Source organism: Canis lupus, chromosome 29, assembly GCF_011100685.1.
Source record: "Canis lupus familiaris isolate Mischka breed German Shepherd chromosome 29, alternate assembly UU_Cfam_GSD_1.0, whole genome shotgun sequence".
NCBI lineage: Eukaryota > Metazoa > Chordata > Mammalia > Carnivora > Canidae > Canis > Canis lupus.
In genome coordinates this window covers 1195093-1267181 of record NC_049250.1, presented here as the reverse complement: position 1 = coordinate 1267181, position 72089 = coordinate 1195093, and the positions used below count along the sequence as shown (strand labels likewise).

The following is a 72089-nucleotide window of genomic DNA, read 5'->3' as shown; positions in this document are numbered from 1 at the left end:
CATAAGTTCAATTCAGTCCACAAATGCAAACATGGGTTGGGTTTCTACTATATCTCATGAACTTCACATGGCAACTGGGTGAGGCTCTGGGAGTTGGTTTGGCGTGGAGATAAAGCATAAGACCTAGAGAAATATCACAGTTATCCCATTTATCTTCAGAGCCATCTCACAGGAATCCCTGCCCTGCCTGCCCAGGCTTCAGGGAGGGGGCAGTTTCTTTCCATAGCCAGGCAGCTAGAGCCCAGCCCTTGGGACCACCAGCACCTTGGGGATGTCCCCTCTCAAACTGTCCAGATTCTACAGCTCCTGTCTCTCATCAACTCACCCTTGAAAATCAAAACTCTGTACTGACAGTCACTTGTCACCTCATTGGATCTAAACCCAGCAAGAAAGCTATCTTGGTTATTCCCTGTGTGTACTTTCATTTTTGAGAAAAGAGATGAATATATTGACCAAATATCCAAAAATGGTTGCTTCATACAGTCAGAGCATTCCTCCCCACATCCTTCATGTGAGCAACCACACTCATTAACAAAGACTTTGGCTTTAGGAGGTGCATCCACAAGGCGATGAGACCCGTGGGGCAGAGCATGGCCTGGGAAGTGCCCTCAGCATAGGGTGAGTAGAGAACTTTGGCCACAGGGCCCTGGAACTTCCCAAGGGGAACATCAGGGATGAGTGCCAAACACCAAGGTGGTAGCACTGAGGTTTATAGGGTGTGGCCATGTCAGCCTTACTGATTTGGAGTAAGCAAGCAACAGCACATTCACAAAGCCCCCTGGACTTGTCACAGGATTGAGGAAATGCAAGGAAAATTTTCTCCCAGTGCAGGAGAAACTGTTTTGTTTTGGTTTGGTTTGGTTTGTGTTTTTGTTTTTGTTTTTTTGTTTGTTTGTTTGTTTGTTTGTTTGTTTGTTTTTGCGGGGGGTTGGGGTGGAGATTGCAGTAAAACATGCATTCCCACCCCTGTGGACAGAGTCCCAAGGCTTTCCCTACCTTCTGGCCACAGACTCCTACATTAGATGCGAGAACAGAGCCCATAGATACAAACAAATCAGTAAAGATCTGAATAACATAGGAGAGTACTGCAAAGAAATGTGTTATGACTCACCAAGGTCTTGTTATGTATAGAACTGGAGCCCAGTAAGAAACGCAAAGCTCCTAGCATTAAGACTTGGAGTAGAAGTAAATATGGCCACATTTCACAAAACAGTTCAAAACTCTTGTCAAATTGATTGTATTACACAAAAATAAACACATCAACTTTATGGTTATGCACAATGGCTTTTATTTTATGTTTCTCTTACCGGAGACCATATTTTGGACCCAACAAACAGACCATTATGAAATAGCAATCCACACCCTTTGTGGTCGAATAGAGGAACAGTTATACATAATTTCCATGTCATAGTCCCCCAAAAACTAAATGTGAATTTTCCAGTATTTCTTCTGCTGCAGAGTAGAAAATGTATATCTGAGAGCACAAAGCATATAAATGCTTCCATGCCCAGGGGCAATTACTTACTTAGCTGTTACCAAAAGAGCATTGCGTAGTATTTTAAAGATAAACTATGACCACTGCCTTGAGCAAGCTCCCACAACCACATATGCCATTGAAAGGAACTAAGTTTTAAAAAACTAATCTATTAATTGATTAAAATTATATAAATTCAATTAACTGACTACATGGTAAACAAACTTTTAAGGTAACAACAGAGTAGATTATGTTGTGAGGGTATTTTTTTTAAATAAAAGATGACAAAAATAACTTATTTATGCTCTTTCTGCTACTTTCTACACTCTTGTCACTGAGTCCAGGAGACAAAAATCAGTAGAGAAGGCGAACAGATGGAAGCCAATGGTGGGAATGTGTTGGGCTGAAGGAGAAAAGACAGAGAATTAAATATATTTAGCATAGACCTTGGAAGAAGAGAGTGGAAGCAATGGCAGGGGAGCAGATGTTTTCTATGAACATCAGGATGGAGTGACTGTGTGAAAAAGCCTTTCTCTGGCCAGCCTGCCCACGCACCCTGGTGCTTGTTACTTTGGCTCTATCCACAAAGCATAAGACTTTAACAGAAATAGAAAATGCAGTAAAAAAAAAAAAAAAAAAAGAAGAAGAGGAAGAAGATAATTTTTTAGAACAATTAAAAGGAATGCCTCATAGCTGATCTTTATACACCATTCTGTAAACTACTGATTTTGTCTCAAATATAGATTCTTCTAAGGATTCTCAGTACTGCTCATCTCTCTCTTCATGTTTAAACTTGATGCTTTTTTCACTTACAGTTTGGGGATACAACTGACAAATAAAAATGTGAGATTTTTAAAATATACATTGTAGTGGTTTGATATACACATCGTGAAAGAATTTCCCTGACCTAGTTAATATATCCATCAACTCACATTTTTATCTTTCTTTTTCTCTTCTTTTTTTCCTTTTCTTTCTTTCTTTCTTTTTCTTTCTTTCTTTCTTTCTTTCTTTTTCTTTCTTCTTTCTTTTCTTTCTTTCCTTCCTTCTTTCTTTCTTTCTTTCTTTCTTTCTTTCTTTCTTTCTTGCCGAGAACATTTAAGTTCTACTCTCTTAGTAATTTTCAATTATACAATACAGTGTTATCAGCAATAGTCACCATGTTTTACACTAGATCCTTCAACCTTACTCATCTTAGAGCTTAAAGTTTATTCTCCTTTACCCGTCTCTGCTGGTTTCCCTTCCTTTCCCACTGCCTGCAACCATTTTACTACTCTCTGTTTCTTTGATAAACTCATCCTAAAATGGAAAGAAAATAAAATTACCCACAATGTAAACAACTTTAATGCTAGTTTTAAGACGAAGTATCCACAAAAAGCAGTTATGTTTAGAGTTTTTATATTACTAATAAGATAGAAAGTTCTGTTTACTAATAATAAACCACTCCAACTTTATGTATTTTTTATTTTTTATTTATTTTTTTTTATCTTATTTTATTTATTTATTTATGGTAGTCACACAGAGAGAGGGAGAGGCAGAGACACGGGCAGAGGGAGAAGCAGGCTCCATGCACCGGGAGCCCGACGTGGGATTCGATCCCGGGTCTCCAGGATCGCGCCCTGGGCCAAAGGCAGGCGCTAAACCGCTGCGCCACCCAGGGATCCCTATGTATTTTTTAATAGTCAATGTTTATTTGATAATCCAAACCCTGTAAATTTGGGATGGGCTGGTGGAAGCAATCCAACAACTAAAATTACATTATAATAATATAAATGTCATATCATATTTATAAATGATAGAGCCAGGATTTGAATCTGAATCTTATTCCCCAGCCTTTACTTATTCTAATAGAAGCAATTGACTTTCTCAGTTGACATATAACAAATTAACCTACTCATGTCAAGTTACAATTTCCAAACTATATTTTTTCTCTGACCCTGGTCTGTCTCACTATTCCACCCACTTCATCTCCACCCCACCACTTGCCCACTGTGAAGAACATCCAGACATTAAGAGCCTGTGTCCCCACACTGCTGTTCAGAGGTGTAAAATCCCTTCTGGGTCATGTTCTCATTTACTGGTGTCTCTATAATAACCAGTTAGCATACACATTCTAAAGTAAATCAAGATGAATTTAAGACATTTTTCATTTTTTAATATAATATTTACATTTTGTCTATATCATATTTATAAAATTCATTGTAAACATGGGATTCAAAAAAATTCCTTTAAATACTAGTAAAAAAATTCTGGTTAAAAACCAGATATTTAAAAAAAAAAAAAAACAGATATTTAAAATAAAAACAAAAACAAAAACAAAAAAAAACCCAGATATTTAAAGAGACATTGTAAAAATGGATATCATCTATTTATTGATGGCTTAATACAAGATTAACTGTACTGCATAAACAGATTTATTAGTTTCTGAGAATAATGATGACAATACGTGAAATGACACAATGGATGGTGACTTCCCAGCCAGGTCAGTAGCAAGAAAGAAAATCAAAACATATACAAATGGAGGAATAAATATTTAAGTCAAAGTTATTTATACAATGTAATTTTACAAAATAGTCCTAGGTCCCTGCCTGGGGTGCTTTGAATATGTTGGGAATAATTTTTTTTTTTTACTTTTTTATGTAGAAAGAATTAATGGCTTAATATAAAAAATGTGTGCAGAATTCAAGTCTGGTTAAAATGAGTCTGTAGGATTATTCAAAGTAATTTGCTGCATATTTCTAAAGAAAGAAATGAGTCAGCTTTAATGTTTCTACTAGCAGATACTATAATGGGTATGAAAACAGATCAGACTGCTATATAAGTGCAGTTAGAGTACTGAATAATCCAAAAATTCAAAAAATAATTTCTATTGAGTTAGTTTGAAGTTTATGCTTATGTGACATCTTTAGAGTTTAAAGGAAAACAGACATGCAGATGTCTCCTTTTCTGTATTTTAGTACAAATTCACAGAGAAAAACACGAATATATATTATTTTGCTAAACTTTTGACATGTGTGCAACAGAAGTAATTTTTAAGAATTTGTGTTAATTTTAAAAACATCTTCAATAAGTTGACAAGTGCTATATATTGATGCTATGAAAGTTATAACAGAAAGAAACACAGTATCATGGGTACTGTAAAAACCTCTAGAGAAAATTAGTTTCTCTGTCTACAGAAAGACTTTTAAAAACACTGACTCTTAAAATGGTAGCATCTTTCAAAACACTATTGAATAATGACATACACTGTTGTTTTTATTAGCTATGGTCTTTAAGTTTCATACTTCTCATTTTGTAATGATTTTGTTTGGCAATAAAGAGGTTCCTGCTGGTAAAAAGCTTGAAAACATTTAGAACTTAAAGTTATTGGAATAAAATAATCACTTACCAAAGGCATTTTTTGGGGGGAGGGTAAGCAAATAACATCTAGGTAATAATGGAACTAATTTATATCAATTATTTATTCTGTTCCAGGCACTATGCTAAATGCTTTGTGCCAGTAATTTCATTTAATAATTACAAGAGTGATGAAGTAGGAATGGTTGCCTCTCTCATTTTACACATGAGAACACTGAGGCTAGAAGGCATCCTGGCTTGGCTTAGTTGGGAGTGAGCAAGAAGGACCTGTAGAGACATCTGGGTGGATGAGCACTCCTGTGAACTCCACACCCCATCCCGTGAACCCTGCTTTCTCAAGGGCTCTGACTCTGTGTAGCCACAGTGAGGGCAGAGCGGCTGAAAGGGTCACTGCCTGTCATCTCTGCTGTGAGGAATGCCAAATGCTATTTGTTAACTAGTAGTAAATTACCAAGGTTTGTACATTGGAAAGTATCCGATCCACCCCATAGTAAAATCACTCCTGAGTGTTCTAGTGTTTTCTTGAGCAAAAAGAAAAGGGGTAGACTTACAGCTGGCTGGATAGCATGGGTTAGTCTTCATGGGTGATTCAGACGTAAATCACACATCTGTTGGTGTCACAACAGAAAGGCAGGCAAAACAAATACAGAGGTGAAAGCCACTGGCCAGGCTGGGCCCAGGATGGACACTTCAGAGCTACAGAGAATGGCCTTGTCTGTCACCTGGGCTTTGGCAAGATCTGAAGTACATGTTACTCAGATGTTTAAGACTGCACCACGGATTCAATATGGACCTTTTCATTAAATGCTCTTGCAGGAGAAATGACAGTTCTTGGGACAAAGGAACTACTAGTTTACACAGCACTTAGCAACATAAGGAAGCCAGCATCCTAAGAGCTAAACTTATAAAGAAGTCTAAAAAGGTAGGCACATTCATAGATGGTAGTCCTCAAGGGCTGCAACACCAACTCCATGCTCGATCTTGCATAAGTCATATACATAATTATGCTGATCATATTCTCTGTAAAATGTAATCACTGTCATTTTCTAGATGGAGATTTCTCAATCTTAAAAACATTCAGGGACGGTGGATGGCTCAGTGGTTAAGCACGTGCCTTTGGCTGAGGGCTTGATCCTGGGGTCCCGGGATCCCTGCAGGGAGCCTGCTTCTCCCTCTGCCTGTGTCTCTGCCTCTCTCTGTGTGTCTCTCATGAATAAATAAATAAAATCTAAAAAAAAAAAAAAATTCAAATGTCTTTGGATATATACTTTCTCCACTATTTGAAAAGTTTGTTTTACAAAATTAGTTTTAGGCCACCGTTTGGAAGTATTTATTTTTTCTTTTCTTTGGTATGCCATAAGAATTATCCCCTAACAAGTCCCTCCCTGATCACACTGCTAATTCTTATTTAAATAATTAGGGTGTTAATAAGAACTAATAGAGCAAAAGATGAGAGGCAACCTCTTGTTACTTGAGCCAGAGAAGGAGGAGATTTTAAAAGATGGTAATATCAATATTATTGTCTAACCCATAGTTTTGAAACGTAAAACCAGGTTTGATAAAGAACCACGCAAGGGTAGTGAAAACACTAGTCAATGTCCATTAAGAACACATACATTTCACAGATTCTATAATTTATTGAAAATATTTGCCCACTGTAAAACATAGTGAGCCTCCTTATGAATTAGTCCTAATGCCTAAGTTCCCAGAAGCTATGAAATAAAAAATAAGTTGACTAAGTTACTAAATGCACAATATTGCTGAGCAATCTGGCTTAGCCTTAAACAACTTTTCCTTGTACAAGACATTTCAGAAAGGAACTCCTGTGAAATTTATGTAAGTACTCACCCTATGGGTAGTGCTATAATATTTTAACGAAGTTTACTCAGAATGGTGACTGAATCCAATTATACACAGTCTCCAGGGCTATCCCCTTCCACCACTTCCCCACATACAGGCACACAAATGCACACACACACACACACACACACTTTCAGGCATGTAGGCACACTTATGGAACTTAGCTAAGGTGGATCCTCAACACATTATATTTATTTTTCAAAAACTTGAAAGTATTTAAATGTTGATGAGAATTTAAAAGTATCTCTCCTGCTTCTCTTGTTGTTTAAACTCTGATGCACGTTTTAAATATACAGTCATCACTATTTAGTCTAGGCAGGCAGAGACATCCATAGGGATTGGAGGGTGCTGTCTGCAAACCTAGGATGAGGAAGGATTGCAGATAAAATATGACTTACTTCAAACCCTTTTCCGTAATAGATGCTGAAGTCAAGCCAAAACTGCTTTGAAGAGCATAATAAGAAGAAAAATTGAGTTCACTCTAGGTTTTGCTGCTTTTAAATTATCATTAATCTACAATATCTGCAGTTCTGAATCCTTATTATAGCTAAGTACTGTTAAGAAAAATGCCATAACCAATAGCTGGCCAACAAACACTTATTGAATGCCTGCTATATACCATGTACAAACAAATCAACAACTAATTCCTTGGGAATCTCTGAAACAGGTAATGTTTGGGATACTGATTGAAATAAAATGCAATGCTCTGCTTCAGTCAAAAATGCCAATATAAGGAAATGGATTTTTCCATACTTCTATGCTTTCCAGTTTTCTTTCTCTCTTACAGAAAGAGGTCTTATAGTGTGGCATACTTCTTTGAGAAATCTGTAACCACAGTTATAAACAATTAGCTATTTGCCAAAGGAACATTTGTGTATGGATGGTCAGCACCCTATCCATAAACCTCAAAGACAATGGATAATCAGTAGCTGAAACTGGAAATCATACTAGTCTCGTACCCATAAGAGAAATTGAAAGTCAGTATAGCATTTGTCAAAATGGATAACTTTGACCAATGTTTAATGTTCATTTCCAGATTCCCTCGACATCAGTGTCAATTCTACTTAGACTATTCACAATCAAAAGGATGAACCCCAGATTTAAAGGGCCATAGAAATCCCAGGACTCTACCAGGCACTTGAATACCATCTGCCACATGCAGAGCAAGTAATAATACTGGATGAAAGCATTACTTTTCATTTAAAAAATTAATTAATATAACAAATTATGTAGACAGTGCAAGTCCACAGAATAGCACTGTCAAAATGAGGCTTTCATTTAGAATGAAGACAGTTCTGTTGTTAAACTCTCTTCAGACCCCAGTCCTGCCACTTACTAGCTCCATGAAGCTGTGTGAGTTAACCACTGTGGAACTTACTTTCTTCTATAAACTGGGAACTTATACTACTTACTCCATGAAGTTGTAGGGTCTGTTAGCATATGCCTGGTGCAAAGTAGGAATATTCCATCCCTAGTAGAGAATAGTGACTTTTCAGCATCAAACACCTCCTTTGTCCTCCCTCACAGGTGACATTTCAGGCACCCACCTTCCTTACCAGAACTGCCCACCTGCCTCAGGGGAGTTGGCCTAGTCAGGAATGGGCATGTGACCCAATTTTGGCCAATAGGATGATGAGAATTTAAAGGGTATGGAGGGAATAGCTTCTGGAATCAGAGTTTATCTCTTAAAACAAAGAAACAGGAAAAGACTCATCCCCCCTTGTCTCCTTCTGGGTGTTGTGCCTGGATCTGACAACTGGGGATGAATGTTGTCACATGAATACTAAGAAAGAGCAGAGAGAAGAAAAGAACCTGGATTTTGTTATATATCCATAGTGTTTATGTACCTAACCTCTGAAATGTGTATTGTATGACGTTTGAATCAAGAGTTCTAAAAGAAAAAAAAAAAAAGAGTTCTATTAACTTTCATGGAAGAGTACCCTAAATGACCCAGAAGATACATAAGTGCTAGTGTGGGGAGAGGATGTAGAGGGAAGAGAGTCACCCTGTTCTAAGGATCACATAAACTTCATTTGATAGAATGGAATCAACTTAGGGTATCTATAGCACAGTAAAGTCTGGTTTGTAGAGAACTACTCTCCCATTCCCTTCCATTCACAGGCTCCGAGTCTCCCAAAGCAAAGAACTCCTAACTCCAAGAACTTTTGTACCTAGAGATACTTAAACTGTTAAGCTGTCAGAGCAGCAGGGTGCCTGAGACTCTGCCCCACCCCCACCCCAACAGGCAGCCATCCTTAGCAAAGGTCCCTGTAGCACCAGGTAGCTGAGCTCCGGGTGTTCTCCATAAAGCAAAATTTGAAGATCTTGCAGCTGGTCAGGATACCTTTTTTTTTCTTTTAATCAAATGAAGATTTTGAAATAATCTATACTTATTTTGTAATAAGTGTAGATACACATACAGATATAAGGAATAATTGGATGAGATCTAATGCACCTTTAACTAGTTCTTTCAGCAATATCTTGCAAAACCATAGTACAATATAACAAACAGATATTGACATTGATACAATCAAGATACAAAGCCTTACCATCCCCATTGGTCCCTACCTCCTGCTCCCATCCTTTACTCCTGGCAAGTACTAATCTGTTTTCCATCACTGCAATTTTGTTATTTCAAGAATGTTATACAAATAGAATGATGCAGTATGTAACCTTTGGGATTGGCTTTTTCTTCACTCAGCATATTTTTCTGGATATCATGCCCCTTGTTGCTTGTAATTCATTCCTTTTTATTACTGAGTACAATTCCATGTATGGATGTACCACAGTTTGTTAACCATCCACATATTGAAAGATATCTGAACTGTTTCTAGATTTTGGCTATGAAAACTGCTCTATTTGTATGAGATTTTTGTGTGAAGAAAAGGTTTCAATTATCGGGGATAAATGCCCAAGATAGTAATTGTTCAATCATATGGTAGTTGCATGCTTAGTTTTTAAGAAACTGCCCAATTGTTTGTAGGACTGGATATGCCATTTTACATTCCTACCTACAATAGATAAGTGACCCAGTTTCTCAGCAACCTTACCAGCATTACTAGTATCATTTTTTATCTCATCCATTTTGCTTGCTCTATCTCCTTATGATTTTAATTTGCATTTCCCTAATGGCTAATGATGTTGAGAACATACTTTCATGTGCTTGTTTAGACGTCATTTACCATCTACAAACTCTGTTCAGTGAAATTTCTATTCATGTCCTTTGCCCATTTTCTAATACAATCTTTTTTTTTCTTTTACTGTTGAGTTTTGAGATTTATTAAAGTTGTTTAGCTTTTTGTTAGCTTTTTTTGGTTAGCTTTTTTATTTTGCCTTTCAACATTTTACATTTTAAAGCAATCTTGTCTATATCTACAAGAAAATCTTCCTTGGATTTTGGTAGAAAGTGTGTTAAACTTGTATATCAATTTAGGAAGAATCAGCTCCTTTACTACGTTGAGTTTTCTGATTCATGAACCAAGTATCATTCTCCATTTATTTAGATCTTTGACTTTCCTCATTAAAATTTCACAGATTTTAGTATACAGCACATGCTTTCTTGTAAGTACTTTTGTATTTATAATTCTATATCCCATGTGGTCATTGTTAATATAAAGAAGTACAATTGATTTCTGTCTGTTGATCTTATATGCTGTAAACTTGTTAAATTCACTTATTTCTAAGAGATTTTGCAGATTCCTTTAGATTTTATAAGCAGATAATCATGTAATCTGCAAATGGTGACAGTTTGATTCTTTTCCTTTCCAATCTGTTTGCCTTTTATTTTCCATTCTTGCATTATTTCAGCAACAAGACTTAAGGTGCTATATTGAATTTAATGGTGAGAGCAGACATTTTTGGCTGTTCCATCTTAAGGGAAAGTAATCTTTTATCATTAGTATAATGTCAGTTGTCAGATTTTTGTAGATGCTTTTTATGAAATTAAGGAAGTTTCTCTATTATACCTATTTTTAGGAGAGCTCTGATCATGAATGGGTGTTAGATTTTACCAGATGCTCTTTCTGCATCAATTATATGATCATGTGATTTTTCTTCTTTAGCCTATAAATACAGTTTATAACATTGATTGAATTTTTAATGTTAAACCAGACTTGTGTCCATAATTCATATAATTCTTATTTTACTCACTGCAATTTTGTTAAGGATTTTTTACTCTGTATCCATAAAAGATATTGGTCTAAAGTTTTCTCTTGTTGTATTGCTTTCTCTTGTTTTGATTTTAGTATAATAAATTGGAAATGTTTTTTTTTCCTCTTTGATTTACTGCAAGAAATAGTTGGTGTTGATTCTTCTGTAACAGTTTGGTAACATTCATCATGGAAACAATCTGTGCCTAGAGATTATGTTTTTGGATTGCTTTTAGTTACAAATTAAATTTCCTGCATAGTTAAAAGGCTATTCAAATTACACACTTCATAATGGGTAAGTTTGGTACTTTGTGCTTTTCAAGGAATTGGTCCATTACATCTAAGTTGTCAAATTTATGCGTGCAGACTTGTCCATTTTACTCCTTCATTACCATTTCGATATCTGCAGGATCCATAGTAATAGCCTCTGTTTCATTCCTGGTATTGGAAATCTATGTCCTCTCCTCTCTTCTTTGAGGGGTGTGTGTGTGTGTGTGATTTGTCAGTTTTGTTGATCCTTTCAAAGAAAAAGCTTTGTATTTCATTGATTTCCTCTACTGTTTCCTCTTTTGTTGTGCTTTTCATTTCACTGTTCTTTTCTGTAACTTTCCTTCTGCTTGCTTTGTGTTTACTTTTCTAGGTTCTCGAGGCGGAAGCTTAGATCACTGACTTGAAGGTACCCCCTCTTCTAATATAAGTATTTAGTGAGGTCTGTTCCCTCTCAGAACTGCTGTGGCCATGTCCCACACCTTTTATAGGTGGTATGTTCATTTTCATTCAGGGCAATGTATGGTTTCTTTCTCCTGAGACTTCTTTGACCCACAGGGCGTTTAAAAGTGCATTGCTTGATTTCCAGGTGTTTGAGGCTATTTTTCTCCGTTTTTGATTTTTAGTTTGACTCCAATGTGGACAGCAAACACATTCCATATGACTTCAGTTTTTTTCAGGTTTGTTGCTTTTGTTTCCTGATCCAAGATACAGTCTCTCTTGATATGTCAACTCAATCCTGTTGGTGGATGGTGTTGCTGAGTTCTTCCATAGCCTTAGTGGCTTTCTGTCTAGTTGTTCGATCAAGCACATACAGAGAGGTGATGAAGTCCTCAACGACAACCACAGTGTTGCTATTTTTGTTTGCAGTGCTATCAGGTTTTGCTTCACATGTGATGCAGCCCTGTTGTTTGGTGCATACATATTTGGGATTGCTAAGTCTTCTTGGTGGCATAACCTTTTTATCGTTCTGTACTGTTCCTCTCTGTCACCTGTCACAGCTAATTTTCTTTGCTCTGAAGTCTGGTTCATCTGATATTAATATAGCTTTTCCTCCTTACTTTTGATTGTTTGCATAATATATCTTATTCTTTTTCTTTCTATGTAATCATATTTGAAATGAGTTTTTTTGTAGTTGATACATAATTGAGTCATGATTTTTAATCCACTTTGACATCTTTGTCTTTTAAATGATGTGTTTAGACAACCAAAGATAGTGTAATTATTAAGCTGTTAAGGCTTAGGTGTGCCATTTTACTTTATTTTTATTTTTCTGCTTATTCTTTGTTTTCCAGTTTTCTGTGTCTTTTTTCTTGGCTTTCTGTAGGTTAGTTGAACTTTTTTCTTCTCTTTTTTTAGTTCCATTTTGATTTATCTCTCTGTTTTTTAACATAAGCCTTTATAGAGCTTTTCAAAAAAATCACATTGTACTGCTGTAGATATTTTACTAACTTGAGTAAAGTTTAGGAACTTTACTTCCTTTTATACCTCATTTTAACCTTGCTTAAAATCTAATTATCTTACATATATCTTCTATACATGTTTAGAGCCACATCAGAAAGTGTTATAATTTTTGTTTCAGCCATCAAGTGTAATTTGGGGGTTTTTTGTTGTTTTTGTTTTTTTATTATTTATTATTTATTTTATTTTATTTTATTTTTTATTTATTTTTTATTTTTTTAATTTTTTTTACATCAAGTGTAATTTGGAAAACTCAGTAGGAGAAGGAAAATGTATTTTATATATATATATATATATATATATATATACACACATACATATACATATATATATATACATTTTACTCTTTCCATTTGTTCTTACTTCCTGTTATACCAAGTTACCTTCTCTTAGCATTTCTTTCTGTTTAGAGAACTTCATTTAGCCATTTTTTATGGTATCTCTTATGGTTGAAATTCTTCCTTTTTTTTTTTTTTCAGCTCAGATGCATTGAATTACCTTTATCATTGAAGGATATTTACAAATATAGGATTCTGGGTTGATAGCTCTTTTCTTTAACTACTTAAAGAATAATGTGTACTCTAATTTTTGTAGATAATTTTATTCCCATTCAAATTGTGTTTCCCCTAAAGAGAAGGTATTCTTTTCTGCTTGTGTAAGACATTTTTCTTTTTTTGCGTGTGTTTACACTACTAATGTGGTTATAATGTTTCTCTATATGGATTTCTTTGGGTTTGGGATCTGTTCAGCTTCTTGAATCTGTGGAATTATGTCTTTTGTCAAATTTGGAGATTTTTTTCCAGCCATTATTTCTTTGGATATAATTTTTTTGACTCACGCTCTTTCTCCTTTCTTCGAGGGACTGATGCTATGAGTGTTATTATATTTTAATAGACCTACAGGTCCCTGAGATTTTCTTCATGTTTCCTTTTTCTTTTTTTAAAATATTTTATTTATTTATCCATGAGAAACACAGAGAGAGAGAGGCAGAGACACAGGCAGAGGAAGAAGCAGGCTCCATGCAGGGAGCCCAATGTGGGACTTGATCCAGGGTCTCCTGGATCACACCCTGGGCTGAAGGCAGTGCTAAACCACTGAGCCACCCAGGCTGCCCTCCTTTATCTTCCTCTATCTTTTTTCTTGAACTATTCTGATTGGTTAATGTCTATTGTTTTATCATCCAGTTCACTGATTCTTCCTCTGTCTTCTTCATGTTTTTGTTTAATCCAATTTAATTTCAGTTGCTGTATTTTTCTGTTCTAAGATATCCTTTTTGTTTTAATTGGTATCTTTTATTTGCTTAGACTTTCTAGGGTTTTTTTGTTTGTTTGTTTCAAGTGTGTTTGTCATTGCTCATGAAGCATGTTTATGACAGTTGCTTTAAAATCCTTCTCAGATAATTCTAACATCTCTGGTATCTTGGTGTTGGTGATTGTTGATTGTCTTTTTTCTATTCATAATGGGATTTTCTTGATCCTTGGTATAATGGGTGATTTTCTTGATCTTTGGTATAATGGGTGATTTTCTTGATCCTTGGTATAATGGGTGATTTTCAACTGAAATTTGGACACTTTGAGTATTCAGTTATGAGAGTCTGGATTTATTTAAACCCTGTGTATGAGCTGCCTTCCTCTGACATTGCACTTGGTCCCACACACCTCTATCTGGTCGGCATGGCAAAAGGTGTTTTGCTATTGCTCCCCACATGTTCTATGCTGACACTACATCAGGGGGAAGTGAAAATCTTGATTTTACCCAAGGACTCTTTATACCACCCAAGTGGGGAGTAGGAGGAGTTCTTCATTAACCTAGGGTGAGGGTGGATGTCTGTCCTCTGACACTGAAGGGGGGACTCAATATCCCAATTCAGGATGCAATCCCCAGTTCATTACTTGCCCTTTTGTGACACATTCTGGCAGGGTTTGTGGCATCTCATTACAGTTTAGAGAGACTGGGGAGCAGGCCCAGGAGGCTGGTGAGGTTGGCCTAGGATTACAGGTTTTTTTGATATTCAACTAGAGTACAGCAGTTATTTCCTAAAAGTTTTCTGTATTGCTGGGCTGCCCCTTTTCTGGTCTTTTGCCTAGAGACAGGCAACTAGAGAGAGAGAAAGACTTCTTTGGTTTGTACCAGTTAACACTTCTGGAGTGCCAGGGTCTTCAGCTTCATGCCTGGGATGCATAAGGCAGGGGAAGAAAAGCTAAGGAATTCATCATCATTTTTCCTTGAGCCTCACATATCTGTCTGCCTTCTCTCTGCCTTTAAGAGTCTTCTTATGATTGCATTATATACATTCTGTATGCTTTTTATTTGTATATAGGAGGCGGAAAAGGAAAGATATATATATTACATTTTTCTGGAAGTAGAAGTCTAGTCTAATCTAGTGGGAGCTGGCTAGATTTTTATGCTTTTTATTTTAAATATTTTATAAGCTTCTTACTCAGCAAGATTTTAGAATTCACTAAATTTTTGTAGTTTTTATAAAATAACAACTGTTTTATCACACATTTATTCTGTATATATAATAATACATGTAAAATTATATATTATTCTGTACACATAATATGTAATATAGTTAATTGTGTAAATTACAATATATATTGGAGGCACCTGGGTGGCTCAGTGGTTGAGCATCTGCCTTCAGCTCAGGGCGTGATTCCAGGGTCCTCCATCCCACATTGGGCTCCCTGTGGGGAGCCTGCTTCTCCCTCTGCCTATGTCTCTGCCTTTGTTTCTGTGTCTTTCATGAATAAATAAATAATATCTTAAAAAATACTAATGTATTAATTATAATTATACTATATTATATATTATACATTAGTTACACAATGTATTGATGTATTAATTTATATAATTCTATATGTATTATATATAAGGTATTATATGTATTATTAAATATATTTATGTTATTATATATTTGATATCAAACTGATAGCCCAACAAACAACTTTTGAGGTCCTTTTTTGTTTAAGGCTCAGAGCTATGTGTGTGTCAGGGATCAAAAGAAGTAGCATTAGTTTGTCGGGGCTGCCATAACAAAGCACTGCAGATTGAGTGCCTTAAACAATTATTTTCTCATAGATCTGGAGATCAGAAGTCCAAGATAAGGGTGTTGGCAGTGTTCTTTTTTGCTAAGGCCTCTCTCCTTGGTTTGCGGATGGTTCCCTTCTCCCTGTGTCCTCAAGGGTCTTCCCTCCATGTGCATCTGTGTCCTAATTTTCTCTTCTCAGAAGGACACCATTTATATTGTGCTAACGCCCACCCAATGACCTCTTTTTACCTTAAATACCTTCTTAAAAACCTCAACTTCCCATAAGGTCACATCTGAGGTACTCAGGGCTAGTTCATATTTAACACATGAATTTGTAGGCCTATAACAGAAGCCTAAGGCCTGACCACTGCCCTCTCAGTGAACTTGCAGTCCTGTGAGTGGCTGAGACATCAGAGAGAAGAGCAACAGGACCGGCATGCTCAACTGTTCCTGGATTTAGTGGTGGTGGCCAGGCCTGGGGCTGCACACAGAAGCTCCCTAACAGAGGTAGTAGCCATGTGCTGGATGTTGGAAGAAGTTTAGCCAAACTTCAGGGAAGGATGACTTCCTCCTGCTCTAAACCAGGAGGTATTCTCATTCACGAAAGGGGAATTGAGGCTGGGTGATGTGCCTCCCAAGCACTCTCATAGCTACAGCTTTTCATAGTACATCCTTGCCCAACAGTGCTCACAGGATAGGTCAGTGTTTTTTTTTAAATGATTGAAGGCTTGAAGACTTTTTTTTTTTTTTTACAGATTTTAAATAAAACTGATGTTTATATCTGAATGAAATAGAAAACAAACGATACATTTCAATATGCTCTTTGTTAAGAATTCACCTGCCTTGGGGATATACTCTTGGGTTTTTTAAACTTTTTTTTAAAACTGAATATAATGTATACACTTAGATTTACCAACTGAATTTTCTTTGACCTCAAAAACCTATGTAAACCAAGGTTCCACACATGTACATCTTTTTAAAAATATTTATTTATTTATTTATTTATTGCTTCCCGCCTCAAACAAATACACATTTTCTGTTGGATTCACAGCCCAGTGATATCTAAAGCAGCAGTTGGCAAGGAAAAAAAAAAAAACAGCAGTATAAAAGCCTCCTTGCAGGCATGTTTAGCAAATGCTTTCTTATTTTAATCTTTCATTATGATTTATAGAAGGATTCAAAGTTTGTCCCAGCAACCCGTCCAGCAACCCCAGCCTGTGGAGATAAATATCCTTACTGACTCTTAGCTACATTTGGCAACTTATTCATTGCTAATTTTTACTGCACCCCTAAGGAAATAAGAGCACTGTGTATTCTAGGGAAAAAAAACACTCCTTTCAAATACTCCTTTTTCCACTGCTGTGTGTGTGTGTTGTGTGAGCATTACCTGGTGGCAGGGAACAGAGTGGCTTTCTGTGGAGCCGCGGCTCCTGTCTCGGGCAGCAGACTCTGTGTCTGTGTGGGGAATTCCTGCTCCTGGCCCCAGCCCACAGGCCTCGCTTGAGAACAGCTAGGGCGGCCATGGCACACACCCTCTTCTTGCTTGGATAAGGATCTGTGCTCTGGAGACTCTTCCACGGAGCCCAGCAAGAAAAAGAGAAAGAAGCTTTCACTCCATCCCTGACTGGGAAACTCAGCTTGTTCTTTTTAAAGCAAACTTTCTCCTGGATCGTTCTACCAAGTAGTAGACAGAGATAAAAACCAACCTAACAGCCTTCGTGTCTCTTGAGAATGAGCTAGCTATGGAAGCCATAATTCAAAATTCATGTCGACAGCCCTGTGAGGGCTGTTCTTACAGGATGTTTCACACTTTTCCTCTCCCCGGGGTCTTATTTGAGTGACCCTGAGCTCTGCAGCTGACCAACTCTCTGTCTAAAGAGGACTTCTTGGCTTCAGATTTATACCAGGCCACCCAGGAAACCTATGGTTTCCAGAGCTGCCTACTTCTGTCACAAAAGAGAATACGGCTTTATGAAGTGGTGGACCTTGAAACTAAGACATGCTTACATCTTTAATCTGTGGCTTGTAAATAAAACACTTCCAACCCCTCTTCAGAGCAGAAATCTCTGGATGAGATCATTAACCCCTTATGGGCTGGCTTCACAGGAGAAGAAACACAAGCCTGGGAGTCTGGAGTTGGTTTCTGCTTATAGGTTTTGTTTGTAGGTATCTGAAAGATAAAGAATTCAGGTGAGACCTCTTGCTCCCAACCTTCCCTCAGCTCATCAGAATTATCCAGGGACCTTTTGAAACATAAGTCTCCCTAGAAGAGTCTGATTAACAAATGTGTTTGGGAAGTCACCTGGGAAAATACGTTTCTTAAAAGTTCCAGATGTGATTCTGACTCCAGAGAGATTTGGGAACCATTTATTTTGATGAATTCTGGTGTCCTGAGGAGCTCTGAGAAACAAGAGACAGGAAAGACCCAGAAGAGGAATCCTTCTGAATCCAGCCCAAGCTCCATGCCTCTTTCTATTTATGATAAACTATTGGTAGCATCATAGATGTAAAGGCTAAGTAGCTGAGGGGCTGCCCTTTCTGTATGGGGACCTGAGGAGCCACAAGGAAAAAAGGGAGGGGGTCTTCTGTCTGAGGGGACACCTGCATTTCCCTCAGCACAGGGGACTAGAGATTCTTATATGGAAACTTTATCCTGGTAACCCAAGGAATGCATTGATTCTTAACTAAATTTAAAAAATTCTCCTCTGCAGAGCCTAACACCTTGAGTATCTAAAACAAAAGATGGGGCCATTGACTTTTTTGGGGAAATATGTGTATTAACTATGCTGGTATGTTTCTCTTACCTGAATATCGGTGGCAAGAAGAGGGGAACTTCTTACTATTTAATGAATTATCCCCCCCTTTCAATAATCATAAAAGCTATTTACTGGTCATATTATAGTAAAAAATAAAATACATTTATACAAGCCCTTGAATTCCCAGACAGAAATGAAAGAGGCGCCAAGAGGGCACAGTGCTGGGCACATTAACTGTAACACTCACTAATATGTATTGATATTGAATCAATATGCACTGATCCATTAAGCACATGACCTGAGACTTAGGGCAGCTGAGTTGAAGCTTTTGACTTATTTGTTATCTCTTTGTTTATGTATTATTTAATGTGTCATATTTGTTCAGGGGAGTTAGACTGAATTATTTACTAACTACACCTATATATTTAGGATAGCATGGTTGAATTAATAACTTACTTAATGACTCTGCCTCACTCTGAAAACTGGGAATTCACCCTAAAATTGAGGAAATATTAAGTCTTTGCTTCTCAGAAACACCATAATCCCTGTTTATAAAACAACAAACTAAACCAAACAACCAAAAACCAAAACCCCAAACTGGCCCCCACCATGAAAGGAAGAGAATAGTGGATAGGATCAGATGGCTAGCAGTGGTGAGCTGGGCCAGCATGGCTACAGGATCTCTCTCTAACCCAGGACATGGCAAAGACCTTGCTTTAAGTAGGATGAATTAGATGTCCTTATGTTGGAATGTGGTCAGAAAAAAAATTAATAATTGTAAGTTTATCATTTTCAGAGTGGTTCATGGTACCTAAGTATACTAAATTGAAATGATATTAGGAAAATTAACTATAGTCAACATGTTAAAAAAAGAGAAAGCAGCTATCAAAAGCTATATTAAGGGGATCCCTGGGTGGCGCAGCGGTTTGGCGCCTGCCTTGGGCCCAGGGCGCGATCCTGGAGACCCGGGATCGAATCCCACGTCGGGCTCCTGGTGCATGGAGCCTGCTTCTCCCTCTGCCTGTGTCTCTGCCTTTCTTTCTCTCTCTCTCTCTCTCTGTGACTATCATAAATAAATAAAAATTTTAAAAAAAGCTATATTAATATCAGATGAACCAGACTTCAGAGCAAAGAAAATTAGCTGTGACAGGTGACAGAGAGGAACAGTACAGAACGATAAAAAGGCTATGCCACCAAGAAGACTTAGCAATCCCAAATATGTATGCACCAAACAACAGGGCTGCATCACATGTGAAGCAAAACCTGATAGCACTGCAAACAAAAATAGCAACACTGTGGTTGTCGTTGAGGACTTCATCACCTCTCTGTATGTGCTTGATCGAACAACTAGACAGAAAGCCACTAAGGCTATGGAAGAACTCAGCAACACCATCCACCAACAGGATTGAGTTGACATATCAAGAGAGACTGTATCTTGGATCAGGAAACAAAAGCAACAAACCTGAAAAAAACTGAAGTCATATGGAATGTGTTTGCTGTCCACATTGGAGTCAAACTAAAAATCAAAAACGGAGAAAAATAGCCTCAAACACCTGGAAATCAAGCAATGCACTTTTAAACGCCCTGTGGGTCAAAGAAGTCTCAGGAGAAAGAAACCATACATTGCCCTGAATGAAAATGAACATACCACCTATAAAAGGTGTGGGACATGGCCACAGCAGTTCTGAGAGGGAACAGACCTCACTAAATACTTATATTAGAAGAGGGGGTACCTTCAAGTCAGTGATCTAAGCTTCCGCCTCGAGAACCTAGAAAAGTAAACACAAAGCAAGCAGAAGGAAAGTTACAGAAAAGAACAGTGAAATGAAAAGCACAACAAAAGAGGAAACAGTAGAGGAAATCAATGAAATACAAAGCTTTTTCTTTGAAAGGATCAACAAAACTGACAAATCACACACACACACACACCCCTCAAAGAAGAGAGGAGAGGACATAGATTTCCAATACCAGGAATGAAACAGAGGCTATTACTATGGATCCTGCAGATATCGAAATGGTAATGAAGGAGTAAAATGGACAAGTCTGCACGCATAAATTTGACAACTTAGATGTAATGGACCAATTCCTTGAAAAGCACAAAGTACCAAACTTACCCATTATGAAGTGTGTAATTTGAATAGCCTTTTAACTATGCAGGAAATTTAATTTGTAACTAAAAGCAATCCAAAAACATAATCTCTAGGCACAGATTGTTTCCATGGAGAATGCTACCAAAACTTGAAAGAAGAATTAACATTAATTATATAAAATCTATTCTAGAAAATAGAAGGATGAAGTTACCCCCAGGCAGAAGGAATAGCAAATTCTGAACAAGTGCCAGGAGCCAAGAAGACACAGGCTCCTTCTGAGTCTCAAGCTTCAGGAAGCACTATGCTAGGTTTTTTGAGTAACTGAAAGTAATCTCGGGGTTTATTGAGAAAGATAGATAAAGAACAAATAATTTATACAGAATCTGATAAGCATTTCGAAGTGAAACTGGTACCTATGGGGACATGGAACAGGTAGGAATAAGATCTGAAATAGCAAACACTTTGGATTATAATGCATTTTAAATAACCTTAGTGTCAGTTCTTTGAAGTAATTGCACATCTAGTAATTTGAGCTGTTAAAAGGTTGGACAATAGGAGCACCTGGGTGGCTCAGTCAGTTAAGCCTCTGATTCTTGATTTGGGCTCAGGTCATGATATCAGGGTGGTGAGATCGAACTCCGTGTTGGGCTTTAAGCTGAGCCATGCACCCTGATTAAGATTCTTCGCTCTCCCCCTCCCCACTCCACTCATGCACTCCCTATCTCTGTCTCTCCCTCAAAAAAGAAGAAGAAAGGAAGAAGAAGAAGAAGAAAGAAAGGAAAGAAAGAAAGAAAGAAAGAAAGAAAGAAAGAAAGAAAGAAAGAAAGAAAGAAAGGAAGAAAGAAAGGAAGAAAGAAAAGGAAGAAGAAAGAAAGAAAGAAAGAAAGAAAGAAAGAAAGAAAGAAAGAAAGAAAGAAAGAAAGGAATAAATAAATAACGTAACTAAATAGAACTAAATAATTACCACGTAAAAATACATAAATAAATAACAATAAACAAAAAAAAGATTGGATGATGTTAATGAATAATTAAGTCTACATTGTAAGGGACATGTTGATTTTGCATATTATATGTATATATATTCTGAAGGACACAGAAATGTTGTCATGAATATACTCTATGTAAATCCTAAACTCTGCTTGTGTATTAATTTTAAGCAAATAACTCTTTATGTGATTACAAACTTAAATTGTAGCCAAGCTATGTGAATAGAGCAGTCTGACTTGCTGAGGTTTTGCTATAAACACAGATGATTTTTGGATCTGTTTTTAAAAGATGATTCTTGGCGACCAAGTAAGATAAGTCTAAACCATAATATAAAATGTGATGAAGCACACGAAATAAGTAAGTATGCTCATATGTCCTCAAGTGCACAAATATCTGTTTATTTCTCAGACACACAGATTCTACTCTTCACCTTTAACTTTTCTTTGCAGAAAGAAGTCTGCTTTATAATGTGCATAATAATATAAACAATCTGTCCCTGAGCCAAGAAGTCAAGGCATTCTACAAAGCAGACTCAGAGCAGGGCCTGGTGCTCAAATCACAGCATACCCAGGTCTGCTGAAAAAAACTCAGCAAAGAGGACTATGGAAACAGAACATTCTCTTTACCCAAAAAGCAGCATCCACATCCATCTTCCAAGGGAAATAGCTTTCCAGGGACTGTGGGCTGATAAGAAATGGCAAGTGATAAATGGAGCATTAGCGTCAAAGGACAAATGGCCCCCGAGGATGGAAAAAGTAGTTAAATTTTGACGGGAGTTATGCAGGTGGATGCGTGCCTGCCAAAAACATCACACACATGTGCACACACATACACACATATGCATAGGCAAGCATACACACACATGCACATACAGGAAACACATAAACAATCAGTCCATTTGGAAAGGAAACTGAAGCCCCTCTGAAGTGGGACTCCACCCTTTGCCTTCCAAAATAAGCAACTTTTCACTCTGAGCCTCAGTTTCCTCCATGTAGAACAGAAAAAAATAATATTGCCTACCCATTAGGTTCCATGAGGTTAGATGCTTTAATATACATAAAATGCTAAGAACAATGTTTAGTATATAGTAAGTATTTAATAATTTTAACTCATTCTAAAAAACAAGGTATAGATTTTTCACTGGAGTTTTTCTGGTGTCCCTCCTCTACCTCCAACTTTTTACCTGTTAAAACAAGAGTCTTTGATTATAAATGCTAGTGAATTCCAATAAATCAAGCTTAAAATCTGTTCTTAGGACAAATCTTTATCCTTAACCAACTTGTGCAGTCACCCTGGCTGTGTTTTCAGATGCCTGCTCAACACTAACATTTCCAATTTAAGGAAAAGAAGAGGGGAAAACCCTCCCTTCCTGCTGGGCTGTTTGTCCTCTATCCCCCCAGGCATAAATATCTGGGCACCAGCAGGAATGAGGAAACCCTGTCCTGGCAGTTCCAGAGGCCAGTGGACCTCCTGCCTCCTCCAGGCTCTGGGATAGTGGCCCACCCTCCCCGCCTTCAGAGCAACGCATCTTAGGCATGAGGTGAATGGCTAACGGCTCCAAGTCTCCCCTTGGAAAAGCACCAGCTATTTTTGAAACAAAGTACTTCCTCAAGACCAAGAAAGTCCATATTAGTAAAAACACTGGGGAGCAGCTTCTCTGGCTCTTCCTCTAAAATCTCTCTCTGGTTATTTTAAGTAGTTCCTTTCTCCCCGACCAAAAGTGAGGAAGCAGGGAGTATTCCCAGGATGAAATATCTGACTTCACATCTCCTGATAGCTCTGGGCCATGGCCAGGATCTCAGTGGCCGCAGAAGGTCACAGGGAAAGGCTCAGTGTGAAAGGCATTGGTAGAAGCCCCAGTTCTGGCACTTGTGCCATCTTGGGAAAATCACTTAACCTCTCTGGGTACGGGTGTCCTCACCCTGCAGTGCTGCTCTAAATTAAGTGATAAACGAACTCAACCCCATGCCGGCACGCCATAAATATAGGTTTTATATTTAGTAATAATTAGCAGTAGTTTTCTGCCTTGCTACTAGTTAGTTACATAATATTTACCCAGGCAATCTATTTCCAATAATTTTTGAAGATGTTCTAATATAGCTGGCCAAAACCTGAAGAAGTATATCTTAACAAAGTCACTAGAATCTGCAAGATCTACATGATTATGCCCCAGTACTTCTACCTTGTCATCCTCATTTACTCTTACAGTGGACAGTCTGTAAAGATGTGAATCCACAGTGATTCCTCCCACCTTACTGAAACGATCCTTGCGGTGTGACTTGGCCGCACCTCCCAATAAGAGGGACAACTTCCATCTCCCCCCTTGAGTCTGTGTTGGCCTGTGACTTGTTTGAACAAATACAAAGTAGCAAACAGAGTCTGGGGGACTTTGAAGGCATGCTCTCAGGGTGCTAACAACACCCATGCTAGCTCCTTCTGCTACTGATGTCTGTGTGAAGTATGAGCTAGCTTCCTCAGAGGTGTGAGACCACCTGGCAACAAAGACCCAGCCAACAGCTAGCACCAGTCCCAGAGCACCAATACCATTTCAGACCATCCCACTCCTGTTGAGCCATCACTTCCCATGAGACCAGTAGAAAGACAGTTCAGCTTACTTGAGCCCAGGTTGCCAACCCACAGAATTGAGATCTAATAATCAATTGTGGTTTTCACTATAGGGTGACTTGTTCCATAGAAACAAACAGCTGAAAAAAAAAAAAAAAAAAGAAAGAAAGAAACAGCTGATAAAACTCTCTTCTTCAGGCACAATGGCCTCCTTGCAGATTTGCAGGCATGTCAGGTTTTGTTCTAACTCAGGGTCTTTGCCCTGGCTGCTCCCTCCCTCTGGAGTGCTTTCCCCCATCATGTCTTCTGCATTGTTAGCTCTCTGGTGTTCTTCAGTGGTCTCCTCAACTGTCTTTCCCAGTGAGACTTCTCCTGATCCCCTGTCCAGAATTGCAGTCATTTTCCCCAACACCTTTGTTTTCCTTCTTGGCTCCCATGAACCCTGTGCCACTTATCCCTGTCTAATGCAGCAACACATAGCTAACTCCTTGGGCTGTTTGCCGTCTGTCTCCTGCAATAGAATGGGATCCCCATGAGGGCAGTTTTCACTGCTTTGGCCCTAAAACACTATCTAGCATGGTGAACTATGTTAGCTTGGCCAAGCTTGCTAGCTGTAACAAAGAAAGCCAATAACAATCTAGTGGCTTAAAACAGGTAAGTGACTATTTCTCTCAGATACAAGGTGAACTTTCCAGGCTGGCAGATGGCTCTGTTCCACAAAACCCTTCAGGGACTTGAATGCTCTACTACATTCCACCTGAATGCTCTACTACATTCCCTGCGTAGTTCAGGTTGGGTGGCAGACTTCCTCTCCATCCCAACTCGTGGGAAGCAAAATATGAACCTGCTTGGGTATCTTAAGTAACAGACCTCAAGGTGGTACAAATCTCATCTGCTTACGAGGTCATTCTTACCACATGAAAGGCTAAGGCCAGGGTCTGTCTGTGCAGGCTTATGCCCAGCCGGGGCCACAACATGAGGAGGTAAGGAAGGAACTAAGTACCAGCAATAGGCTTGGCCACCACTTGATCAGAAGTGGACAGTTTTCCTAGGAATTGTTCTTAAGAAACTTGTACTAAAATAACTAAAGTTGAAATGAACAGTTCAAAGGAAGAAATAAATCACATGCACGTGCGACTTTTTTGAGGCTCCTCAAGCTTAACTGAGAGACTTAATAGATTAGCTGGTGGGATCCACAGCCATACACACTGAAAACCAGCCAAAAGTCAGCGGATAGAAAATAAGCATCCAATCTCACATTAGGCAGGAAAGCAGAATGACAGAGAAAGCTATGATGCCAAGGAGTGTGCAGTGGATGTGGAGACACCATTCCTGGTTCAAATCCAACTTGGCCTCTAATTGACTGGTCTGCGCACTAATCAATTAACCACTCTGATATTGGCTTCTTCTCCTATAAAATCAGAAAGAGCTTTCAGAGTGTACTGTTGAGGATGAAATTAAATAATGAATATGAAAGCAGGCTAGAGACTAGAGGATTGTAGAAACTGCATACAGCCTGGGACAAGTTTGGTCCTTTGGAAATCTGCACTTCTCTGAATCAGCAAATTTTCTTCTGATATGACAGGCATACCTCTTACTACTTGGTTGTAAGGAGAAACATAAATGCAGGGCATTTCATAACTACCTTAAAGGTAAAATTTGCATTACTTTACAGAGTATTTTTTTTAATGCTACTCCAAATGCAAACACAGACACTTCATTTATCTGATGCACACACACAGGCCAGGCATACTTAGAGGTCTGTGAACCTCAGAGGAAAAAAAAAAAAAAAAAAAAAACAGAAAAAGGAACATGGAATACATGCAAGCAGTTTTGTTCAAAAGATGGTCTAATATACCAGAGGTGACACAGGAAGAGGAAATACCAGCCATACTCAAACCATTGTCTACAATGTCTGTTATAAAAGAGTAATGTTGAAAGCCTTCCCAGAGCCAGCTACAGTGGAGCCTCCCTTCAGAGAAAGTTAGATTGACCTTTGAGGTTCTCATTAAATTATTATTTTTCAGGAACTGTTATGAGAACAATCCTAAATAACTTTGTTTATATGAAACATAATTCTATTAGAGGTGGCATTTTTAAAGGAAAGCCTTACAGAAGATCTTATGCAAAGCCCAAAGGACAGAATGGGAGTACTTTTAACTGTGTACTGTTGTTCCTGACATCATAGAGAGCATTTATATATCAGTTATTCTTTGTGTTTCATTTGTTCACTATCTAGAGCTTTGTTAGTTAAAGGGAAACATTAAAATGAACCATTTTTTTTTACCCAAATAAGAATGACTTGGTTATCCATTTCCTGGTTATACTGGTATATACCCACACAATGATAAAGTAAATTTTGGTATAAGTATAATAGACATCAACAATTCAAACAAAAGACTTTGAAACAGAAGCATTTAAAAACTTGAAATCCAGAACAAGAGAAACTTCAGAATTTAATTACAAAAAAAGGCTTTACTTCTGATAAGCAATGGATATTCTATGTAAGTGATGAATCACTGAATTCTACTCCAGAGAAATCAATACTGTATGTTAACTACCTAAAATAGGGCACCTGGGTGGCTCAGTGGTTGAGCATCTGCCTGTGGCTCTGGTCGTGATCCTGGGGTCCTGGGATCAAGTTCCGCATGAGGCTCCCCACAGGGAGCCTGCTTCTTCCTCTGCCTATGTCTCTGCTTCTGTCTGTGTCTCTCATGAATAAATAAATAAAATAAAATATAAATAATTTTTTAAAATAATAATTAGGGATCCCTGGGTGGCGCAGCAGTTTGGCGCCTGCCTTTGGCCCAGGACGCTATCCTGGAGACCCGGGATCGAATCCCACGTCAGGCTCCCGGTGCATGGAGCCTGCTTCTCCCTCTGCCTGTGTCTCTGCCTCTCTCTCTCTCACTGTGTGCCTATCATAAATAAAAAATAAAAAATAAAAAAAATAAAATAAAATAATAATTATTATTTAAAAGGGCTTTAAAACACTGGCCCACTTTTTGTTTAAATGCAAGGTTCTCTGACCATTAAAAACTGACAATGTTTAAGTTTTTTTTTTTCAATGTTTAAGTTTTAGATTGAATTTGAAATTATAGGATTTCCAATGAATTTACAGCAGCACAGGCCAATCTCAGAGACTTTCTTACACCTTAAATTGAATCACTGTCCTCTCACTGAGATCTACTGGTCTCCTCTAATTCCCCAAGTACCTGCCAGTCCCATAACACTCACTTAAGCCTACAAACACCCACACTCCCAGCCACAACAGCAGCTTCTCAAATTCATTATTGCTACCTGCAGAAAACTTGTCTGTTAATACTGTAATGATTACAAAACAATGCTTAGTCAATGATTTGGCTTTCTCTCCTAAATTATCCAAAGTGGTTGTCTTGTTAACCATGTCCTCTAAAAGTGGTGTTAATCACACTTTGCTATTTTGATCCCCATGTCTGAATTGAATGGTTCTGTTCCAGGGGAGTCCAAAAGAAGCTCATCATAATTTTGAAGTTTCACTGACACAGTCAGTTGATATAGTTTTCCACATGCTGGATGCTTTGGGGAAAACAGCAAAACAACCTCAGCCTTTGTACCTTGACCTCTTGCCTACTAAGACTCTTGAACGGTCATGTATGTATACAATCAAAGCTTGAATAAGACACTCTTAGATTTACCAAAAAAAAATTTGACATCAATCAGGAGTTTATTTCACCAGGGATGCATAAAGAAGAAAAATATACTTGATTCCTCCTAAACCCTTCCTAAAGAAAGTAAGGTCAAATGTGTAAAACTGATATTTTGTTAAAGAATCTCTTGGGTCTAACTCTTGAAGTGTGGGTAAACTGTATTTATAGCTAATAGAAAGCAGAAGAACAGCAATGATATTCCTCTGCATCATAGAACTCAGTGTGGAGTGAAAAAAAGAAAGTGAAGGTCTAGTTGATCTTAAGGCCAACTTACCACCGAGGCCTAAGGAATAGATGATGAACAGCCATAAAATTGTAGGAAACTAATCATCTACAAATTCAAACCAAACTTTGACATGTCAAATGATGTCATTATAACTAAAGCTCTCTTTGGAACGTTTTATTGTTTAACATGCTATCTCCTTAACACAGGACATGATATCACCTAACAGAATACAATACAGTTCAAGGTAGACAGATGCTCAAAGACAATAGAAATGAAGAAAAAATAGAAAACTAATTTACAAAGTTTCAAGAACATCATTAAAAAGTATGCTTGAGGGCAGCCCCGGTGGCGCAGCGGTTTAGCGCCGCCTGCAGCCCAGGGCATGATCCTAGAGTCCCGGGATCGAGTCCCACCTCAGGCTCTCTGCATGGAGCCTGCTTCTCCCTCTGCCTGTGTCTCTGCCTCTCTCTCTCTCTCTCTCTCTCTGCATCTCTATGAATAAATAAATAAAATCTTAAAAAGAAAAAAGTATGCTTGAATATAAACTAAAAAGCTAAAGGGAATTTAATGTGATTTTGGGGAACATTATTAAGATTACTCTTCTTGTGAGGGAGAAAACACTTCTTCCCTAAAACAGGAAAGAAGGATAGATGGAATTTCTCAGGGTAGGAGGAAAAGAGGTAACAACTTAGAAGCTTCTCATAGGATGCTCTCAATTCTCTGTTTGAAGTAGGAAACAAGGATACATGCACAGGGGTGTGGTACCTACAGTAACATGAACAAAGAAATGCAGCAACAGAGTTCACAAATTGCCAAGAAAAATTCCCCAGGATGAGTTATTAAATTAGAATTGGTTTTGTTGTTGTTGTTAAGTATATCTTAAGGAAGGCTCTCAAATAATGTGTTCTCTTGATAGTGGAATAGTCATTGAGTTATCCTAAAACAGATATTCTGAGAATGTAGGGGAGGTGATGGTGGCCCCTTCATTTACTTTTTGGCTTTCACAATGTCATGGGTATTGCAGTTCACATATACCTAGTTAAGCAAATTTGTCGATTAAATTATTTGGTTTTACTAAACTAGCCTTTTAAAAAAGGACAAGTTAGGTTAAAATCATTCCTTCATGGAAATCTTCTGTTGATGAGTATAGAATAATGAGGAAGGCTCACCCACAACAAGAGAGAGACAGAGCTGCTCCTAACCTTTCCTAGTCAACAATATTGTGAAGTACAGTCTGCAGTGGTCCAGTCAGATTTGCAAGAAGCTCCCCGCACCCTGCAAAAAAACAAAACAAAACAAAACAAAAAAACAAAACAAAAAAAAACTGTTAATTAGAAAGCTATTTGGATTATGAGATTACAAGTAAATCATTGGAGAGAAAACTTGAATTTAGTGTGCACTGTGACTTAAAATATAAACTAATGGGATCCCTGGGTGGCGCAGCGGTTTGTCACCTGCCTTTGGCCCAGCGCGCGATCCTGGAGACCCGGGATCGAATCCCACATCGGGCTCCCGGTGCATGGAGCCTGCTTCTCCCTCTGCCTGTGTCTCTGCCTCTCTCTCTCTCTCTCTGTGACTATCATAAATAAATAAAAATTAAAAAATATATATATATAAACTAATGATAGCATCATGAGTAAGATAATTAGAAATAAATATGTAGAATGTGGAAAAATGTTTATAATTTTAAAAAGATATTTATAGCTGTGAATAGTTAACATAGTACTTTACAATTTTTTTTTATTTTTCTATGTATTCATTTGAGAAGAAGAAGAGAGAGAGGGACCACAAGCAGGAGAAGAGGCAAAGGGAGAGGGAGAAGCAGACTCCCTAGTGTGCTGGGGACCCAGCATAGAACTGAATCCCTGAACCTAGAGATCATGAGCCAAAGGTAGATGCTGAACTAGCTGAGCCACTCAGGTGCCCCAGTACTTTACAAATTTTTAATGAACTTAGTGAGAAATTTTTGTAAGTCTTGCTTGGTCTCTTATTTAACAGTGAAAGAAAAAAAAAAGCCAAATATCTTAGGGAAGCCCTTATTCCTCCTTCTGCTCTAAAATACATTGAAGTAATATGTGGGAAAAAACAGGTCAATGATATAGAAATCTTCAGCAAAACTACTAGAGGATGCTTATAAAAGTGTTTATTTAAAGCATTAAGAGAGAGTGACTCCTTTTACAGAGTTGGAAGATTTGCTATACCATTTTGCTATATAGATTTTTTATTAGTCAGGATTGGTGATCTGTAGCATAAAGCCCTCAAATCCCAATATTGTGGAGCAATGGGGATTTTTTATTCATTCCATGTCCACTGAAGGTCTTCCTGACAGGACACTCTGTCTGTCATCCAAGGAGACCCAGACTGCTAACAACATGTGCCCCCCACCGTACAGTGCTTTTTGCTTCCAGCTGCGCAGAACAGGAACCAATCAGATCAAGAGAGATATTGTAAGGTCAGGCCTGAATGCAGCTTCTCTCAATTCTATGTTCCATTGACTAGGACCCAGCTATATTGTTCCACCTTGAAGCAAAGGAGCTAAGTAGTTTACCCATGTGACTAGTAGGTATGCTAAAGATGTTTTTCAAACTGTCATGATATAAACCTAAAATGTCTAAGATTATATATTTGGCCAATTCTGCTTCCAGAAGGAAATTTAGTGAGCCTCTAAGAAACAAAATGCCAAAGAATTCTAATGCAAAATAAAGTAGTAAATAAAAAATATACTCTATTGAAAAACTGTGAATCTTTGACCAGAATGAAAAACTAACACAAAACAAAAACAACCAAGTAAGGTTATAGAGATGGCAGCAGACATAAAATGAAACTATCGCATAATTCATAGGCAAAGTACTTCAGTCAGGAAGTCAAATTCAAAGTAAACAAAATCAGTAGTTAATTCTATTTAAAAATAGAGCTTTAAAATATTATGAAATGCTGACAATAATTCACAATGAGAAAGGGAGTAGTTACAAACCCTTTCTGCTGTACTGATTTACTGATCAGAGTATGACAATGTTTATAAAAACCGTCAACTTTCTGAATGAGTTATGAATCATTTATTTTACTAAAAGACAAGCATTCAAGATTTTTGATGTCTTCTGTGATATGCAGCTCTCACCTAATAGACATTTGTGCCACTTCCAGCAGTGGTGGCTGAGCAATAAAAAATTCAACAACCCACTGATGATAAAAACCCTTAGGAAATTTGGACTGGAAGACAAATGCCCTAATCTGATATAGGGCATTTGTAAAAATCTACAGCTAACATCATATTTAATGGTGAACTATTGTGCACATTCCCTCTAACACAAGGAACAAAGCAAAGATTTCTACTTCTACCACTTCAACATGACATTAGAAGTGGTAAAAGTAGAAATCCTTGCTGTGTTTTTTGCGTTGGAGAGAATATGCCTAATATTTCACCATAAAAACACAGAGAAAAAACAGTCATTGAGATTAGAAAAAAAGAAGTGAAACTATCTTTATTGGTAGGCAACATCATCAATGTAGAAAATCTTAAAATCTACAAAAAAGATCTCATAGAACTAATATGTAAGTTTAGTATTATAAATATATTAAACACTATAAACATTAAACATTGAATTTATATTAACATCAAAAACACTTATGAACACATATAACATAAATGCTCAGATGTATACACTTAAAACCGCAAAATAATGCTGAGAGAAATGAATGAAAACCTCAATAAATGGAGAGGTATACCATATTCATGGATCAGAAAAGTCAATATTATTAAGATGTCAATTTTACCCAAATCTCTCTACAGATATGATATAATATCAGTCAAAATCTCAGCAGGGTTGTTTGAGGGTTTTTTGGGAAATTGACAAGCTGATTCTAAAATTAATATGAAATGAAATGATGTTAATTGATCAAAACAATTTTTTAAAATAACAACATTAAAAAATTTTCCCTACCTTATTTTAAGGCTCATTATAAAACTATAGAAATCAACACAGTATGATATTGGCATAAGGATAGAGATAGTGATCAATGGAACAGAATAGACAGTTCAAAAGTAAGCCCACACATACAACCATTTGAAAAAAAAAATGCCAAGGTAATTCAATAGAAAAATTATTTTATATAAATTGGATATTCATATGAAAAATAATGATCATTAACCCATAGCTCACACATATGCAAAAATTAACTAACATGACCAGAGCTCTAAGTGTAATAAACAAACTATAAACCAATGTAAAAAATACAGGAAAAAAATTTTTGTGGCTTTATGGTAGGCAAAAACTTTTTAGATAGGACACAGAAAGCATAAACTATAAAATTAAAATTGATGAATTGAATTTCATCAGAATTTTAAAATTTTACTTCTCAAAAGCCAACAGTAAGACAATAAAAGAAAATGAATGGTATTCCATCCATAATGTATAAAGAACACTCAAATTAAAAAAAAGAACCCTTACAACCCAATATTAAATAAAACTACAATCCACTAGCTAATAGGGAAATGCAAATTAAGACAACATTAAGGTAATACCATACACCCAATAGAATTACTAAAATTAAGGAACCTGGAAATATTAAATGCTGGTGAGGATTGGGAACAAATGGAACTCGTACACATTGCTGGGTTGAATGCAAAGTGGTATGGCCACTATGGAAAACAGTTTCATAGCTCATTATATAGGTAAACCTATATTTATCAGATGACCCAGCAGCAATCCCTTTCTCAGGCATTTACCCAAGAGAAATAGGTACATATGAGCTCACAGACTTGTGTTTGATGTCCATAGTAGCTTTATCGGCAATAGCCAAAAACAAGGTGTACGTGTCCACTGACTGGTGAAGGGATGTGGTACATCCATATAATGGAACAATACTCAGCAATAAAAAACACAAACGATATATGCAACAGCATGGATGAATTTCAAAAGCATTTATGCTAAGTGAACGGAGCCAGATACAAAACTGTATGATGCCATTTATATGGCACTCCAGGGCAAACAAAGAGACAATATGCAAATCAGTGTCTGCCAGGGTGGAAGGGAGGTAGTTCACCACAAAGGGGCAGAAAGGACCCATGGGTTGCTATAGCATGGTAATTTTAGGCGGTCCTATGAATATATCCGTTTTAAAATTCATCGAATTATATACTTAAAATTGCTGATCTTTATTTTGTGTAAATTATATCTCCATTAAGCTTTTTAATAGTTCCTTGGAATTTGGATGTTTATTATTATTACAATGCATGTTGAACTTTTTAAAATACTTGAGAATGTTGGTGCATTTATTTTCTATTGCTGTGTTATAAATTAGTAGCTTAAATTATAAGTTTACATTATAATTATACATTATAATTTTGTAGCTTAAAACAAAAACACAAAGTTCTGGCAGGCTCAACTGGGTTCTCAATTCTGGGTCTCACAGATCAGAATGAAAGTTGTCAGCCATCTGGAGGCTCTGTGGAGAAATCTACTTCTAGGCTCATTCAGCTTGTTGGCAGCATTCATTTCCTCATGGTGTAGGACTTGGCTTCTCATTTCCCTGACATGTAACCCCCTGCATCTTCAAGCCAACAGTGGCTCGTGCAGCTTTTTGCTTTGAACCTCCCTGCCCCCCCCCCTTCAATTTCCTTTTCTGCTTTTAAGGGCTCATGTCATTATATTATCTGATAATCAAAGATAACATCCCTACTTAAAAAGTCAGCAGATTAGTAACCTTAATGACATCTGCAATGCACCCTTTGCCATCTATTCTTCATCCTGGGATAGAGATGTGAATCTGGGGACCATAACACCCCCCCCCACACACAGACTACCACTGATTATGTGAGCTGCAAATGGAGGAGCACTGAGTGCAATCTACTGTGTGCCAGACAACAGGCTAATTGCTCCAGAGTCATCCCTCCACTTTGTCTTCCCAGCTACCATACAAGATGGGCACTATTTATTTGGTCATTGTCCAATGTGGCAAATGGGCATGGGAAGGTTTGAAAAGTGCCAGGATCACTCACTAGTTAATGACAGGGCAGACCTTAGATTCAGATGTATCTGAGTCCCAGAGCACTAGGCTGATGGTGGTTGCATTTTGGTCACTGGTACTCATTCTTGCCAGCGAATGTTACTTTAATACAAAGTAGCTATGTCCTCTCACCAGCTCTCAACCAGAATTGCTTGCACTTTCCCTTCACAACATGTTGCACAGCTTGTAGTTACCTACACTTTCAAGTATTTATCCAACATCTGTCTTTTCACTAAGGGACCAATGCCTTCATGTTATATTTCCACATCCCAACCGATGTTGGTTCATGGTAAGGGCTCGATATGTGGCTGCTGACCAACTGAGCAAGTGAATAACATGTAAGCACACAACCCTCTCTCGTCGTCTTCTCCAAATACTGGCCATTACTCCTTGCCTTTAAGATGATGAGAGAGAAGAATGGGAGTATGAATAATCAAAACCGTGCACTTGTAGCCCAACCTGCTCCCTGACAGATGAATTGTGATATCCCACCAGTGATCTCTGGAAAGAATTGCTAGGATCTCCTATCTCTCTGTGCTACTCACTTTTCTTTTCCTTTTTTTTTTTTTTGAAAGAGCGAGCAACAGTCAGGTTGGGAGCCAGATTGAGAGTCAGGCAGAGAGCAAAGGGAGAGAGAATCTTTTTTTTTTTTAAAGATTTTATTTATTTATTCATGAGAGACACAGAGAGAGAGGCAGAGACACAGGCAGAGGGAGAAGCAGGCTTCATGCAGGGAACCCCATGTGGGCCTTGATCCCAGGTCTCTAGGATGACACCCTGGGCTGAAGGTGGCGCTAAACCGCTGAGCCACCTGGGCTGCCCGGGAGAGAGAATCTTAAGCAGACTTCACAGCCAGCACAAGGCCTGACACGGGGCTCAATCTCAGAACCCTGAGATCATGACCTGAGCTGAATCAAGAGCTAGATGCTTAACCAACTGAACTACCCAGAAACCCCCCTCCTTTTTTTTTTAAGTCTGTGCTACTCACTTCTGTTGACAACTAATACTTTTATAATAATATAGGTCATATCTCATCATCATATTTGAATGAGTGAACAAATTGAGCCCCTGCAACTCTGTATTTTAGGAAACACTGCCTGGATTAGCACATCTAAAGAATGAATTTATTTATGGAACCGCACAACTTAGTCTTTCCAGACTAGCACATAACTCTCTTTATCCAGTGACTTTACAGCAGGATGGTCAGTGCCCAACAGGCAGGAACTGGGCAGAATTCATGAGTACCTAATGTGGTACGATTGAAACATATGAGCACCCAAAATATTGATTAAATGAATGAATAAATGCAACAAGTGTGCCACATTGAAACAGATCTCAATGACTTTTCTAAAATTTGTATCTTTAATAAAAGAAAAGTCTTTCTCCCTGAAATAGAATGAAGCAATATCCACAAATACAAGGATAATAATGCTGGCCAAATTATTTCTAGAATTTTTGAGTGTGAAATTGTCTTTCTTGATTTGCTTGGTTTCTAGTACTACAAAGACAATGTCCTTTTGATGTTCCTAAATGTAACCCCATGTTAAAGATTAGATCAGTGCAGGAAGGGTTCTCTTTAAACATGGCTGTAATTCTCAAAATGTTAAACAAAGTGTGTCATGAGTGGCTTAATTACCCATTGGAATATTAATTATATGGGTTCCTGGGTGGCTCAGTCGATTAAGCATCTGCCTTTGTCTCAGGTCATAATCCTAGGGTCCTAATGGAACCTGGAGTCAGGCTTCCTGCTCAGCTTCTCCCTCTCCGCCTTGCTCACTCTCTTCCCTGCTCATGCTCTCTCACTATCTCTGTCACTATCTCTGTCACTATCTCTGTCTCTCTCAAATAAATAAAATCTTTTAAAAAAATAGATAAAATAAAATAAAATACAGAAAATACATCACCACGGTTTTGTCATCCCCTAACAGTGAAAATATATCAGTGCCTGTTCAAGGTACAGCCTGTTCCAGGTCAGCCATTTGGTATATTACCCACCAATATGGGAGACAAGTTAAAAGAAAAATATCCCAAATTCCTCCCAACAGCAAAGCACAAACCTGGAATGAGAATCACAGGGAATTTGAATGGCTAAAGGATAATGTAGCCACTTTGAATTTGCAGATGGACTCTTGGCTTTGCTTAGTTAATTTGAAATATTAAGCTAACATAAAAAGATATCATGACACTTTAGACTGATGAGAGATCACAGTTTTTTGTAGGTCAAAAAAGATCAATTGCTAAAATTTTTATAAGGTTCAGCCTAGTGAAGAGGCTGTGAGAATAGATGAAAATCAAATTTTATTTTTGTTTTCAAGAATCACAAAGCCAGAAGGATCCTTAAAGAAAATGAAGTCCAACTTTCTTATTTTAAAACTTATGTTTGTAGGATTAGGCATGAATGAAAGTAGTTGAAAACCCTGAAATATCAATAGGATAAATGAGATAGAAGCTTATTTTATTTTAAGATTTTATTTATTTATTTGAGATAGAGAAAGAGAGAACACAAGCAGAAGGGGGTGGGGGAGGTGGAGGTAGAGGGATAAGTAAACTCCCTGCTGAGCAGGTAGCCTGATCCCAGGACCCTGGGACCACAGCCTGAGCCCTAGTCAGCTGCTTGGCCGACTGAGCCACCCAGGGGCCCTGAGAGAACCTCATGCTACATTTCTGTCCAGGAGTGCCTATTGTGTAAGAGACACAGCCCCTTCTACTTTGCCCCTCCACTCTGAGTAGCCCCAAGTTCCCAGTGATCCACATAGTCTAAGATGGCTGTTTAAGCTCCAGACATCAAATACACAGGGGCTGGTTGGAGAAGAGGCTTACACAGCAGGCAGAGGTGAGACCTTGAACTATAGAAACTGTACTATATGGGCATAGACATTGTCTTACAGGCAGTGAGAAGGCATTTCAATATGGAGCAGAAGGTAGACATGGTTGGATTTGTACAAATCCTTCTGGCAGCTCTCTGGATGGCTTGGAGAAGCTCAGGATGGAAAACAGTGGGCTAATGCAGGAGCTTATTGAGAGAGAACAGACGGATGAGACAGGAGGTGTGCACTGAGGCAGTGAGCACAGCCCACACTTTCTGAGAAAGCTGATAAAGAAAGGAAGAAAGAGATGATGCAGGCCAACAGGATTGATTTCCTTCCAGCTGCAAACAAGTGGGTATGAAAACATGGGCAACCTGTGCTGTGGGATATGTACAGAAGAAGCAGGCTTCAAAGGAGACATGGGAAGAGATGGCTGTGTGCACAGATGATGGATCATGTAAGGTAAATGTTCACAATTGAAAAAGTATTTGTTAAGCATGGTTCAAAGGGGTCAGAGAAATCTAGGCTAAGAAAGAGAGTTGATGGGGGTAAAATCATTTGGAGATAGGCAATTCTAGGAGCTTCCTTTCCTCTGAGTGATCAAGAACAATGGTTGAGAATGTGGTTCCAGGGCCTGGTCTCAAATATTTGGACTGGTCCAGGTCATTTTCTGGTCAGCATCGGCTCACAGAGCCAGGTAGTGCCAGGCCTGGTTGCTCCAGAAAGCTACCTGGCACTCTTGGTTCCCTTGGAACTACCTGGCCCCGTTCATAACCAAATAACACCACTGCCATGACCTAGCCCTGGGTACCCATGACCCAGCAGTCAGTAAAAAGGAGCATGGCAGGACCCATGGGATTTCTTGTTTGGCCCTGTGAAGCAGAGAAACAGCTTTCTTATTCAACCTGCTGACATAATGGCTGTTGCAATGATTACTTCTCATGTATCACATCTTAATTCACAACTACATAAGATGTAAGAATATTATCCTTAGTAAACCTTAAGTATTTGCATTTATCCACCAGTCACTTGATCATATTTTTTAAATGTTATCTACAAATATGTTAACACCAATAAATGTCAGTATATTTTGGGAATACAAAATTTTATTTTATTTTTTTATTTACTATGCCTTCACAGGGGTTCTCCACAATGGGGTTGTTGCAAGGGAACTGAGAACTCATCCTTGCTCAGGCAAATTCTCATGCTCCCCCTCCCTTAGCACAAATAATAGAACATGGACCGTGTTAACCAAACTTCAAAGATATAGACAGAGGGATGATAGATACAGAAATCCAGAAACAAAAATAGTCATGAATATAGGGAGAGAGAGAGAGAGAGAGATTATGTAATTTACAGTCTAGTGGGGAGAAGAGATCAGAGAAAGAAAGTAATCATGGTAGCAAGTGCTAGAAGGAATTGGGGTCCTGAGGCAGAGAATGACGGTTGGGTAGAGAAGGATTCACTTTACACAGGGAAGTAAAAAACTCTCCCAAGAGTTGCCTTTGGAGATGGGTCAGGAATGTAGAGTTCTGGGGCAGACAGCTGGGTGGCTGGAGGTACTGAAGGCAGGTTGTCACACAGGGTAGCAGCAAAGACAAGTGGCAAGAGAGAGTAGTAGAGATTCAACCCCCCAAACAGTTGGCTAAAATCACCTCCAAATTTCTCATCATTCTCTCTACACAATAAAATTGGTAAAATTGAATTTGTTATGTAGATAACTAACCTTTACACTAAAGGTTTGTAATTGACTTGAAAATCAATTCTATGATGTCATTTCCTAAACTGCTTCCAAACACCTTTATCATAAAAGGTCCTCATGAAGTAAAAGACTTTAATCAATTCAAGACTCAAGCTATTTATCATGGCAAAACTCCAATTAATTGTGAGTCAAAGGGAAGACAGTTTTGCATGAAAAATTAAAGGAAACATTTATAGCATTGATAGTCACTTTACTGTACTTTTATATTTATAAAAACATCCGTTACAAAGTGGAATTTTGGAAAGTTCTGTGATTGTATCATGCAGAGTAAAATTTGCATACAGTACAGATTAAATAGGGTTTTTTATTATCCTACTATTGATTGATTTGATATGAGGTAACTGTTCAGGCTTAATTACTTACTCTGAAAAAGCCCATGAGGGAGGAAGTGATCCTGTGTCTACTCAACACAAGCAACTGAAAACTACAAATAGGAATTTCAATTTGCTTTGAAATGAGATTAACTAACACTATCAGGCCTATAGCTTGTTTCTGAAGTCTAAAAATATTAAGTTCAAAACTTCACAAGAATGTAATGAACGCACTGAAGTTTTCCAGTATGATGAGTGACTTTGTCCACTCTCTTAGAGAAGTAAGTTTCACATAACAACGCATTTGGAAATTTTTCACTAAAAGAAGAAAGAACTTGAGGAAGGGGAGAAACGGGAAAAGAGTACCACAAAATGTTCTTAGCAGATTAAAGGATTTTTGCCTGGCAGAAAAGATTTGACGCTTTCAATCTCAGTCTTCTGTGGTATTTTCCTTACATCCTTTTTTCTACTTTAAGGGAAGATGGCTGCTGGGTCCCAAGCCTGAAGCTTGTGAAGAGCTGATTAGCCCAGCCATAGATGCTCACCAACAAGCTTTCAGGGTATGATGTCTGTGAAAACACCTGGACATGCCCATCCGTGTGCTTCCCACTGGTGGAGACCTGCTCTCTAAGACATGCCAGCACAGAATCTGATCAGAACACCTAATGCATGGTTTTTAACAGACCTGCCAGCACAAAGACAGGTGGGGCCCATGGCTTCTCTTATTTACTACTGACAGCCACTCTTCTGGGTCCTTGCCTTTTAAAATGAGTACTGTAGTAATCTCTATAAATGAAATATTTACTGTACAATACTGTCATTGAACAAAAGTCACTAGGGTTTCACAGGTGAGTGTAATTAGAATGTTTGGTCCTTTCCATTTTTTTTTTCTCTACAATCTGATTGGAAGTGTCACAGCTGCTAGACAAGAGGACCTATAGGAGTATTATGTAACCAGAGAATGGTTGCAAACTCAAAATCATTATCATTTCCTATTGGTTAACTGTTCTCAGAGAATTTGCTTTAGGATAACACAGTCCCTGCCTTCACGGAGCATCCTTGACTCAGGTTTCCAACAGCAGCCCAAACCTTCATTTGACAAACAAATGGCACAAGGAGACAAACTCAGAGACCTCGATACTGGAACTATTTCATTCTGGACTGTTACTCATGGAAGGCAGAATTTTTCTTTCAGTCTAACGATGACACTGCATATACTATGAAATAATTTGTCGTCTTATTTATTTGTGAGAGAGAAAGGCAGAAAACTAGTCGAGGGGATGGGCAGAGGGAGAAGAACAAGCAGACTCCCTGCTGAGCTGGACCCTTTGTAGTGCTTGATCCCAGGACCATGAGATCATGACCTGAGCGAAAGCCAAGAGTCAGCCCTTAACCGACTGAGCCACCCAGGCACCCCTGAAATAATTTGTTTTCAAAAGCATTTTCCCATCTGAAATAAAACAAGTAGACACACTGGAGAATACTGTAGGATTCGTGCTACCGGCTGAGCTATCCCATTTTAGTGCTGTCTTAATTCAAAGAGGGTCCCATCTGTGGTTAAGAAGAGCACAAAGTCCTCCCACATTAAAGGACACAGACTCATCTTTCAAATAAGTAAAGGTCCAGATTTACTAGGATATTTTTCAGAAAATGAAGGTTTTCGAAAAGCAACCCCACACAGAAGTGGCAGTTGTCAACATGGCTCTTGGGGACTTCGCCGTTTGACTGGCTTAGCATTGCCCATGGCCTTCCCCGGATTCCACCGACCGCCTCACTTCCACCTCTAAGAAGGAAGGAGGGAGGGGGAAGAACTATTCCAAGTCCCTTTGGCTCCCACACCACCACCAAAATCCTAAGGGCGTCTCGGTCCAGGCTACGTCCAGGCAGCAGAGCAGAAGCGGACACCCAGGAGTGGTTCGGCTTTAGGGCCAGCTCCTCAGCCCCACACCCCGCCAAGCCCTGCTGGGGGGTCACCGCCTGCGGACTCTCGACGCTCCTCCAGCTGCCCCGGCCCTCCCAGGCGGTTTCCAGGCTCGCTTGGTGCGACGCTCCATCCGCGTGTCCCCCCTGCTCCTAGGCCCTGCGTCACAGGGCGGCCCGTCACGGGGGCTGCGAACCCGGGGAGGCCCCTCGCGCGGGGCGGGGCGGCGAGCCAGGCAGCAGCCACCCGCGGCCGCACCGCCGTTGCCATGGCCACGCCGTGCGTGCGTGTGCGTGTGTCCGCGGCGTCCCGCGCCAGCCAATGGGCGGCCGGCGCAGCGTTGCCATGGTACCGCGCCCGCGTGCGTGGGGTCCCGACCGGCGAGGGTCCGCTCGGCCGCGCGCCCCTGGGCCCCCGCCGCCGCCGCCGCCCGCGCCCAGCCGGCATGAACCGCAAGAAGCTGCAGAAGCTGACGGACACCTTGACCAAAAATTGCAAGAACTGTAAGTAAGGAATCGAGTGCTGGACGAGCAGAGGCTCCTGGCTCGTAGGGCGGCGCAGCCCTGCTTGCCCGTGGCCCTAAGGACCGTACTGCAGGCGCCTGGCACCCGTATGCTCCCACAAGGCTCCGGGTCGCTTCTCAAACCCTCTCCTTATCTTACCTTCCCCTTGTAGACCTTTCCATTTCTATTTCCAAGCACCTTTTCCATTATAGAAACGTCATTGACGCACTGTCACAGCAGGTGTGGTTGTAGCCGCGGATAGTACTGAACCCCGCCGGCCCCAAGGAAACTGGCACCGCCAACGTGTCCCTGCCTTTTAGCTCTTTGTTGTGCCAATAAACCGGCAGGGTCCAAGTTTTGAAAACTTACCAGGAGGTGCATAAGGGAAAATTGGTTGTCAGTAGCTGAACATCCTCAGGAAAGATGAGTTGAAGTGGCACATCTCAGAGCAAGGGAATGTGTCTCGAGACCAAAGAGTTCCACAAAGCCAAAACGCAGTCAAGAATCCGCTCAGTTGCCGGTGGGGTTGTGAGGTAAAGGAGACTTCGTAGGTGACAAAATGAGCACATATTAAAGATATCTGCTCCAATCACACATTCCAAGACGTAGTCCTAGAATTTCATAGGTGACTTTACAATTGTACCCAGACTGAAAAACAGAACTGTACTTGCTCAAGGAAACCCAGATACGGTTTAAAATGAGAAAGATACTGTCTGACAAGCAAGCTTATAAATTGTGTTGCTGATTACAAACTAATGGCCACTTGAGAAATTAGGAGAAGCCATAATTCCAGGACTACCTCCACTGTGCAAAGGAGGAACAGGTGTAACGTAGTTCTAGAGCTTATAGGATCTGGTGCCTTCTAGGCGTATTTAGTATCGAATGTAATGAGTGGTGGGACGCGCCCCCTTGGTGAAGTGGCACTGTAAATAAAATTATGGTGTGTATAAATGCCTCAAACTTCTTAGAAGAAAGTCATCCTATATATTAAGGTATTATTATGGTTATTATAATGTGGTCTTGTTCTGTTGTTGTTTTTCTCCAAATCCATTTCAAGGAAAAGATCAAATCTTAAACATCTAGAGAACATTTTGAATAAGCAGTGCAATAACTGATATACACAGTTTGATTTAGTACCGGTTCAGTAAGTACACCATGAATTGCAAACAGTCATTCTGTGAGCAATCAAAAGGTGAATGTATTAAAAGATAAGTGAAAACCTGGCAGTAAAAAATAGTCAAGTCTTTGATTTTTGTCCTTACGTAAAATTCTTAAAGTGGGCCTTAAAAACCTTGATGATTACCAGTTAAATTCTATAGAAATAGTTACAAGTCATGGGCATTATAATTAAAAATTTTTTTTAATTAAAATTTTTTTAATGGAGAACTTTTCCCCTAAAGTCAAATTTCCTTTTAGTTGCCAGTTGTAATCCCACTAGGATGAAATGGATAAATTCTGTAGAATCAGAGAAAAAAAATACCTTAAGTGATTGCCCACCATTCTACAGAAATGATCTGCAGAACACACTTAGACCAATCCAAAAAGATGAAAATCCATTCTTGAATTTCTCTTAATTTCATTTAGTATTTTATTCTGGAATTTAAAAAACATTTCAGCAAGTAAAACTTTCTTGTGGCTAATCTTGGATCCTTTGGGTAATAAATGAAGATAATATTCTTTAATTTTCATTTTAGCCAAGATGGAAATATGGCTAATAAACAACCTCTCTGCTAAAATTTCATATACATGAGCATCATTTTAAATACAGGCTTTTCTTCTCCAATTACTAGCAAGCTCTTTTATTTTTGGAGGTGTGTGTGTGTGTGTGTGTGTGGTTAAATATATATATATATATATATATATATATATATATATATATATAACAAAAATTTACCATTTTAAGTGTACAGCTCTGTGGCATTAAATACATTCACATTGTTGTGCAGCCATTACCAACATCCATCTCCAGAACTATTTCATCTTTCCCAGCTGAAATTATGCCCATTAAACTATAACTCTTCACTTCTCCTGTCCCCAGTCCCTGGCAACCACCATTCTACTTTCGGTATCTGTGAATTGTACCATGCTTGATACATTATATAAGTGATATCATACAATATTTGTCCTTTTATATCTGACTTATTTCACTTAGCAGAATGTTTCAGGCCTCATCTGTCTTGTAACATGCGTCAAAATCCCCTTCCTTTTCAAGGCTGAATTGCATGCATATACTACATTTTACTTATCCACTCATCTCCTGATGGACACTTAGCTTACTTTCAGCTTTAAGGCTATTGTGAATAATATTGCTATGAACATTGATATACAACTGAGTCCCTACTTTCAATCCTTTTAAGTATATACCCAGAAGTGGAATCACTGGGTTACACAGTACTTCTATGTGTAATTTTTTTTAAGAACTGACATGTCATTTTCTACATCAACTAACAGCTCTTTTTAAAATCATAACCATTATATTGTTTTCTACTATTTAACCACTTTTTTTTACTAAATCATTTATTTCCCCAAATTTTTCAATATTCCTTCTAAATTGTGGTATCCCAAACCAGAAATCACACTCAAGCCTGTCTTGACTTGTAGATCGAGGTATGATTTCTCCATTCCTATCTGCTGTCATCCTTTATATACACACAGATTTCATCATTGTGCTTTAAAGTACTTTTGAAATAAAACATTTCTCATCGTCCACCTATACTTCATATTTAAACTCACTTTTATGGCAGGCAATAACACTTCCACCTATGTACCTCAAATGGGAATTGGAGCACAAATAATTAACTCAGCGGTTTTTTTGTTTTGTTTTGTTTTTGTTTTTGTTTTTTTTTAACTCAGCGTTTATAAACACTCTGTGCATTTATGTGTATGGGCCAGAATATATGTCCGTATATTTATTTTCAATAAAAATTCCCTTCCTCCAAAATACTAAATACCTACATGTTAATATTCACATCAGGTGCAATAAGAACCATAATGGGTGCTGGAATATGGTTAAATGCTTCTTTATTGGAAAATAGGTTTCTGATGTCCAAAATCTGGCTTACTGATTTAACTAAGGCTGATGTGAAGTTAAAATTGTTGCCTAGTGTTCAGGAGTCTGGTATCTATCTCCAGGCAAAAGCGTAGTTGTAAATATCATAAACGCCTATAAGCAAAGTTACCATTCTTAAGCGTTACCTTGCTTACTTTGGATTGCACCTCTACTGCCTTTAAAGTTTAGCATCTGACCTCATAATCGTTATTCAGGTAACTTGGCTATTATTCTTTTCTTCCTAAATGTGACTGAATTTAATATTCAACTCCTCTTTGGAGGAAATGCTCTAGAGAAAGAGAATATTTTAGAAGAGAAACCTCTGTAGTGGCCATCCTTTATTAATTTAGTTAATTTTATTAATTTAAGGGTCACGAATCTTAAAACAGGATAGTCTTCTGTTGAAAACTAATATTTGATGTCCTTGATGTTGTCTATAAACTCAATAATGCAAAATTTAAGTTAGAAATAAAGGTTTAAAATGCATTTTTGTTATATCTTATTTCTTCACAGTTAATAAATTTGAAGTGAAATGTCTTATAGATCTTTTTTATAATTTGATGGGAGAAGTAACAGAGCGGCAAGGTATCACCATTGGACTAGATCGCAATGCATTTCGAAACATCCTGCACATGACATTTGGAATGACAGACGATATGATTATGGACAGAGGTAAGAAGACATACAATATTCAAATAGGCCAGATCCAGCCATAACTGGGAAAAAAAATCTTGGAGTTTAGACATATTCTTGATAGGAAGCTTAATGTTCTTAATTCCCAATTTCACTTGAATATAAAAAATCAATTTGTATGTTAGGGAAGCGTCATAGTGAAGGTGACTCTACCCACTCTATTCTGTGTATTCAGGAAGAGGACAAAGTCCAGCTTGAATAATTAGATTTTCCTTACTTTATACCCAAAAACCTAAAATATTTCTATTTCTACTTCGTAAATATAATAATGAAAACAATGGTTTTAAAAGGACATATAGATTTCCTTATGTCATCAAAAATATTTCAGTAAATTTAAGTTATAACTTTATCATGTAATAGCATTAATTTTCTTGAGTAAGAAAAATATAAAATTACATATTTTATGTCAACATATCAACACATTTATTTTTTTTCTTTTTTTTTTTTAATTTTTATTTATTTATGATAGTTACAGAGAGAGAGAGGGAGAGGCAGAGACACAGGCAGAGGGAGAAGCAGGCTCCATGCACCAGGAGCCCGATGTGGGATTCGATCCCGGGTCTCCAGGATCACGCCCTGGGCCAAAGGCAGGCGCCAAACCGCTGCGCCACCAGGGATCCCTCAACACATTTAATATACAATATATCCACATATTAGTAATCATTGATTACTCAGAACTTACTTTGTTTCTACAAAATATGAAGAGAAAGTGTGAGAGTTTAAATAAAAGAGCTTTCCAATGTTATAATGTCTTAGTTTTCCTCCTTTGTCAAAAGAGAATGGTGGACCATCTTATCCTGGAGTTTTGTCCAAATTTTAAAAGTGAATAGAACCAGTGTAAATATATTACTGAGAACAAAAATTCAGCACAAGTATTATGTTGTGCTTCTTTCTTAGTATTCCGAGGTTTTGATGAGGACAACGATGGTTATGTAAACGTATCAGAGTGGATTTATGGATTATCAGTATTTCTTCGAGGAACTTTGGAAGAAAAAATGAAATGTAAGATTTCAGGTTGTCCTGAACTTTTTACATTAGGATTAATGTATCTAAAGAACTTATGTCCATTGTCTTCCAATGTGGCCATTGAAATAGGTTTGTCTTTCGGTTGGTTGGTTTGAATCCCCATTAGCCTCTTCTATGGAGCAAATTCAAGTCAGTTATAAAGATTGAAAGAAATAAATACAAAGGAAAATCAAGAGATTCTGAGGAGTAATTCATGTGAAGCAAGACTGCATAAGCATTAACTATATATACTATGACATATGCATTTATGTATTAAGGTATTAAATATTTTACATATTTCATTACCTGCATTGTTAACCATGGAAGTAGAGAATACTGATTCAAGTGCTCTGATTCTTAGTTAATTCTTAATTCATTCTGATGAACTCTGTGTAAGGATCATATTTCAGTCAGTTTTCTAAGAATTTTAAGATGAAATGGTCAAATCATTGTTCCTTGGCTTTCTTATTCATAGCTGAGTGAGCGTAAGGAGCCATTTTCTAAGGGTTGTTGACTATATTCAACAAATAGACATTAAACATTGGCCATGGAAATTAGATTGCACTAAGTCCTGCAGGGTTGACACGGACATCCACAATACAGACTTTGGCCTTGAAAATTTTATCAGAGCAAATGTTCCCTTAGTCATAGTATCAAATTCATAATTGGTTATTTTTTTTAAAAGATTGCTTTGAAGTGTTTGATTTGAATGGTGATGGATTCATTTCAAAGGAGGAAATGTTCCATATGTTGAAGAACAGCCTTCTCAAACAGCCATCTGAAGAAGACCCTGATGAAGGAATTAAAGATTTGGTTGAAATAACACTTAAAAAAATGGTAAATATGGGAAATGTAGGGTTTTATATTGACATTCATAGGCCAGAATGGGATAGAATTAAGAATTCAACTTGTAGTAACTATCAGTTACTTGTTTGGTGAAATAAAACACTTATATTGTGTTTTTTAATTATAAGATTAAAAATTCTTTTCAATTTCATTAGTTTCTCATTTTTCCAACGTCTTTCTTCTGTCAACACTTGACCATGAAAAGACAGGTTTGTTTGTGATAAGTGTTGTACATGTTGACTGATACATGGCTGGTCAACTCCTAGGACCATGACCATGATGGGAAGCTGTCTTTCACAGACTATGAACAGGCTGTGAGAGAAGAGACTCTTCTACTGGAAGCTTTTGGACCATGTCTACCTGATCCAAAGGTAATGACATTACTTTCATTGAACAGTGACCCATATATAATATAGGAAAAGCAACCCAGGACTTCTTGGTTTGGTGAGTGAAGTATCAGATGAATTACATTCACCCACAGAGAATAGCTTCTGAGTAAACCAACTGAAGAAGAACCTGCTGATTCATTTCATAGTAGTACTATAGCCTAATGCTATTTTTTCCCATTCACAAACTCATCCACTCATATAGAAAGCAATTCTTAAAGCATAATGTATTCCAGAAACACAGATGAAAGGCTCCATGTCTGCATTCAAGGGCTAATATTTTCCTGAGAAAAGCCAATGGGAAAATAAGTACACAACAGTGTGATAAGTATTACTGTAATAGTAAGGGCTTGTTCAGTGCTTCATCTATGCCAGGCAGTATTTTAAGTACTGCCCCATATTACTTCATTTAATCCCCCTAACAATCCTATAAAGGATGTAGGATTATTAATCCTCATTTTATAGATGAAGCAGCTGAGTCTCAGAGAATTTGGACAAGTTGTCCAAGTTCAGTCATCAATTATGGAGTACTGCAGGCAGGCCCTTGAGCCCAAGTTCATAGATATGTGTAGTAGAGTGTTGCAGTAGTCCATGGCATCCAATCCAGCTGTATGGAATCACTGGTGAATGGCTGGTAGGACAAGGAAGGCTTATCTGAGTTGTTAGGCCACAATCGTCAGTTAAGTCAAAATGGAGAAGAGCAATAAAAATGAGGGAATGGCATATGCATGAGGGTGGGGAGGGGAAAGAGAAAGAAAGACTATTAGAAGAGCATTCAGTGTGGTATGAGACTGATGTTGAAGCTGGAAGTGCTTAGAGGAGCTAAGTCCAGTGGAGATTGGAGCTTAAATTTTGTCTTGAAGGCCATGAGGATTCATTGGAAGATTTTTAAGCAGGTGGATATTAACATGCCCACCTTCCCAATCTCTCGTCTATATCTCTAGTTGTCTACTCAGCATGTCCGGTAGATAATCTGAGTAAACGCTTGGTTTTCTCCTAAAAATCACTCCTCCCTCATCTTCCCTACCTCAACAAATGACACCCCTGTACAGTGTTTCAGTCAAAAGATGTAAACCACTCTTAATTTCCCTCTTAGAGCACTATCAGCTACTACTTAAAAATATATCCTTGAGTATAACCTCTTCTCCACACATCTGTGTTTGCCAACCTAAATCAAGCTGCCACTCAGTCATCCTGCCTCAATCATTAGCTTTCTTCTACTCTTGACCCCTACTGACTATTCCCCCACAACATCTAGTATATTTGTAAACACAAATTCTGTCATGCCCCTCCCTTGCCCCAAACCCCCAGTGCATTCTGAAGTCCATTCAATGGCCCCTTTTTCTCTCTCCAACTGTGGTCTCCTACTATATTTTCAATGGAGGGCTCCTGCCCTGGAGCCATTCCAGCTACCTCACTGTTCTCCCTAGGTGCCTTTGCACTTCTGGTAGCCTGCATCTAAGCATCCTGTCCCCAGACCTTCACGTGCCTCAGACCCTCACTCCATTCATTCTCTGTGCAGATGCCATCACCATCTTAACTACTATGCCCCTTCCACTCCTCACCACTGTGTCTTTCTACTTCATAGTCCTTATCATTATATAGAATATATTTTCTGATTTGCTTATTGTCTGTCTCAACACATGGATGGGAAAGGAAAGAAAGAAAAAGGAGAAGGAAGGAAGGAAGGAAGGAAGGAAGGAAGGAAGGAAGGAAGGAAGGAAGGAAGGAAGGAAGGAAGGAAGGAAGGAAGGAAGGAAGAAAGGAAGAAGGAAGGAAAGAAGGAAAGAAGGAAAGAAGAGAACTTACCTTAATCCACACCTACTTCTATTTTCTGTACAATGGCTTTCTTTTTCATAGTCAAATGCTGTAAGAGAATTATCTATATTTGTGACCTACACTACCATGGCATCTTCAGCACACTCCTGAAACTGTTCTTGCTGAGGTCACCACTCCCTACTTGTTAATAAATCCCAAACATAGGGCTCTTGGCTTCTTGTCTTGCTGTTCCACATCCCTTCACCACCCCAGCTCTCAGTGTAGCTTCTCAGCTCCAGGGCTGTAGGCAGCACCTCTACTCCAGCTATAGCCTGGCTGTGACATCATGTGACCTCTTGGACTCCAGAGCCCTGGTTTGCTGACCCTATCACATCCTCCCTACAATGAAGTAAGCTCAGTTTCTGGCCATCCAGCCACCAGGTTGAAGGTTCTTAGCTGTGTCATATGCTCTTGTTCATCTTTGTGGCCCCAGACCAAGTGTCATATTGGAACATAGCATAGTCACCATCTTCAAGTGGAAAATGCATGAGTGTCACAAGTTCTTGGTCCCCACTCCTTTTCAGTTATCTTCTGGCTCTTCAGACATTAAGGAGACATACAGAACATTTTGTTTTTCTTACCGTTTTATGGAAGTCTGTACTAATTTGAACATGTTTTTTTACAGAGTCAGATGGAATTTGAAGCCCAAGTATTCAAAGATCCAAATGAATTCAATGACATATGAATACCTAAATGTCTGTGTTGTCTCGAGTGAGTAAAAAAGGAGGTGCATGTGTATTGTTTATTTTTTCTACTTAGCTCAGAAAGATAACGTTGAATTGTGTGTTTGGGGTGGGGGATGGAGCTCACCAACAAGTATCATTCAACTGGTGCAAGATGCAAGCAAAATAAATAGACAACAAGAAGTCCCTTATTAAATGTTGGGTTTGGCAAGACAAGTTAGCATTGCCAGATATTTTATCATATAGACTATCTGTTAAAGCATAAGACTATCATAAAAAATAACTATCATAAAATATATTATAAAATGAAGATTATATAATCATGAATGATGGAGGCACATATTCTTCATATCAGAAGGATGCTGTGTATACATTTAAAACTCAGTGAAACTGGAGATCCCTGAGTGGCTCAGCAGTTTGGCGCCCAGGGCGCAAACCTGGAGTCCCAGGATCGAGTCCCGCGTCGGGCTCCCGGCATGGAGCCTGCTTCTCCCTCTGCCTGTGTCTCTGCCTCTCTCTCTCTCTGTGTCTCTCATGAATAAATAAATAAATAAATAAATAAATAAATAAATAAATATCAGTGAAACTACCGAATTTCCTTTGGAGCAGTAAATAATGAAGACAGCAATAAAAAAGAATAACAATAATGGCATTTAGCATTTAAATGCCTCTCTGCTAGGCATTGAAGGACATTTAGAGAGCTGAAAACAACATGGAGCCTACTTTAATATAATGCATATTATTATTTGAGGCTTTGCCACAATAACCTGCACAGAGAGTGAGCATCTGAGGGCATGGGTACCTGCACCCATCTTTATGTTTGTCACAGCAATTAGCACAGTCCTCAGCACACAATGAACATCATGGATAGAAAAGTAAGAAGACACAAGATAAATCCAAACACTCGGTGAGCGAAGGGGAAAGAAAAAGCTGGTTCTGTACATAATGGATGATGTGGCCACAACTTTCTGTCTATCTCTGGAGTCGCTCCAATGTTCCCCACCCCATTGCAGATGGCAGCAAAGCCCCCTAGCCTCCCCAATTTCTCCTGCCTCTCCACCTCAGCCTCATCCCTGTCCCCATCTCCCTGTCTGGGTGCACCTCGATGTCATCCTGCCACCTTTTGGGATCCCCTCAAGTAACCCTTACAGGAAGAACATCACATCATGTCCCACCAACAATGAACTCCTGAAAACAGAACAGCTTCCTCTCTGCCTCCTTCCATCCAACAGGTGCCTATAGGCATTGGATGCAGCATGAGAAAGATGGGGCCGACTTGGGTTTCTAAAGTTACTGTTTACTCCTGTCTTAAATGCATGCAAGCAGCTGAGAGAAGTATTATGCACATATCCCCTCTGTCCATATACAAATATTCAGAGGCTACTTGGGACGTTAAATCCCTTTTGTTACTACATATGTGTCAAGCTTAAGCAAAAGAGTACTTTGTGTAAAAAAAAATGGACTATTACAAATAAATGGAATAAATTATTCCATGAAATAAAAAGTATTTTACTGTCTAATTATTTTCTTAAAATTTTAGATTCTTATATAGATGGACTTTGATACAATTTTTCTTTCTGTCTTGAGTATGTAGAAGTAGTGAAATACATAGTGCTTTTAATTTTTAAAGTTTATATTTTTATGATTACAAAGTAATAGAAGTTCACTGAAGACTATTTCAGAAGTTTAGGAAATTAAAAATTAAAATTAAAATATTCATCAATATTCTGGTATAGATCCTTTCAGGTTTCTTAAGGCTTTTGAAAATATACCTATATTTTTGCACAGAGTATATCTATATTTTTTAGATGATCATATTGAAAATGCGCTTTTGCAAGCTGCTTTTTTAATGGACCACTATCTCATGGCATTTTCTCAGATCAATTAATATTTGTTGTCAAGCCTGACTTGCAATGGCCACCTGGCCTTCCGTTACACTTATTAAAGCACTCCCATCATTGACATTTCAGTTGTTCCCACATTTCTTTTACAAATAATTCCCAAGTAAAGTCCTTATGAATAAATCTTTTCATGTTTATCATTGATTGCTTGCTTATTCAGAGTAAGTTTTTAAAAGTGAATATTGGGTCAGAGTGTGAGGTTTCTAGCATGTTGCCAGACTACCCTCCAGGGGCCTGCTGTGCCCCATACATGCAATGCTGATTCCCCTTCCTTGTGGTACACATTCTTTTAACCTCTTTGCTGATGTTGTGGGCCATAATTGACCATGGTTTTAATTTATCATTTAAAGAACTAATCTTATACATCTATAACTAAACTTTTTATTGTAGACTATGTAAAAATCGACTTCTATATGAATAACGCTATTTTATTACTTGACATGATTTAAAACTAAAAAGCCTATTTAGAAAAGTCTAAATAATTTTAGTGAAACTTAAGATAGTGTTGGTGCAGACTCATTAGCTCTGTTTGAGAGCTTCCCCGTACATTATAGAATATATCCCTTCTGCTGTTCCTCATCATATCTGCCCAAATCATTTCCTTCTGCAACTGTATCTGGATTTCCGGATTCTCTTAATTTTACTAACATAGCAACTCATAAATGATTTTAACATTGAGAATTCTCTCAACTTAATAGCAGGATCATCCAAGTACACAGAGTACCTTTGAGGAAAGGCATCTCCCCTCTCACTTTGAGCTCTGTGGCCTGCACTAGGCCTTGCCTGCCTGCTGGTAGTTTGCCCTGACTCCCAACTCCCAGGTACAGCCAACTTGGCTCAGCCCCATCTTTGCCTGTCTTTGAGTGGCTGGGTTAGGACTACAGATGAGCAGTTATAATTTGGAGGGCTAATATAGACTTCCTCTCAATTGGCTCCTCAAAGCATTGGCTTCCCCCTCTCCCAGTGCCCTGGGAGGACCAGCAGAAAACCAACCAGGCCCCTCTGGAAAAGGTATACGTTGCATTGCTCACAGCATGGAGAACATCTGTCTGGGAAACAAGTACATTTTTTTAAACTACGGGATTTAAAAACTACCACTGAAAACTGGTAGTCCTGCATTCTTAACCTGCAAATATCTTTGTGTACAAGATTGCACTTGTTAAGAAGCCAAGCCTGCAATTGCTTGCATCATAAAGTCATCCAAAACATTCACCAAGTTCCCACTTGGTGCCAAACCATGAGAGTGAATATAGTCTAGGTCAGTTGCCCTGCTTTCACCTCACTTGTGTTGAGAATTCTATGCCCTGTGACAGCTGTGTCATCACCTTTACTAGTTGGATGCACAGTTACAGTCCCTCTCCTGTCCTTCTCCACCCCTCCCCCCAAAAAGTTATATCATGTTTAATTAAAGGAGATTGTAAAAGGGAATTAAAATCAAATATATTTTGAAACTGTGAAGACAGCAGTGTCTAGGAAAGGCTGCTCTGAGCCACTCCTTGGATTGTGCATTTTCACTGACTGCATTTTATCTGTGTCTATTTCCTCACAGAATCACCCCCAGCTCTTCCACAGTTACCCAGAACTGATGGTAAATCTCACCTAGTGTGGCTAAGAAAGGATGGCAATTGCATTTGACATAGAGAGATTATTATAAATGGTCCATAATAAAATAGAAACTTGACCTATGTATATGTTAACTACAATTTGGCAAATCTTGAGTATTGGCTGGTAATATTTCAAAAAGAGGGAGAAGTGATACATTTATCTTTTTTGATTTAGTGACTATTCTCTGTTAGAATGAAGCAGATGATCTCGTCAAATGTTTTCAGTCTCAGTTACCAATGAAGAAGGAGCCAACCACTATACATACCGAGCAAATCAAAGTCCCCTTCTCATGTGATGTCTCTCAAGGAAACTCTCAGTTTCGAAGGGGAGTGAAAAAGGAAGGCAGCCTAATAGTGAACTATCCTGTGTGAAACAAAGCATGCTTCCACATTTGAATGGCTTTATCAGAGTGCCATTAGCCTGAGCAGTAGTTAACTGCTTACAGTTCCATCGTTGGTAATTTGTGGTTTTCTGTGTACCTCCTGCCTCCTACCTAATCCGTCAAGAAAATATTCCTCCCCCTAAGACACACATCCTCTTGTTTATTTTCACCTCCCTCCTGCCTGTTAAGCTCTACACTACCCCTATTATGTGGCCCCAGCCAGACTCACAGAGAGTGCCCTGGGTGAGAAGCTTGTCAACTTAAAGGTTAGTAAATTGGGTGAAATACAGGCTGTCCTCCCCTTAACCTGCGGTGCACCTTCCTGTCTCCTGTCCCCAACAACAAAGTCAGCCCAGAGCTGGGCAAAGTGAGCCTGAAGATGGAGAGTTGCATGGAAGGAAGCAGAGGAATTTACAAGTTCTCCCTGCAAGAGACAGTTAGAGCTTGTGTCACTACCTCCTGGTAGGAGAGATTAGCGCCAAAGCCCAGGGCAGTCCAGAAGAGTAATTAAAACCACTTGGTAAAGTCCTCCTTAATGATCCCTTCAGAGATACAATAGAGTCAGAAAGTGAGATAAAACTATCCCCACAATCTCATTAATACATTATACAAAAATCCAATGAGCACTTTTGTTCTGGGCATTATGCTAAGTACTTTATATTCATCTTACTCATTTCTCACAACTATCCTAAGAGGTAAACATAAACATTACTTACTATCTTCCTCCTACAGGAAACTTGAGGAAACTGGAGTTTAAGAAAATCAAGAAACTCCCTAAATATCCTAACCTGGTCAAGAATAAAGCCAAGATTTAGACCTCGTCCAGTTCTAACATTGAAGACCTTCCTGTAAAGCAATATGTGCTCTTTTAGCCATATGTACTCCTGCGGTTTGAAATTACTGAGCACCCCTGCTTCCTAAAGAATCTTCAAATTGCCCCTTCAAGGCTCCCTGGTGGTGCTCTGTACTTGGCATGTTAGTGAGTGAGACCGTTGACAACTCTCTCCAAGGCACTGTTCTTATCTGGAAATACCTTAGAGTTTTCTTTCTTTAGTTGAAATTTCCCATTTGGATGTGAAGGTGCCCACTTTGGGAACCAATAGGAATCTAGACATTGGACTGGGACCTTGCCTTGTCAAGAGTCCACACATGGTGAATGGGGTTCATGAATAGTGGCCAAGCTGTCAGATTCTGTGGCTCTGTGGTCAGTACAAGATTAGAAGTGAGATGAGGGTCCACCAACCATGGAAGGAGAAAGCAGAGGCTGATACCATTGCTGATTTGTGAGGGAAAGGACAGAAATCCTTCAGGAAGGAGAAGAAAGGGCTGGACTCCTCAAATAAAGAATGTTTCTTAGGTCATCTTGGGTGATGTCAAAGAAAGATGTCTCTCTGAAGAAGAAGATGCCAATGATGAGAGGCCATGATCCAGTGGTGAACACCAGAAATTGATGTAGCCCTTCCTGGTGCCAATAACTGGCCCAAGGATGCTAGGTAAGGCATAGCTGGATTTGTAGTCTTCCCAGACCCTGTTCTAGCTCCAACTGCCTCTAATTGTCACAAGGTATCACATGGCCTTGCACAGGTCACACAAAACTTTAAAAGTCTGATATAAGTGAAAAGTGGTGTGTATTTTGATGGGGACATTGTATCTGTCATCCAAACTGAAAATACTGAAAGGAGATGCTACTATACTGGGACAATGTAATCCCAGGTAAAGTGAGATGTATGGCCACCCATTTATAGGCTACAGCCTATTCAAATTATATTTGATCTGGGCACCTAGGTGGCTCAGTAGTGGAGCATCTGCCTTTGGCTCAGGTCGTGATCCCGGGGTCCTGGGATCGAGACCTGCATCGGGTTTCCCTTGGGGAGCCTGTTTCTCCCTCTGTCTGTGTCTCTGCCTCTCTCTGTGTGTCTCTCATAAATAAATAAAATATTTTTAAAAATCACATTTGATGTAAAATGGGAATAATACCTATTCTCTGTGTCTCCATCACACAGGGTTTTTGTAAGAATTGAATACGATAATGTCTGGCATCATTTTGTAAACTGTGAAGTATGAGACAAATACATAGATTGATACAGGTATGCACTAGACAGTGGAATCTGTGCCCTGTCTTGGAGCATGCTTGTGTTCTCAGCAGGAGCTCATATATAATGATTCAATAAGAACAGCAACAACCTGGAAATGACATACATTGATTAAATGTGTGCCATTGCTTGAGTTACTTAACCAGTTAAAGAAAGCTGAAGGACATATCTAAAAACGTTTTTAGGGGGATCCCTGGGTGGCTCAGTGGTTTAGCACCTGCCTTTGGCCCAGGGCATGATCCTGGAGTCCCGGATCGAGTCCCACGTCGGGCTCCCGGCATGGAGCCTGCTTCTCCCTCCTCCTGTGTCTCTGCCTCTCTCTATGTCTATCATAAATAAATAAATAAATAAATAAATCTTAAAAAATATTTTTAGTGATGTATTTACAGAAATGAATCTCATGAAACTAGGATAAAACTTCAGTGTAAACTAGAATTTTGATGGTTGCAGTTAATGAAATCATGTCTCCTATTAACACACACACAGAGACTCTCTCATAACAAACTCACAGAAATACACATGGTAGTTTATTCCATTTAACAGACACATTAGAGTGTCTTGAATTTCTCTATCATCCTGTCTGGATACCACTAATTCTAAAGTAATTGGTACCATACTGTTAATGACTATAGTCCTGATTAACTACATTCAAGACTTGATGTGTTTGTTATGCTGGCTCTAAGATGCTAAAATATTAAAGAGAAATTAATAAGGTGCATGGTTTGTATGAAAGCATAGAAGTCAGAAAATCCACTGTGTAAACATGAACTTACATCCAAGTTATGTGAGCTCCAACCAGCCAAATTCACACCTTGGTCTACTTGCTATGTTCTTAAATTGGATAGTGTAAATTTGACTAAGGGCAAAACAGACTGCTGGGCTTGAATTTCTAAAAATTACTTGGTACTGCATTTTGATTCATGCATATGCAGAAAATAATACAACAGCCGTACGAATTATAGTCAAGTTATTAACTAAGAAAGTGGGTGAATCTTCCTTATTTCCATGGACCCTGAAAATCCTCATGTTTGGATTTATGCATGTGTACATGGCACTACATCTAATCTGCAGACTATATACTAGGCAACAAAAGGGATATGGGAAAAAGGACATTGTCTCTATAGGCAAGTAGCAAACCATCTAGGAAATCAGACTTGCTGTTGTCTTGGAGAAGAGGAGAAAGAGGAGAAAAAAGAAAGGAGAGAGGAGGAGGAGGAGGAGGAGGAGATGGAAAAATAAAATGAACTGAGTAGGAGCAAATAGTGTTTATGGCATGACCTTTATAAAAGAAAACGGGTAAGAAGGAGAGTAAAGGGGGTTTGTGCTTGTCTCTCCTTTAATAGCCATGTTATTACAGAAAATCAAGAGTCAGAGAGAAGAGAGACAACCTCCCTTGCAGAGTGTGTTGAGAAGTCAGTGGCGTGGAGGAGCTATCATCAGGGCAAAGCAGGATGTGGAACAGGCCAGGGCCTGCACACCCAGCACGAGGTATGTGACTGAGAGGCAGGGAGCTGGCCCGCGGCAGGTGCAGCACAGCCAGTGCCCGTCGGCCCCAGGAAAGGAAAACCTGCAGGTGCAGTTGGGACATGTCCTGAGCCTCCAAAGCCACGCGTTTTTCTGAATAGCTGTCCTATCTTCATTGTCTGCCTGCAAGATTATGGTTTGCTGTGGGAGGGGACGGGAGGCAGGGAGTGGTTTGGTGGAGTCTCCAGCTCTGGCGGCTTGGATGACACACATAGGCTGCTCCAGAAGTGAGGTGCAGTTGGAAGAGGCCAAGACTGGCCAAGGGGAATGTTGATGGTGGGGTCTTGCCCCGCCAGCCCCATGCAGCCACAGGTCCCCCCAGGAGGGCTCTCCTTTCTCCAGAGGCTGTGATGGACATGGAGTTTGCTGGCTTCCACTCAGCACTGCCCTCCTGTCCTCCACAGGGAGCATCTTCTTCCTTTCTCCTTCAGCCATCCGTGGGCTGAATAATTATCTTAGCACCCCAGAACTCAGTGCTCAAAAGCCCCAGAACTTCCTAATGCCACCCAGATTTTCTCTACACCTCCCCAGGAACCAACCAACACAGTGTCATACCCACTGTTGGGACTCACTGTCCTTTGTTAAAGGACCTCTCAGCAACTCTCATGACCTATAATCAGAGGCAGTTGTACAAATAAAAAAACTGCCATGTTCAGTTGGAAACAGGAGAAAGAAATGGAGCCATGTGTCTTTTGGAAATTCCCAACACTTGGTCAAGGTGAAACTCCCGTCTGGTTCAGAAAAGGTCTATTAGAGATGGGGGAAGATGTGTTAAGTATGAGAGCATTTTATATTTTTAGGAACTTAACTCAAAGGTCTAGTAGTTGCTATAGCAATGCCTATGACCAAAAAAATGAGGAGGAATGGATGGTGGGGTAAGAAATTGTTCTATGACTGTATGTGCAACCAGGGAAAAGATATAGTGAGCCATAAAAGGCAGTGCTGAGGTATGAAGAAGCCTCCAGAACAAAAATTAGAGAAAAAAGCAAGGAATAATCTGGTCCCTTCAAAACAGTACCCTAAAGAGTCATCCAAACCATGGCACAGTGCACTGCATCTGGAAAGAGGTCAGGGGGAAGAAAGGGTGAGGAGTGTGGAGAGACTGCTGGAGGGGGACAGAGGAGGCCACCAGGACTAGGGACGCAGGCAGGTGTCCTGAAAAGCCATGTGCTAGGGAGGCTCTACACATTTGCTTGGATCCCTTCCTCCCACATGCTGGCTTGTAGAGCTCCGGGCGGGAAGACCACATCTGGGTGGGTGGGGAGAGGTGCACCCGTGGAAAAGGGTGAGGGATTACTCTAGGTTGAATTCCTCCTTTCTCAGGTGACTGCATTCTGGCCGCCCCACACCTCCCCCTTTCATTCTTGGCCTGCCACAGTCCACCTGGGGCATGCAGGCAGCTGCTCCAACCACATGCCCTGTCAGGACCTGTTGCTTCCAGGGGAAGAATGCAGGAATATCAATTCCCTTCAAATGCTGAAAGGGGAGAGCCCTGCTTTGGGAGCTATAGGGGTGTGAAGAGTTAAAGTACAAAATCAGAATATAGAACAATTTAAGCCTAGACCCCAGGATGGAGGGGGGTGGGGGATGGGGGAGTCGAATTGAGTCTCTTTGGTTGGTGAGCTCAAAGAACCAGAGGTGGTAGAACTCCTTTGCCTCCCAGCCCTGGGGGAATGGGTATAGCACAGCACCCTTCTTCAGCAAGGCCTATGCTCCTGTCTGAGCTGGAGGGGTCCTGGGACTTGTGCCTTGTCCAATTCCAACACTCAGTATGGCACCCCCAGAACTTGAGCAGACATACCTTCTGATAGGGCTACTGAGCAGAGCACCATGCCAGGAAATGGGGTACCCTCCTTCAGAGCTCATGCACACACAGCATCCCCCCACACACCGTGAGCAGCCTTTGCATATACCTGGAGAGATCACACAAGCAGGATTAGGGGTGGGCTCTGCAGCCATGCAGGAGTGAGCACTGCTCTCACCATCTACTCATATGGCCCAGGACAGATGCCTTGACCACTCTGTGCCTTACTTTATACAATCTGCCACATAGGATTGTGAAGGTTTAAGTACATGAATAGATTAAAAGCTCTTAGAATGGTGTCTGCCACATAATAGATGCTCAATAAATGTAAGCTTTTATAATTATTAGCTATAGATGACTTATTATATAAAGATTGTGTGCTTTGGCTATATTTCAGGAATCTGGGACCTGTTTTATTATTCAGTGTCATGTTTTCAAGAATAACTGTAATACTGGTTGCTCCTTTGGTTGCTCCTTTGATTACCCCTTACAGCATTCACATAGCACTTAGTAAGCACCACTGGCTGCTGGCCTGCTGCAGTTCATGAGCAGAACTGGAATTCCACTATGGGCTGGCATCCTACATGGGCATGCTTGGAAAGGAGCAAAGGCAGGTACAGTTCTGCAGATGTGAAGAGGTAACTAGGAGTCCTCGGTCTATGAAGCAAAAATATTTCCCTGCAAAAGTTCTCAGCTAAGAATGAAATTGGCTTACTTTCATGGAATGCTAACCCTTGGCCACAATCAGAATCTCTATTGGCTGAACATCCAAGGGATTTCTCCACTTTTTTTTAAAGATTTTATTTATTTATTCATGAGAGAGAAAAAGAGAGAGAGAGAGAGAGAGAGAGAGAGGCAGAGACCCAGGCAGAGGGAGAAGCAGACTCCATGCAGGGAACCTGATGTGGGACTCGATCCCGGGACTCCAGGATCACGCCCTGAGCTGAAGGCAGACGCTCAACCGCTGAGCCACCCAGGTGTCCCCCAAAACCTGAGTCAAGCCGCACAAACACTACATGGTTATGCAAGTGGGTTCCTTAAATCATTCTTTTTAGAAGAAACCCATAACCTTGAAAAATATAAGCAGTCAACAAGAATGCCAAGATATTTCTCCTTACAAATATCATATCCTAGAAGCACACTGGCTACTTCTAAGGTGTCCTTCCTCACATCTATTATTAGCCACCAAATCACAATCCACTACTGTGTAAGTTTCAGTGTGCTTTGGTATCTGGTCCTGATTTTAGCTACGGTTGTGTTTGGTGTGTGTGTATGCCCTCACATTGCTCATGTTCACACACCTGAACTCACCTGTCCATGCAGTGAGACTTTCTCCTTTCCATATCTCTCAGATCTTCATTACCCAGCTCCACTTGTTTTTGCACTAATTTATGTGTCTTCCCATTATCTGGAAGCCTCCAGATTATCATGTGCTTTTTTTATTTGCCTGAAATAGATGATCTCTACCCTTGAACATTTCTGGTTATTTCATGGAAGGTGATGGGAAAATAGCCTCCACATTGGACTCAGAAAATAAAGGTGAGCTGGACACAGTCTTGGGGTCACTGGACTTTGACTACAACTTTCAGACCAAAGGCTGGTCCTGGATACTATCTCCTTAAGGCCGATCTGCAAAAGCAGCACTCCTCCCATTTACAATGGCAACAGGTGCAGGGAGTGAGCTGTCTGGCTAGTGCCCAGGGCTGAGTGGATGGGGAAGGAAAACCTGAGTCAAGCCGCACAAACACTACATGGTTATGCGAGTGGGTTCCTTAAATCATTCTTTTTAGAAGAAACCCATAACCTTGAAAAATACAAGCAGTCAACAAGAGTGCCAACATGTGACTACAACAGGCATCACTGTAGGAGTCCACATCGAAGCACAGACATCTGTTCTTACATGAGTAATGCCAAGCTAGATGCACACAAGGAGAAGAGGGAGGAAGATAGGCAAAGAGAAGTGGTGGGAGGCAAGAGGGAAAAAAGTAAATGAAAAGAAAAGAGAAGAAAAAGAACAGCATGAGCCTCAGCCTTATCTATGGATTGCCAGGTGTGTGGTATAGGAAAACAAAGATGTGTTTTACCTTCTCTAGGAAAAGCCACTTCTGATGGACATTAGGGGGAAATAGCTAAGCGCAGGCTCCAGGAATAATAAACAAACCAGACTTCAGGCTCTGTGGGGAGCAGGAAGAGGCGGCCTTCCTCACAGTGGTGTCCCTACACACCCCATGCTCATGGCACATGGCCCAGCTTGATACACCGGAGGCGGGTAGGATGACAAAGAGCTCTTAGGAATGGACTACTGGTTTAGGGTCATCCTTTCCCCTGGTCACAGCAGGAATGTGATAGGATGGTGGAGGTGAGCAGAGGGATGGGAGGGCACAAAGTAAGCACCTCAACCTCATAATAGAACACCCTGTATCAGGCCAATGCTTCAGCACAAGTGCAAGTATTTACTCATCCCAGGGTGCTCCCTTCTCTCTGGAAGGTAGGTCTGAACATACTAAGGGCCCATTTGGCCACAGAACATCTGCTGTCCACTGCCTGTGGAGCAGCAACAGCTCACGGGGGGCTGGCTAGAATTCAGAGTCTTGGGCCCCATTAGCCCTGCTGAGTAGGATCCCTCCTTTCCTTAGATCCTGTGGTGATGCATAGGCATGTACAAGAAGCTTGGCTCTGGTTGTCCTGGAGAGCAACTGAAGCATGACCTTCAGTACTAGCAAAAACTTTACAAATACATCATACATTGCAAAATAAATCAGAAATGAAAACTGAGGTTTGATTTAATTGCACTGAATCCTAAAAGAACAACAAAAATGGGGAGTTTATTTAATCCAAATCCCAATCTAATTTTACTCATGCCCTAAAGAAATTTTTAAAAAAGAAGAAAGAAAGAAGAAAAAGAAAGAAGAAAGAAAGAAAGAAAGAAAGAAAGAAAGAAAGAAAGAAAGAGAAAGAAAGAAAAGAAAGAAAGAAGAAAGAAAGAAAGAAAGAAAGAAAGAAAGAAAGAAAGAAAGAAAGAAAGAAAGAAAGAAAGAAAGAAAGAAAGAAAGAAAGAGTCCTTTTTTGCAGCCAGAAATAATTTGGTAAGACATGAGGAAGAATGCCTCGATAGATCATCAGTCCAACAATAGCATGCATGTTGTCCCTCCTTGGAATGCTTGAAGCCAGCCTAAAGACAGCAGTCTAGATACTTGAGAAGATCATGGGCTTATAAATGAGGAAGGAATGGAGCTGATATGAAAGGCTACCAGTCAATCTAGTATCTAAAAGAGATTTTACCTCAATGCGTACATCATATGGACACAGTGTCCTTACTTGCCTTTCATCCACATACATGGGCACTCTCCTGGAAAGGTCAGGACCAACATGGGGGGTGCTGAAGATATGCCAGAAATCCCCTTGGTATGTCATATCTTCACACAATCGCCAGCATCCTTTGGTAGGTTCAACAGCGTGGCCTTCATCCTTAGTAATTTGTGGCTTGCTGTGTACTCACACCATGATTTAATCCCTCAAAAAATATTCCTTCTCCTAAAACACACATCTGCTTGTTTATTTTCATCTCCTCCTGCCTATTCAGCCTACACTGCCCCTATTATGTGGTCTGCCCCACACACAGAGCTCCCTGCATTAGGGATTGTCAGGAGAAAGGACATTGGAATGAACGGGTAAAAACTAGGCTCCTTTCCCCCTTTTGCCTGAAACTCACTTCATAATCTACCACTCTGTGCCACCAGCATTCAGGAGGTGTCCTCACCTGCCAGTCACACATGCACAGAGTGTTCTTCTAGCCCTACACAAAATGGAGTTTGAAGGAAACACAAGTGTCGAAGTAAAAAATTCTAATAAAGCAGGAAACAAGACTTTAAACTCCTATCATTGGAAAATATTTTGAATACTTTAATCACTGTTTTGGCTAGAAAAGTTATGGCATGTGCTTAATCATTAATAGCAAAATCTTCACATTGTTCTAGTACTGAGTAACAAATCACAGAAGCAATATTATTAAAAACCATCCAGTCAAATGCTCGCTAATGAGTCAGGTAGTCAATAGATCTCAGGGGAGCGGGGCCATCTCAGGGGAGCGAGTTAGCAGAGGAATTCACTGCCCTTCCCTCATGCATGCACACTGCTTATGAGTTTTACACTGCTGCTTCTTGATGTCTCCCTCCTTGTCTTTCTATACAATCCCATTCCTGAGATATCTCTTAGAGCTCAAAACAAATTATTGAAATTTCCAAGGAAGGTACAGTAGCAAATAGTATTTTATTTTACAAAGCTGATGTATGAGTTCTGACAGAAAAGTACAACCAGCTCCTTCCTCAGAAGAGCCTTCCAATCCTACCAAATTCTTGCTTTCCTGATTGTTTTTATCTCTCTTCCAAGATCACCCACTGGTGTATACATACACAACTGAAACCCATGTATGTCACATTGTTTTGATCCTTGGAAAACTATTAAAGATGGGAGCTGATGAGCAGCAGGATGGATGAAGGTAAGTGAGGGCCCACCATGGACTGTGGCTGGGAGTGGGACCAAGAGGGTGGTGCTGGTCTCTCCTTTAATAGCCATGTTATTACAGAAAATCAAGAGTCAGAGAGAAGAGAGACAACCTCCCTTGCAGAGTGTGTTGAGAAGTCAGTGGCGTGGAGGAGCTATCATCAGGGCAAAGCAGGATGTGGAACAGGCCAGGGCCTGCACACCCAGCACGAGGTATGTGACTGAGAGGCAGGGAGCTGGCCCGCGGCAGGTGCAGCACAGCCAGTGCCCGTCGGCCCCAGGAAAGGAAAACCTGCAGGTGCAGTTGGGACATGTCCTGAGCCTCCAAAGCCACGCGTTTTTCTGAATAGCTGTCCTATCTTCATTGTCTGCCTGCAAGATTATGGTTTGCTGTGGGAGGGGACGGGAGGCAGGGAGTGGTTTGGTGGAGTCTCCAGCTCTGGCGGCTTGGATGACACACATAGGCTGCTCCAGAAGTGAGGTGCAGTTGGAAGAGGCCAAGACTGGCCAAGGGGAATGTTGATGGTGGGGTCTTGCCCCGCCAGCCCCATGCAGCCACAGGTCCCCCCAGGAGGGCTCTCCTTTCTCCAGAGGCTGTGATGGACATGGAGTTTGCTGGCTTCCACTCAGCACTGCCCTCCTGTCCTCCACAGGGAGCATCTTCTTCTTTCTCCTTCAGCCATCCGTGGGCTGAATGATTACCTTAGCACCCCAGAACTCAGTGCTCAAAAGCCCCAGAACTTCCTAATGCCACCCAGATTTTCTCTACACCTCCCCAGGAACCAACCAACACAGTGTCATACCCACTGTTGGGACTCACTGTCCTTTGTTAAAGGATTTCAGTCTCTCTGGGAGGGCTCTCCTCTGTCCTGATGTCTACATGACATTGCAAACTTAGACTGGGACCCCTGCTTCTAACACACAGTTTTGTTCAGCCCTCTGCTTCTCCAAAAGGCTTTGATCCTCAGACAGTGTTTAATATTTCTATCAGTAATTTTGTGAGAAAATGGGAGTCAGTGAATTGAATTAAGCTACCTAAACCTTACTTAAAAGGTAAATATGAAGTTCAATAGCATCATCATCACCATTTAATCTCATAAACCACTCAGTATTGTAAAAGGGAAGATTAAGCTTATGACCTTGGCCCTCAGAGGGGAGGCCCAGCCTGGCCCCCACATGTTGTGGTTGCCAGTAAAGGCCTCACACCCTACTGTTACTCTCTGCTCTTTTTTTTTTTTCTATTTACTTGTTTCATTGGGCTTTTCCTTCTACCAGAATGTGAATCTGTGAATATATAGATCTTGCCAGTCTCACAGTTGTCTGTTGTCTTCCCTGAGCCCACACATAGATTGTAGGCACTCAATAAATATTTGCTGAATGTCCTAATCCCAAAATAGGTTCTATTGGAATACCTTTGTGTGTGTGTGTGTGTGTGTGTGTGTGTGTGTGTGTGTGTGTTGGATCTCAACAGAGTTTGTGTATTCAAAGTAACATTGTCTTTTGAGAAAGTTGATATGACACAATTATGTGCCCCACAATACAAAGTGAGGGGCTGAATTGGCATTTCTTGGTCCAAAGTAGCCCTGAGGGCCTATGATTTTTTGCATGAAATCATGAGCGGGAGGCAGTATTTTTATGCTACCCATCATTGCATGGGCTTCAGTAGCATCTTGTCCATTTGGTCAGCAAACAAAACTGAAAATGGACCATTACAGAACAAAATGAGTTAACCAGGAACACTCACATACCTGGAAAAATTACTAGGATAAGTATTTCTTTGCCTGGAGAAGAGTAAGAGCTGAGTCAAGGCCTTTACTGGAACTCTACACATGGAAATTCATTAAATGGAATATATTTTTCAAATAGCAAAACAAAAGTAAATAGACTTCAACTGAAGTATAGAGTAAATTTGGTTTGACTTCAATAAAGTTTATTCTATTGACATGGCTACAATGAGCTGTGACCACCTGCTAAGGAGCAAACATCATTGTGAAACTTAAAAGTTGTATTGTCAGATATTATGTGATTGCTAAGATGAGCTTCTGCAGGGATCTGATTACTCTCAGGGGATGATGACTCTACTGATGTTCCAAGCCCTGGGTAAAGTTATAATGTCCAGGGTTTCAAATCTTATAGTTTTTAGTGCATGGCTAGCTACAAAATCTTAACTTTTAAAAGAAGGGAATGTGTAGGCCGACAGGATTGTGGTTTTATGGTAAAGGTTACACTAAGAAAAATTTTCCTTCCTTAGAAGGTATCTGTTGCATTTCAGAAGTGCACAATGTCTGCACCAGCTAGGAGAAGGTGTGAGGGCAGTTTGGTACTTCTGAAATGTTGCCTGATTCTTAATGTATCCTGGAGTGCTGTAATAAGAGCAGACTTTGAGAGTTACTTCAGGCTGTGTTTGCTATAATGCTCATATAGGTGGTCCACCAGCGTCCTGTCACCTCCACCCCTTCTTCAGAAATGCCCTTCCTTCCACCTCCTCCTGCGTGACAAAATCCACTCACCCTTCACATTAAATTTTACCTCTACTGTGAACCACATTGGTCTCTGCCAAGAGGTCTGCAACCCCCTACCTCCACAGAGCTTGTGCAGAGGTGTAGACCTCTCTTATGGCATCATATAGCATTGCACTCATTTATCAGCTTTGATTTCACACAGTCCAGGGACTATAATTCACTTCAGTGCCTTCATCTGACATATGGTAATTCTCCATCAGAGTGACAGATATGTGAAGTGTGTTCTCAGACCAAATTCTTCAACTCTAGAGAGCTCTGAAATTTCCCCAAACATATTCAGATCTTCTATCCTTGTGAATGACAAAGGTCTGTGTGACTACGCATCCTATCCTACCCTCAGGGTACCTAACCCTCTCAGCAGGTAAGCCACACCACAGACTTGGCCATCACTGGACTACATTAGCCTCTAAAAACTCCATTTTGATTGTTCTGAACTTTGAACACAATCTGCTAAATTCCTGCCTCTCAAACTCTAGGCTCATTTCACTTCAACACCCATATCATAGATCTCTCCATCATTTCATCCCTACACTTTCTCCCAATGACCAACTTGCACTAACCTTACTTTATTTTCTCTTCTTGACATCCCTTGTCCTTTTTCTCCATCTTGGGAATTCCTGGGCTTGCACCAGACTTGCTTCTGACCTTGTCTCTATCAAGAAACTGCCCCTGGTGATCCTTGGTGAGATGTTACCACACCCTGCAGACACCCCATGCCACTTATTGTACAACTTCCTACTAGTGTACCTTCATATTTTACAAAAGATAATCTCCTCAGGAATAAAATGTGCCTGATTTATCAGCAATTGCATGTTAGCATATGACTCATTAATATCTCATCTGTGTGAGGACTCTATCACAGCCTGGGTAGTGTCCGTAAAGCTGAAGGATTGGCAGAGGGTAGTAAGGTGCCTGGATCCTCTTAGAGCACTCCAGGAGTACTGCTAAGACCTAAGGAAAACAAAACCTATTTTGATCCTTCTCTATGGGTTTAAAATTCCAAATGGGAGAACAAAACACTTCTTCATTCAAGAGCTGACATATGTAAAGAATTTTACCTCCCATTTCCTCTTTCACCTACAATGCAATGCAGCCACCATCTCCTTGAAGATTTCTCTCTGTCTCCTGTTAATCTTTGGTTTCCCTACAACCGATAAGCATAATGAGTGCTCATCACATGTACATATGTATACATATGAAAGCAATAGGTGTATTGCTATTAATAGGGGTATACATATGAAAGCAATAGGTGTCTGAGTATCTTGGGACAAATTCCAAAATATGATTAGCATCAGTACATCAATGAATTATCTTGTGAGCCTATCTGTTGACTAAAAGGCAATTCATCCTTGATGGTGTAGGTCAAATTCTACTTCCATGGCATATCTCCAGCCCTAGCTTCACCAACAAATAGTAAAAAATGAAAATGTGAGAGATGTGCAGGAATTCCCTTCTCTGTCCTTTGAATTCCTGACACTATCTTTGTCTTTACCACCAGTTGGCAGAGTTTGGGAGATATAAGGCTCTGAGAGACTTATATTCTCCACTGCCTCCCTACATATTCATGTTTAGGCATAATTGTCACATTACCTTCCAAGTTACGGGTGTTCCATAAACATTGTTCAGTTGAAAAAGAGGGGTCTAGTTTCATTCTTCTGCATGTGGATGTCCAATTTTCCCAGCACCATCTATTGAAGAGACTGTCTTTCTTCCAGTGGATGGTCTTTCCTCCTCTATCGAATATTAGTTGACCATAAAGTTCAGGGTCCACTTCTGGGTTCCCTATTCTGTTCCATTGATCTATGTGTCTGTTTTTGTGCCAGTACCACACTGTCTTGATGACCACAGCTTTGTGGTACAACCTGAAATCTGGCATTGTGATGCCCCCAGATATGGTTTTCTTTTTTAAAATTCCCCTGGCTATTCGGGGTCTTTTCTGATTCCACACAAATCTTAAGATGATTTGTTCTAACTCTCTGAAGAAAGTCCATGGTATTTTGATAGGGATTGCATTAAACGTGTAAATTGCCCTGGGTAACATTGACATTTTCACAATATTAATTCTGCCAATCCATGAGCATGGAATATTTTTCCATCTCTTGGTGTCTTCCTCAATTTCTTTCAGAAGTGTTCTATAGTTTTTAGGGTATAGATCCCTTACCTCCTTGGTTAGGTTTATTCCTAGGTATGTTCAGTTGATTAATGAAAAGAACACACTGGTCACTGATCTGAAGGGAACATTTCCCAGGAAACTGAAGACCAGAGTTTCTCATAAACAGGACTGGCATTCTTTAGAGTTATCTTGGCCACCATGAAAAGAATGCCTATTTCCCAAATATATTCATTAAAGAGCTACATCCTGAGTCAAATGGTTGGCAGGGCTAACCCAGGTAACTGCAGGATTTTTATTATTTGTGTGGTATTTTTATACTTTGCAAATCACTTTTATAACCATGACTGCATTTGATCTTTACAATGTCCTGGAAGTGGCTGGGGCAGATGTGATGATTAATGGATGAATAAACTGAGGCACAAAGAGGTCAGCAGATTCAGCCCTAAAGTCTGCATAAGAACTGCATAAGAATCATGACTATGGACATGATCACAAGGGCTGGCACAGAAAACTCCAGCAGCTTACTAGGACAAACAAAATCCACATGCAGTTGAGCCCAAGAGGGAATGAAGGCAAAAGCAGAGGTCTGACTAAAGTGTAATGGAACACAGGGGAAGATCTAAAGACCAAACTCCCAGACATTTACTCTCTACCCCAAGAGAGTCTCTCACCCAGTGGGGGTCTGCATCCACAGGACCTGAGCAAGCAGTCTAGCACATAGACTTTTCCAAATGCTGCAGGTTCTGAAGGGATGAAAGGGTCTTTGAATATGTGCACCACAATAATTATGTTTGTTTTAATGAAGTAATGCATGCTTCTGTTGTGCTATGGTGCAAAGGCCTAATTATTCAAATGCAGTCATTAGTTCCCACACAACAGAGATGACAGCAGATGTTATAAAGATAGCATCTCTTGGCCATTTGCCCACCAAGCCCAGCCACGAGGACACTTCAAAAGCAATAGCAGCTCTGCCAAGAGCGTCCCACCATATGTCCTAAAACATCAGAGCCCAACGTTGACTTGATACACCGGAGGGGGGATAGGTCACCATGGCAGTAGTGGCCCGATAGGTCACCATGGCAGTAGTGGCCCTTCCTCCCCAGCTCTCAGGTAGATAAGGCAGTTAGCACAGAGTGATCTGGGCTGCCAAGAGCCCCCTATCCTAATGGCTGTTTCATGTAGACAAGCAGCTCCCATCAGGACACAGAGCCTATGTCAGAACTCATTCAAACCTACAAGGCTGAAAGGAAATCATTCATTTGACTGGAGGACAAGATGTTCCCAGAAACCAGTCCAACTTCTTGCTGCCACCACCAGGGAAAAAAAAAAAAAAAAAAAATATATATATATATATATATATATATATATATCTGAATTTGTGTGGTATACTATTGCTCAAACTTGACTACTCAGAAGCAGGCACCAGCCTGCCTGCATTTTTCCTATCCCGGCCCTATGAGTAACAGTTAGGAAAACACAAAGAGCTTTAAAAAGTTCAAAGAATTTTTTTTTTAAAGTGACTGCATCATTATCATCATCAAACTGCTGAATATTTAAACTTCTGTAAACTAAATTTAAAAAAAAGTTTTTAGGTTGAGAGACCATGAGGGATTTTTTTTTTTCTCTGCATCAAACATAGCAAAGAAATTTCCTGGAAGTGGAGTTTCCCCCCAGGCCTCAGTTTCTTTGTTTCCTATGCATGCATACGTGTGCACACATGCACACACACATTCACACACACACACCTGTCTCTCCAGTAAGCAATCTGCCTGGAAACATGAGACTTCAAGAGAGGAGAGAAAGGGCTCTGAGGAAATTACTCTTCTTGACAAAGATTTCTGCCACCTTGTGTTTGAATCACATTTCTCTCTGACTTTGCTTCTCACCTCCACCAAACCATGGAAAGGATTCTGCCCATAAAAATTGCAGTGCAGAGCGTTCTCAGTTTAAAAGGAAAAAAAAAAAGAAAAAAGTGGGGAAAAAATTTTGCCATAATAATGAGGGAAACCACACTGGGTTCCTACTAACAGGAACAACAAAGCCAAGATCTGCTGTCTCGTGGAGACTTCCCTCTCGGAAGTGGAAGGAGGAGTGAAAAGTGCTAAGGTCCTAAAGGATGTCCCCTCCACAGCAACATGTTGTGAAAAAATTCCTATTGGTGAGGGATTTCCCAGTCTCAATGCCTTGTGGGTTTTTTTTTTTTTTCCTGACGGGATATGTAAAAGAAAATCTAAGTAGAATGAAATCAAAGACCTTGCTTCTTAGTGTAATAAGAGGAATGTGAACTTTAGAAAGAACTTACAAACTTATGAGGGCTCTGGAATATATCAATTTCAAAAAATGAGCACATACAGTTTAAAAAAGTTAAATAACAGCCAAAATATTAATGTTAAGTAGCGTGAGCCCACTGGTATGGCATGTTGTACCAGGTGCAACCAAAGAAGGTCAGTCATGGCCTTTTACTAGAACAGAATTATACACATCTGGAAAGAATCTTGAAATAACACTGAAATAGATCACTAGGAAATCACTAGGTACCACCTCGGGGGATGGGGATGTGTGGAGACAGTGAAAGCCATCCTGTAGGTGGGAGAGTGTGGCCCAGGTGGTGCCCAGCCTCACAGCTAGCTCATAGGTTTAGGTCTGAGAATGAAACGACAGAAGGCTCTGTTATTACCCCATTTTACAGGTAAGGAAACTGGACTAATTAATGGGTCTAGGGTAATTCAGCAAATAAACAGCATAGAACAGCTCTGGTCCACTGATGGCTATTTTTGAACCCAGTACCCTCAACTTCTACACAACACAGCTCCAAGAAACAGTAGTCTCAAGTCTGGATGCACAAATGGAAGATACACCAATGGAACAAGATGAGTCTTGGGTTCACATTTGCAAATCCTTCCTAGCAAAGCAAACTCTATTCTCCCCCAGTCACAGATATGCCCTGGAGCACAGCCAGGAGCCCAGGTGCTGGGACATGGAGGGATGTCACCATTGTCTTTACTGGGGTTCACGCTACGTCTACAAACAGAGCTCAAACCCCTACTGACACCCTACAATCAATACTTGATTTCCCTGGCATGTTTCTTCTGAGCAAATATTGGATTCCACATTTTGTCCCCTTATTTTCCACACAAAAACACTAAAGCAAAAACAGAGCAGCTGTATCTTCTGAAGGAAGCACTAGAGCAATAGGGAAGATTGGCAGACTTTTTAAGACCTCGATGAAGAGACCAAAAAAGAAGCTGCATCACCCACAGCTCACCTAGGCTTAGTGTGTGGGCCTGACAGGCACTACTCGTGAAGGCTGGAGTGTTCATCCTCCAAGAATCATGACCTAGTTAATCATACAACTGCTCTTTAGGGCCAAAGGCCAACTCATGTTCCAGTGTGGGAAATGGATTCCTTTGACACAGAGGATCATTTTCCAGGGTCACTCTTCATAGAAAGAGGCTGATCTTGGAGTGGGTTGAAGTAGGGAAGTATGTCCTCCTTTGTGGGGCCAGATGTCAGGCCTGAGGTTTCCTCGGGTGGAGAGGAGGTGGAGGCTGAGGAGTGACAGCAAACTAAAGTATGTGGGACTTCTTGTGAATTCTAGAATGCACTCTGGCAAGGGTTCTTAGCCTCTCTGAGCATGGACTACCTTGGTTCCTGTGAGGCCTATAAACTTCCTTCTCAATATAATAAATACACAACATAAATATAATTAAAGAAAGCAAGTATATTGAAATAAATTGTATCCATGTACCCTTTGGTACATGTGGAGCAAAAAAGGTATTATAAGATCTAATTTTGTAGTCTCAGATTGTCATAAGCCATTTGGCTTGCTACTTCTGATAAAGGACATCTGGTTCCTACAGGAATTAGGGATCAGAGCATCCAATTCAAAGTTGCAAAGGCTTCTGAGTGTTTGCCATGAACAAATTAGATTCTGTATTATACAG

General features: G+C 39.7%; 1 protein-coding gene and 1 long non-coding RNA gene across 14 annotated transcripts; one reads left to right on the top strand and one right to left on the bottom strand.

The window, feature by feature from the left end:
• Nucleotides 1–16612: 16612 nt before the first annotated feature.
• On the bottom strand, nt 16613–42006 carry LOC102152773. 3 transcript variants are annotated; one of them, XR_005380941.1, is made up of 4 exons: nt 41588–42006; nt 29078–29183; nt 17603–17765; nt 16613–17166 (listed from the first exon to the last, which is right to left on the bottom strand). It is a non-coding gene; the product is annotated as an uncharacterized LOC102152773 (long non-coding RNA). The 3 variants fall into 3 exon arrangements; XR_005380939.1 differs by having other exon boundaries at nt 16613–17765; XR_005380940.1 differs by lacking the exon at nt 41588–42006 and adding an exon at nt 41378–41513 and having other exon boundaries at nt 16613–17765.
• On the top strand, nt 41092–63723 carry EFCAB1 (EF-hand calcium binding domain 1). 11 transcript variants are annotated; one of them, XR_005380935.1, is made up of 11 exons: nt 41092–41218; nt 44781–44939; nt 45858–45962; nt 46651–46802; nt 47078–47182; nt 49641–49726; nt 54944–55079; nt 57037–57167; nt 60464–60546; nt 63397–63505; nt 63593–63723. XR_005380935.1 is itself a non-coding variant. In XM_038579266.1 (7 exons), the coding sequence occupies exons 1-6, from the start codon at nt 41161–41163 to the stop codon at nt 49698–49700; spliced, it is 639 nt and encodes a 212-aa protein (XP_038435194.1). In that variant the 5' UTR covers nt 41092–41160; the 3' UTR covers nt 49701–49726; nt 54319–54937. The 11 variants fall into 11 exon arrangements, 6 of the variants coding, with proteins under 6 accessions (XP_038435194.1, XP_038435195.1, XP_038435196.1 ...); XR_005380934.1 differs by having other exon boundaries at nt 57023–57167; XR_005380937.1 differs by lacking the exon at nt 57037–57167.
• The last annotated feature ends 8366 nt before the right edge of the window (nt 63724–72089 follow it).

Bases quoted from the DNA above. Each gene is read 5' to 3' on its own strand.
- EFCAB1 (XM_038579266.1), top strand. From the start codon at position 41,161: ATGAACCGCAAGAAGCTGCAGAAGCTGACGGACACCTTGACCAAAAAT. The intron at 44,940-45,857 runs GTAAGAAGACAT...CTTCTTTCTTAG, and splicing joins CGATATGATTATGGACAGAG to TATTCCGAGGTTTTGATGAG. The intron at 46,803-47,077 runs GTAAATATGGGA...GTCAACTCCTAG, and splicing joins AAATAACACTTAAAAAAATG to GACCATGACCATGATGGGAA.